Source organism: Chenopodium quinoa, unplaced genomic scaffold (assembly GCF_001683475.1).
Source record: "Chenopodium quinoa cultivar QQ74 unplaced genomic scaffold, ASM168347v1, whole genome shotgun sequence".
Classification (NCBI taxonomy): domain Eukaryota; kingdom Viridiplantae; phylum Streptophyta; class Magnoliopsida; order Caryophyllales; family Amaranthaceae; genus Chenopodium; species Chenopodium quinoa.
Window position 1 is genome coordinate 3,932,350 of NW_018743292.1, and position 55,859 is coordinate 3,988,208.

The 55,859-nt window shown below is 33.7% G+C and overlaps 2 protein-coding genes across 3 annotated transcripts; both read right to left on the minus strand.

The window, feature by feature from the left end:
* Positions 1–14,023: 14,023 nt before the first annotated feature.
* LOC110736484 (transcription factor bHLH149-like) lies at positions 14,024–16,149 on the minus strand. The gene is made up of 2 exons (XM_021916702.1): positions 15,477–16,149; positions 14,024–15,387 (listed from the first exon to the last, which is right to left on the minus strand). Exon 2 carries the CDS (start codon positions 15,272–15,274, stop codon positions 14,636–14,638), a length of 639 nt encoding a protein of 212 aa, XP_021772394.1. The 5' UTR covers positions 15,275–15,387; positions 15,477–16,149; the 3' UTR covers positions 14,024–14,635.
* A 10,246-nt stretch (positions 16,150–26,395) lies between these two features.
* LOC110736485 (NHL repeat-containing protein 2-like) lies at positions 26,396–46,133 on the minus strand. Of its 2 annotated transcripts, XM_021916703.1 has the most exons (28): positions 45,463–46,133; positions 44,218–44,318; positions 44,051–44,107; positions 43,872–43,966; positions 43,325–43,424; positions 42,940–42,998; positions 42,628–42,752; positions 42,238–42,298; positions 40,948–41,035; positions 40,683–40,761; positions 39,722–39,782; positions 39,518–39,593; positions 38,100–38,210; positions 37,196–37,291; positions 36,103–36,225; positions 35,537–35,734; positions 34,793–34,897; positions 34,576–34,640; positions 33,228–33,321; positions 32,977–33,134; positions 31,112–31,161; positions 30,890–31,011; positions 30,634–30,741; positions 28,896–28,988; positions 28,076–28,112; positions 27,152–27,399; positions 26,858–27,007; positions 26,396–26,712 (listed from the first exon to the last, which is right to left on the minus strand). In XM_021916703.1, exons 1-28 carry the CDS (start codon positions 45,821–45,823, stop codon positions 26,548–26,550), a joined length of 3,186 nt encoding a protein of 1,061 aa, XP_021772395.1. In that variant the 5' UTR covers positions 45,824–46,133; the 3' UTR covers positions 26,396–26,547. The 2 variants fall into 2 exon arrangements, with proteins under 2 accessions (XP_021772395.1, XP_021772396.1); XM_021916704.1 differs by lacking the exons at positions 26,396–26,712; positions 26,858–27,007; positions 27,152–27,399; positions 28,076–28,112; positions 28,896–28,988 and adding an exon at positions 30,241–30,542.
* Positions 46,134–55,859: the final 9,726 nt, after the last annotated feature.

Consider the following 55,859-nt stretch of genomic DNA (forward strand, 5'->3'; position numbering starts at 1 on the left):
ATTTTATGAAATCACTATGTTATTTTCTGGTTCTGAATATCCTACCGCAAATTTGTATTTTGCTAGTGTTTTGAAAATTGAGCACACAATAACTAAAGCCCATATAGACCCTAAACTTGCACCCATGGCAAAAGTTATGCTTGAAAAGTTTGAGGGCTATTGGGATGACTATAGTTTGATCCTTTCAATAGATATTGTTCTTGATCCTCGCTATAAGCTATTTCGATTGACGAATATGTTGAAAGTGCTTTATGTTGAGGAGGCATGTGTTGAAAAGGCGAAGGTGATTAAAGATGCTCTTTTGGAGTTGTATAACTTTTATTCTTCTATGTGTTCCGGTTTTAAGTCAAGTACAATTGTTTCCCCCTCCATCCCTATTGGGGTTGATAAATCAAATAGTCTCTTGGATGATGATGATATATTCAAGGTAATTATTTTCTGTTTATTGTGGTTTACTAAAATAATAATTATATGTCTTAATTTTTATTATTTAATAAAAGCATATTTTTTGCACTTTTCTAGGATGTTGATGTTGATGATAGCCTAAATCGACCATCGATGGAGATTGATAATTATTTGAATACTCCTCGTCAACCATCAATTGAAGGGCAGAATTATGATGTTCTCAAGTATTGGGAATCTCAAATTAATGTGTACCCCATATTAGCTATTATGGCTAGGGATGTTTTGGCCATTCCTATTACATCGGTAGCCTCTGAGTCTTCTTTTAGCATGGGTGGTCGTATTTTAAACAAGTATAGGAGTGCACTTTTGCCTAAGAATGTTGAGGCGTTGGTTACCACACAAAATTGGTTACGTGGTTATGATTGTGATATTGAAGAAGACGTCCTTGAAATTGGTAAATAGGTGATAGATGAAAGTTTTGCATCTAATTAGAAAGGTATGGATGTTGCTATTTTACTGATGCTTAATTTATATTGTGTTGCTTAATTCAAGCTTTCTTGTTTTTTTTTTTGTGAGAAAAGTGTAGCTTCATTTCTTACACTAATGATAAGTATAGGGTGCTGCTACTGCTGACTGCTTCTTCTCCTTACTGCTGTTCTGCTGACTTGCTGTGCTGCTGACTTGCTGTTCTGCTGTTGTTCTTCCATTCTACTGCTGCTCTTCTTCCATTTTGATGTTCTGCTGCTCTTCTTCCATCGCTGCAGTTCTGCCATTCTGCTGCTGCAGTATGCAGTGCTGCTGATCTGCCATTCTGCTGTAGACTGTGGTGCTGGTGTTAATCTTGTTATGCTAAAACTTGTACAATTCTGTTGTTAAAACTTGTTTGTATGGATTGGTTGGTTTGATTTTGTTACTTTGTTGTTAAAAATTGTTTAATTATGTGTATGGATTGGATTAGTTTGTTTTGGTTTTGAAAAGTTGAAACTTGTTGAATTAGAAGTTTTATAACTTGTTAATGCTATTAATCCTATTATGCTACTGGAATACTGCTATGTTGATGAATAAGGCCCAAAAGGCCAAAAAATTGTAGGTTATTGCCCAAAAAACCAAAATTGCAGATTATTCCCCAAAAACCAAATTAAAGTCAATACTCACGGATTAGCTAACGAAATGCTATTTCTAAGGGAATTTAGTATTAACTAAGTTACTAAGATATATACAATTAATATGATAAGTATATGGTCTCAAGAAAAATTGATAAGTATGGAATATATGCTAAATATATTCTAAGATTTCTAATACTTAATCCAAATAATTACATAAAAAAGTGCACCAAAAAAAAATTATTATTACATACAAAAAAAGCTTGTAAACGGTTCGATTTATAAGCGGTTTGGTTCATAAACGGTTCGGTTTATAAGCAGTTCGGTTCATAAACGGTTCGGTTTATAAGTAGTTCGGTTTACAATCAGTTCGGTTTTTAAATGGTTCGGTGCAAACGAGTAGCAGTTTGCTAACAGTTCGGTGTAAGCGGTTTTTATGCCAGTTTAAATGGTTTCGGGTTAGAAACGGTTCGGTTCATTTTCGGTTCGGTTTCCTTTTCAGTTCGGTTTAGATTTGGTTCTGTTCTTAATCGGTTTAACGTTTTCTCGGATCGGTTCAGTTTCAGTTTTACTAACATGCGGTTCGGGTTGGTTTTCGGTTTCAAAAAAATCGGTTTTTAATCGGTTCAGTTCTCATTCGGATCGGTTGAAACAGTTCGGTTTCACCGGTTCGGTTCGGTTTTTGACAGTGCTATGCACATGCTTTAAACAGTGAGAGTGAGAGTGAGAGAGGCCAACATTTTTAAAGTTCCCTCCTCCTCAGTCCAACTGCACTGTCCAACTCCACCATAACATCTTATTTTCCGTTCCGTTTACATTTCCTTGAATCTACTTGTACCAAGTATTTATTTTATGCACTGCCTCCGTTTTATATTATTTGTAACAATTAGACACTTTTTATTCAAATTTTTTGCCTAATCGTTGCAAATAATATAAAACGGAGGTAGTACTTAAAAAAAAAAAACACTTCGGATGTTATAAAAGTTATTGATTTTTGCGTGATTAAGCTAAATTTAATTAATTTTAGCATATTTTATCGTGCTAGACTAGCTAGATTGTGCAGCTCATGTATGTTCATACTTCTCCGAATAAAATGTAGCCTAATCCCAACCCACGACCCAACATCCAGAATAGCATGTAGTGCCATTGTGCCATGCCTATCCGTGCCGGAATTATGCCGTATTTTTTTCATGTTATACTCATTATATGCCACAGCTCAACTCAATTCAGTGTCATCTTTATACATTAAGCACTTCTTTCATCTTTTGGTCAAAAGTCAAAAAACATCATGTATTTTAAATTTTGTATTTTAAATTTCTTATATAAAGAGTATAAGTGGTATTTAGGGTTTACATCTTACATTTTGACAGGGTTAAATTTGCAATAGAAGTTGCAACACTAATAATAAAATTATTAGTGATATAATTAGGCTAATAAAAGTAGTGAAAATAGGTGAGTTGGGGACGACAGTTGGCAGTTGGGCCTGAGGGAAAAATCCTTGTCCAAAAACGTCGACTGACAAAATGGGCTAAGTGGCTGGAGTGAGTGACAACTGCTTAGTGAAGTTAACCTTTGTTGAATCTTATATTGTCCGTTTTTTGCCCTATAAAACTCATCCAGTAGAGGTATGTATTTCTGCAATAAAATCTATATATAAAAAACAATAAAATATTGAATGTACAAATAAAATAATGCTAATCACTGCTCTTTGAGATTATATATAAAATATGTGTCATAATCAAAAATTTGGTGGTACATGGTACATGTACAATACATGCAATTGTATTGTTTTATATAATATAGTTTTGTTTTTGAGCTGGGACAACATGAAGGTTTGGTGGGATAACAACATGGCATTTACACCCCTACTCGTGGGGGTTGGATTGCGAAGTTACATACGCTCATTTCATATGTTGTAAGGAGTTTATACCACCAAGACATGTATGTATACTCGCTCGCTTTTTTCTCGTAAGAAAGGTATCTTATTACGGAGTAGTTTTTAGATAAGGTAAACATACATATTTTGTACTATGCTAGACACGGTACAACAGTAAAACGGTAAAAATGGAGTTAATAAAGATATGTTGGTCATTATACTAATTAATTGTCATAAACTACTCGATCTTGTAAAAGAAATAAAAAATTATTTTATACTACATAAACTTGGTGAATAATTTTGTAATGACCAACATATATACATTACATAAAGTGACCTATGATTAGAGCATATTAGCACAATATACATGCAAATAACACGTTAGCTAATTAAATATTACGAAGCATTAAAATAGAGTTAACCAAATATGGTCTATGCTTAATTATGGACTAATTAATCATATATGTCATGTCACCTGGCATCAAAATCATTATGATGCCACAACACAACTACTTGATTAAGTTCTACAAGTGTCGTACGTAAATATCTCCTTTTTTTTTTTTTTTTTATCTCATTGAATTTGAAATTAACTAGTGTCAATCAAACATATGGGCATGATCTAACTAACACGAACAATATTATATTATTGTAAAACTTTCTTACATGAAGTTTAAGAAGGATATAATCTAAACTCAATATGCATGATTGAATAATCTCAAAACTTGTACTCATATATAGAGTATACACCAAATGACGAATACTTCAATACACATATAATACTATAGTCATACAAATATTGACTGAATTAAAGGACAACTAGTAATTTTTAATCCAAAAATATTATGTAGACTATTACAAATGTGAAATATTACATACAGAGTAGTGTATATGTATTAGTAATACTACCTTTGCTATGTTATTAAATAAGTTTTTTTGTTGGTGTTTAGAAAGCCACAAGGGCGGATAATGAGAATCGATCCCAAGATCTCTTGAAACCGAAAGAGGAGATCTAACCACTTGAGATATCCCTCACTCTCAGCTATTCTGAGTTATCTCTCATTCTCGGCTATTAAATAAGTAATAGAGGTGAAGTAAGTCATTAAATAGGTAGTTAAAATTACTGACATCGAAAATAGAAAGAAAATCTTTATAGGGCGAAGGAAAAGAAAATAAGTGGTATCCAAAGTTGCCAACTTAAGTAGAAGCAAAAAAGGGGGGGAAATGGAAAGGTGGAAGAAGCAAAAACAAGAGCACCATGTGATCAACTCCTCAAATGCGACCACTACCTTTGAAAAATCACATGCAAATGCAAAGGAAAGGAAATGTGCGTGGCTCTTAGGGCTGCCCTCCTTATAGCGGTCAGTGCCCCTTAAAACTTGTAGGCCCATTTTTGCACATGACATGGGGGCTATTATTTTTAGTTTCAATTGCGAGCTAGGACCCAATTACTATTTTGGCTTCATGTATATAATTATGGATGGTTAACCTCTAATCTTTTTTTCCGTTTTATTTTAGTTTACACATTTTCACTAGACATATATACTCTCTAACATATACTATCCGAATCTAAACATATCAATTATTTCGAAATAGATAGTATATATAAGAATAAGTTTTTAAAAATTTGATATTTGGAAGATAAATGCTAGGACAAATTGAATATAACAAGACTTTGTATAATTATTATTTTTCTTAAAAATAAATAACAAAAACAGCTTAAAGTAACTTATGTAAATGGTGCACAAAATTGAAACATGTTTAGCTAATAAAGAGACCGAAGTACTTATTTATCTAATTAGATTAATCCCACCCCACTTTCTTTGCCCTTTTATTTCGCGATTTGTACCTTTGAAATATCCCGCTACCTTTGCTCTTCTAAGGGTAAGGCTCTATTATATCGCTCTGTTTTATTTGCATGTTTTGGGTCCGAGGCTGATTTAAAGCCGAAAATAGCGATGTGGATGAGATGTGAGTTTGTGACTATTGTTTCTTTTTTTTTCTTTTTTTCTTTTCTTTTTCTTTTTTTTTTTTTTACAAAAAGAAGAATATTATCATTAATAAATAGGCATACGGCATCTATAATAATAATAATGATTTGTAAACCATAGAGCTAGAGAATATAACATGACTTTTACAATCATAATCATAGCTATTTTGCATATCGAGTATAGCTCATACTCCACCGCTTCAAACTTGACGCGAGCAGTGATTTTCGATTTTTTTTTTTAATCTTTTCAAGTAGAGACCTTCGCAATAAACTCATATGAATCTAAATCACCTTCTTAATTGTTATTAAAACCCTAAAAATAAAATTCTCATCCATATATGAGAATCAAAATCCCAAAAAATTGGAAAAAACCCAAAAAAAAATGGGGACAAACTCTCACAAAAAAAAAATTTATGTACTCTCGTAGTCTCGTGTCTCATCCGTCTGAAAATAATAGTCATACACTCATACTTATTCGCTTCATATTTAACACCAACTCGAATATTTGGAAAGAATTGTTTCAATTAATCTTCCTGGAAATCGAAAGATGAAAAAAAAAATTCATTAGGATAATCAATCTTAAGGTGTTAGCCTATTAAATTGACTGCATCACTTTCACAATTATATTACATTTGTTTTTATGTAATTATTGATTATTAAAATTTATGACGCATGTTTTAGATGAGACAGACTTCTAATAATTTATTATAAGACGTTACATTAATTGTCTAAATAAGAAACAAATCCATTAAAATGCACAAGAAATTAATTTAAAAACTAGCTCTTAAGACTTCATGTATCAGATCCGTTACATTCTAAGTTATATTGTCGGTAAAACATACTCGTCTAATCTAAACATTCATACATTTTTATGTCTAAGTTCAATGCCTTTATTTCTTTCCCACAAAAGAAGAAACCAATAATAACATACAATTGGCATCTTCTCACACACACTACTCTAGCTATAAAACCTACACAAGGTGGAGATAATGCGTACAAATCCAATGTAACTTCAGAAGAATACAACCCATCATAGTAATTGTAAAGAAGTCATATCAAAATCCATTGTAGTTGAAGTATATGGATAGAAATGAAAATAGACCCCCAATGAGAGGAAATATCGTAGAGAATTATTACAGTGTTCTTTTTGCATATGCAGTAGCAATAAAATGCAAGCCTTAAATGATAAATATATTTATACTCGGATCTTATTGTTATTACTACCATATGAGTACATGTGGATTATCTTTGAAGCACATGGGTTGCTATCATAACTTGCATGTGATGTTGTGACTACTAGTCACAACCTAGTGGCTCTACTTAGCACTGTCAAAAACCGAACCGAACCGGTGAAACCGAACCGATTCAAACCGAAGCGAATGAGAACCGAACCGATTAAAAACCGATTTTTTGAAACCGAAAACCGACCCGAACCGCATTTTAGTAAACCCGAAACCGAACCGATCCGAATAACGTTAAACCGTTTTAGAACCGAACCAAATCTAAACCGAACCGGAAAGGAAACCGAACCGAAAATAAACCGAACCGTTTACAAACCGAAACCGTTTAAACCGTCATAAAAACCGTTATAAACCGAACCGTTTACAAACCGAACCGTTTATAAACCGAACCGCTTATAAACCGAACTGTTTATGAACCGAATTCTTATAAATCGAACCGTTTACAAACTACTTACTACTAAGAGTGGTTATTGGGCGTGTCAGTGTGGGTCGATGCAAATCATTTAAGGGGCGAGTCGGTTGCAGGTCAAGATGAATATTTAGCGGGACAGAAATAATAACCAATAATTCGAGACAAATAAGGAACAACATATCAATATGTAATGTGACTAAAACTATTAATACTTGTTCTATGAAATTAAAACATTTTAACAATGAAGCAACACAATATATATTAAACATCACTAGTTCACTACAATACAACATCACGTCTTCTTAATTAGATGCAATACTTTCATCTATCACTTGTTTACCAATTTCAAGGACGTCTTCTTCAATATCACAATCATAACCACGTAACCAGTTTTGTGTGGTCACCAACGCCTCGACATTCTTAGGCAAAAGCGCACTCCTATACTTGTTTAAAACACGACCACCCATGCTAAAAGAAGACTGTGAGGCTACCGATGTAATAGGAATGGCCAAAACATCCCTAGCCATAACAGCTAATATGGGGTACACAGTAATTTGAGATTCCCAATACTTAAGAACATTGTACTTCTGCCCTTCATAAATTGGTTGCCGAGGAGTACACAAATAAGAATCAATCTCCATCGATGGCCGATTTGATGAGTCATCCTCATCATCATCATCATTATCAACATACTAGAAAAGTTCAAACAAAATGCTTTTATTAAATAATAAAATTAAAACATACAAAATGCTGTCCACAAGTCACAAGTAAAGCTAACTCTACCTTCAACTCCAGAAAAAGTTTGCAACAACATCGACTTAAACTTATCATGCTCAACAATACAATGTTTCAAAATAGTGTTTCTACACACATGATTCACGTTGGGATTCAAATTCGTAAAAACTTCCCTAAGGCCATGATGCTCCACAATACTTAAAGGATAGGAATGCAAAATTATAGCTCTAGCAAGCAATTGTAAATGACGAGTTTGATTAAACGGGAGCTCAACACCACTTTCATTATTTCCAGGATGGTGTGGATTTTTACTCATGCATGTCTTAGTATGAGCTTTACAAGTTGAAGTACCAGCATTACCTGGTGTTTTATATTCATTACCACAAACATTGCATCGAGCATATTTTATCGGAGCAAGACCAACCATCTTATCAAAAAAGGTGTAATACCTCCAAACATCTGATGTTCGTCCACGCTTACTGCCACTAGTGGTATATTGAGTAGAATCTTGATTCTGAACAGTAGAATGCTCATCAAAACCATTAAACTCTTGCTCCATTACTGGAATAATTTATGGCCTTTACTTGGGATAAAATCCTGGATATATGTCAATTTTCATATGTTTCAGTCAATTAAAAAAAATAAAAAATGGATTGTAGATTTATTGATCTTTCAAAACTTTGGATGGATACTAAAATAATAAATCATCTTTGATCGTGATAGCTGACTTGGCTAATTTTGAAAGAGAGAATTTTTTTTTTTTTTTGACAAAGAAAGAGAGAATTTGATTACATTGGTTAGATCTTGGACAACTACTATGTTTGGTAGTTGAATTTGCACTTTATATAACTTCAAATATTGTGAGGCTTACCACTTTTTGCACTCTTATTATGAGTTCCTTCATATCATCTTATGAATGTATCTATTTATTTATCTAATTATTACAAAGTACTCCGTATATTACAAGAGTTGTTCTTTGCTCAGAGTACAAATTAGTTTGCTATGGCTAATAGCCTAATAGCAAACTTTGTTCATACTCTTTAATCTTTATAGAGGAAACAACCCTCTGAGGACTCCTCATTATTGAACATGAATTCGTAAAAAAAGGACTTAACTTTATTACTAGTATTATATTAGTCCCACCATTAAACATTTAAACATGAATTTAACCTTTGTCCGACCCATTCTCCACTTCCGCTCAAGCTAACATAGATTACCTCTATTCAATTTAAGATGATTGATCATGTTTTTCAATGGACCCATTCCTATTACACTAGTCAAAGGTACAATATGATTGATGGAGATGTAGCAATCAACTCACCAGAGGTGGAAAAGGCAATAGAACATGCACAGCCAAACGTACAAATTTGGCACTGAGAGCTTCAAAATCCTTTCAATTGCATACAATAAGTTTGCTTTCAGAGGATGCTGTGAATTTTGTACAATTGGATTGATATACTACAAAAATAGCAACAACAAAAAACAAAAAACAAAATGTCAAGATAACGTCTGGGATAGGAAAGCAGGGGGAAAAGATGAAATTTAATAGATAAAAGGAACAGACATTGGTGTAAACCACTCAAACAGCAAGAATTCAGAAATATATGACCCCCAACCAAGATCCCAAAACAAGACTGCTAACCTCACATAACCATAACCTCACATAACCAAAGCCAGCAGTGGAATTCACATCTGAGTTTAAAATGAATGACCATCTGAATAATAGGGTGGTCTTTCTATTTTACATCTGAATTTTACATTTCAGTAAGTGGTCTTTCGTTCTAGCTAAGAGTTTCCTAATCTATAAGTCTAAATGCAGCAGAAGATTGTTAAAAATAAAATTCTAACAAGGATCAATCTCACATCTTGTATTATTCACAAATACTTCTTCAGATGATTAAACTTGAGGAAATCTTTAACACATTACTACCAATAAGATTCCAGTAACACCACTAATCTCAGCTATTAAACAATTTTAGAATACAGATAATGTATAAGAAATTAATTAGTGAAAAAATACATGTAATTGATTAATACGAAGTATAGTATATCACATAATCATATAGCTGGGATGGTATGGTTGTAAAATCGTATAAATTGCTAAAAAAAAAAAAAAAAAAAAAAACAGAAAAAAAATCGGAAACAATCAAAATCATGAACAATCGGAAAAAAAATCGAGATTAGCTTGAGTAAGTATAAATTTACCTTCAACTTAGCTTGAGAGTAGCTAGAGAGAGATTGAAAGAAGGTGCTGAGCTTGGAGATTGGAAGAAAGAACTGGAAGAAAGAACTGGAAGAAAGAAGCTAAGAACGAAAGAAGAAAGAAAGATGGGAAAAAAAAAAAACTTATATATGACGGCTGAGAATCAAGGAAGAGAAGGAAGCTAGGGTTTTTTTCTTATTTTGGGAGGGAAATTCTAACTCAAAATATCTAAATTCTAAATCTAAAATTTGTTTTTCCTTTTGGTTTTTGGAGGGAAATTTCCCACCATTCATATTTTGAAGAAATTGTCAACCAAAAAATAAAATCAATTTTCCACTTTGTAATAATCAAAATTTTTAATTTTTGTTTAACAACATTAAACAAACTTTTATACAATTGATTAATTACATGGTTTCAAAAAAAAACTAATTACATTTCTCGAATCCCGATAAAACGATATACACCTACATAATATCAGTTTTTAAATTTTTATAAATTTTTTTAACACACACATTAAAATATTAAGTTCTTTAGATTATAAAATGTGAATCAGTTAGCGTGTAAATGTCTAGCGTTGCAATTAATAAAAAAATCGAAGACCGTTTAATAATATAATGACGTCATATCTTAGAGAGCTAGTAATATTACGGATTTGTACGTATAAGCAATACACTTGTAATCGTGTAAACTTATAAATGATATAATTGACTAGTAGATTAGTACATAAATACAAATTACTTAATTAGAAATGTGTTATGACTACATGAGTGATTGACTAATATCGTAATATGACTATATAGTATATAAGCAATTGTCAATTTAGCATAGCTGCATAATAGAATAATAGTGTACTAGACTATCCTACTCGGTAATATACTAATACCATTTCAGTATTTGATATGTTAGACTTAAGTTAAAAGTTAGTCTTTCTTATTAACTTGTTAGTCTAATTAAATAATTACTAATTACTAATTAGTGACTTAAGCCTTAGGGGTAAACCAGTAAAGGATATAGAATCAATATTACCTTCTTCTTCATTAATGTGTTCTTTCATTATATTGTATAAATCAAACTACTTTGTAATATCTTCATATATAACTTTATGCAAATATATAATGATAAACGAGCCTTAATTATCAATCTTGTTGACTAATTAAGAATCGAATACCAAATTGCAAATTTCGATGTTACAACAACTCATCAAATCATGATTATGACACTGTTAACTAAATGATCAAATCAGAAGCAGATAATAATCTGATAGTAAAACAATAATACATTAATGCACTAAACTTTTATAATCTACTTCGTAATAAACTAGTAAGATCAGTATGGCTAAACTTGAATCATAACATGATATGTATTTATAAAAATAATGAGAATTTGCATATAATATGATGCCTCAATATGAAGTGATGAAGTCTCGGCTTGATATAAAACTTGTTAACTAGCAAAAAGTTAGAAAGTAGTACAAAATTTTTTGAAATCAAAAACAGATCTAGACTCGAACCGTAATTTAGTAAATCTGAAATAAAATCGATCTAAATAATGTTAAATCATAGAAGAACCAAACCCGTGAACGAACCGAACCAGTTATAACCGAACTAAAATAAAACTACACCAAAAAAGAACCGAACCGTTTCCAACCTGAAACTGTTTGAACCGGTATAATCACCATTTACACCGAACCATTAATAAACCGCAACCCGTTTGCACCAAACCGTTTACTACCGGGACTATTTACAACCCGTACCGTTTACAACCCGAACCGAATTTAAACCGAATTAAAAACCGTTTACACCAAACCGTTAACAAACCGCAACCCGTCTGCATCGAACCGTTTACAACCCGGACTGTTTACATCCCGGACCATTTACAACCCGAACCAAATTTAAACCGGGTTAAAAACCGTTTACACCAAACCGTTAACAAACCGCAACCCGTCTGCACCGAACCGTTTACTACCCGGACCGTTTACAACCCGAACCGAATTTAAACCGGGTTAAAGACCGTTTACACCGAACCGTTAACAAACCGCAACCCGTTTGCACCGAACCATTTACAAACCGAACCGTTTAGAACCCGAACCGAATTTAAACCGTTCAAGAATAAACCGAAACCGAACCGAATCGATAATTATTTAAACCGAACCGAAACCGACCCGTTAGACATTTAAACCGATTTCAAACCGACCCGTTCAAACCGAACCGATTTCAAACCGAACCGAAACCGAACTGTCAAACCGTTTTGACAGTGCTAGCTCTACTAGTGTAAGTGTATCTCATTTGCTAAAATTGTTGCACTCATATATATCTCTCATATCTTTTATTTCAACTATACGCCCATGAATTTTAACTGAAAGATGCTAAAGTGTATATTTTTAAGGTCATTTCTTTGCTTTTTTTATCTACCAAAAGCCTAAGCAAAGTAGCCGCACTTGGTCTACTTGTACTCTTGTATATGTATGTGATCATATACTATATATGTTTTGCATACCAAAAGACTAGTAGATTGATGATGTAGCTTAGTGGCACATTATTGGTATAGCTAATTATGTAGGTGCTTTTCACACTAATTTAAGATCGATGAATGTAAGATCGCGATATCTCTAATTACTCAAACTAATAACAAACTCTCTCCCATATGTGAAATGTGATGACTTAGGCTAGGAAATTTCATAATTTAGCAGTACAAATAACGTTAAACTATAATCATATCTGAAAATTAGATCACATCAGATTAGAAAATTTGAAACAGATCACATCAGATCAGAACATGTGAACCAAATATAGCCTTAGTAGTGGTTGTTGCACTCACATTGGCTAGGCTCACTATCACGAGTGTCACTCCTTCATGTAATGTCTCTTATTTTTTAAACACAAGTTGTAGCATGGGGGGAGGAAATTCTTTGCAGTAAAACCTTACACAACCCTTTTTTGCAGTAAAATTTAGGACATATGAAATGTTGGTAAAAAATAAAAAGCAATGGGACCCAAACCAATGGATGAATTAAACCAAGGTAAGTTAAGAAGAAGACGGTGATCGGCGTGGAGGAGGGGGCCTATATAAAGGCAGTTCAAAGTAAGAGTAGGAACTTTTATAGCAAATTGACTGTAACTTATATTTGGGTCACTTCTCTGGAAAAGGACAAACCATTTGCCTTGTTCGCCCCACATCGGCCACATGCTTCCTATTTTCCATTCTCATACACCCACCCCTTTTTTTTTTTCCTTCAATTATATCACCTTCATTAGATTAGAGATAAATTACTATTTTCTTCAATTATATCACCTTAATTAGATTAGAGATTAATTACTATTTTCTAGCTTTTTATAGCTTGATTATTTGTGTTGTGAGTTAGTGACCCATCATTTTTGTCTATCTAAATAATGGTTTTATTTGCACATGAATTGAGTCACATAAGATGGGAACATGTCTAATTGACCAAGCAGAGTATTTTCAATTTTACTATTCCAAAAGATTATTGCAATAATAATACATTAAAAATGTTAATAATTTTCTCAATTTCATAAATAAAGTTGCTCACGGATCACTATCCCTTTGAGCTTTTTTTTTTTTAATGTATTTAACGGAGAATGAAGTAAAGACAAAAAGACGAACGAGCATGATCTGATGGATGGGAGTTCAAGCTAAGCGGCTAATTTGACTGTACCAGATTATATGTATAGTAGGACATTTTGTTCAATCTAAAGTCAATCGACACCAATCGAAACAACTCATGGGCACTTCTTGTCGTAACAATCCAAAATACTAATTGATCCATTCACAAATAGAATTGAAGTTGGATCAATACGATTATTCTACAATATAAGATCGATGTTTTAACCTTATATTTACAAAGCATATAAGATATTAAAATGCAAGATAAGTAATACGACTGATTCAACACTTTTACAAAACTTTACCAATTAAACTTAGATCCCTCCCGTCGTACACTTGTATGGTAACAACCTTGATATGTGTAAGCACCACAAGAAGATTAACTAGTAAATGAATAATAGAATGGAACATAAAGAAAAAGGAGAAAAACACACCAAACATCATGATGGTATAAACAAAAACATTAATTTATTGGAATAGAACATAAATCAATAATGGTGCAATCATACAAAACTAGATTAATCAACAACCCCAAATGTTTAAACACCCAATGATACAAAAATTTATTTTAACTTTGGAGGGGTATTTGACCTTTTACAAATAAAGAGGACCAAAAACCCAAGAACATGGTTGGATGGAGTCCCAATTAATCAATAATATGCCCCTATAAAAAGGGAACTCAACCGCCCTCCAGCACTTCAGTACAAAGATCCATTATTAGGTGCCATGTTCCCATTTAATGACTACTACTACTATTCTAATTTATTTTTCTTGTGAATGTCTGTCCAATAAATCATTTTTCCCAAATATTAATCCCCTAAAAATAAAGGCATTAATAATGAAATTTTCACATGGGTTTGAGCTAAAACAAGAAAAACTAAGGAACTAATAGCTCCAAAATTAAAAAAAAAAAAAAAAAAAAAAAGCCAGTTGTATACAATAAAATACATTCAATTAAATATCCAAAAAAAAAAAGGCAAAAAAAACAATAAACCAAAAAAATTAAAAATTAATTAATTAAAAAAAGAGGGTTTGCTAAGCCGTGACTCGAGTCAACTACTCGATAAATCAATTTCCATTGAACCGGAACTTGAACCGGCTAGAATTTCCGCAAGAGCAGCCATGGTTCTCACTTGCATTTGTAAAGCAGCAATATAATCCGTAGCTTCTTCTAGAAGATTCGGGAAAGATAGTTTCCGGCAACCGGGAACTAACCGGCCAAGAACCTTTACACGCTTCTCAAGAGGCGGTAATTTCTGTTGTCGTTCTTTCTCCCCTAACAACCGGCTACTCCCGGTAACCGGTGGCAGAGGCAACTTTGAACGAACTTTAGCCTTTTTATGGCTCTTAAGCCGAAGCTTACGCCGATTTGTCAAAATGGCTCGGCTCCAACGAGTACGACCTTTGGCGGCTATGGCTAAGGCTTTATCGGCGGCTTCACGGACGGCTCGGCTTCCGGAAACCGGCGCCGGAGTAGGATTACGGCGGCGAACGTGTCGGAGAGCTTCGACGAGTTTTGATGAGTAAGTTCGTTGTTCTGCTTCTGATCTCCATCGTATTTGATTTTGATTGTTGTTGTTTTGGTTTGATTGATTTTGATTGACGGTGTCTATTCTTCGACGCTTTTTCCTCTTTGATTCTCGTGATGTATCTTCTGTGTGTTGTTCGTAATTCGAAATTATCGACGCCATTAACAACAATCTGGAAATTCAGTCAATTATTGTTGATTTTCGTAACCTGATTTATCAACGTATTCAGGAACTGATTACAGGAGAAAATTGTGGATGAAATGAAATTTCAATTCCTGCGAAAAATTAAAAGTTTGAAGAGATTAGATTCAGTTCAAGACCGAATAATCTTATCTTCGTAAATTTGCAGAAAATATGTAAATACCTAGTTGAAAAATTGATCAGGAATATTGCATAGAAATTGATGATTATCAGAGCAAAATGTGAGGAAAAAGATTACAAATCTGAGAATAGGATGAAAACGAGGAGAGTGAAGAAGATAATAGCTTATTAGAGAAAGTGAGGTGAGAGAGTGAAGAAGGAGAAGAAGAAGAGAGTATAAAAGAGAAAGGAAGGAAGTAATGAGGAAATGGAGTAAAAGAAAGGAGGGGAGTTTTAAATAGTCCGTAGAGGAGGAGAGAGACACCCACGCGGCGTTTGTAAGTTCACATTTAATGTCTCCTTTGTTTTGTTTCCCCCGTTTTTGTGCGCCGAGGTTACCATTTTTTATGATTATTTTTTTCATTTTTGGATCGATAAGGATTAAGAATTTAAGGTCTCTACTTGTATTTTTTTTTTTTTAGCGAATGAGTTATAATCACAATACAAATTTAAAGAAGATGTGGGAAGATTGACAACTGTAGTTGTATTCAAGGTAAAATCTAAATTGCATAGATATTATTATTTTTATGATGTTATTTTTGTTTGCTACATGTCCAGTTAAATAATTCATTTTCGCTAAGCTGATGTTATCCTAAGTTGGTATGCACTCTCTTCTTGATAAATTGGGTAAGCAATAAAGCAAAGAGATTATAAGAATCATGCTAACTTAATTGAAAACGGAGTTATCGATTGGGTAAACAATAAACCAAAATGCCCATAGTGGTTAAATTAATTGAAATTGATTCCATAACATTGTTCATAAAGGTCAATTGCGTACAATTATTTGCCCGTTTTGTAGCATTAAGGTAATTGTATGATTTGTATCTCTTTCTCGATTTTGGTTATTTAATTAGGTAAATATTAATTATACTATTATTCAATTATGTTTAGCCAAAATTGAGTTGTATACTTGTATCTTGTGGTGGAGGACAATAATACATGATAGATTTTTTAGAATGTGATTTTCTTCTATACATCTCATTCAAGTAAAACGAAGTTAATTTGTGCTGTGTATTTTATTCCAACAATATAATTGCTCCATAAAATTAAACACAAAAACTTATGATCTAGCTTAGACCGAATTATCTTAGGGATATTGCACATCTTATTCCTTGATAAATAGGACTAGGCGTTTATGCGACGCAATACTAATTGTCAGATTCGAAATCTCGATCATTAGCAGTCATGTACGAAAAAATGACAATTAGCTAGAACCATAAACGCACTAATTACATTCAAATCGATTGGTTGATTGTCACATGATGATGTATAAAATGTTGAGAAGAAGACACTTATAGATAGACATAATGTCTAAAACAAATCAAGTCTTAACCTTCCACTAACTTTAAATTAGCCAATGAATATGGAGCCTACCAATCATCTATTAAGTCATTCATGATGAAATGCTTAATCCAATCACATTTGGACTTTACTTAAAAAGATAGAAAAAAACGAATGGAAGTGCAATTAGGTCAACCTAAGCCATCTCTTGGTGTATAAGGTTATTATCTAATCTTATTATATAATTAGGATTATGCATAATTTTATCGTTTTATGAGTTTTTTATGACCATTATGACGACTATGTGTGGTAACCTAGAACACATATATCTTAGTCTTGACATCATATCAACCAGTAGTTGATTCTACAGTAGTTTAATTTGTTTGATCTTTTCAGCATCCTTAAATTAGGAATATTGTGCCATATTTTATACTCCAGTCAAACTTAGCTCATCTTCTCAACCTTATAATTTTCAGTGCTTATTGAATTTGTATACGAATTAATACATTTATCTAAAAATAAAAAATAAAAAATCTAAATATTAATCTGTAATAGAAACTTCAAACTTGAGTATAAAAATGAAGAATTATTAAACACAAATTTGACATTAATCTATTTTTAGTGCAACTCCCCCCAAAATTGGTAGTCCAGCTTTGACTTTTTTTTTTTTTTTTGCTGCTTATTTTAAATAGGAATTATAACAAACAAAAATGAATCGGATTAAAAATTAATCAAAAGGTCAAATTTTAATTTAAATTTCAACTTCAAAGAATCAAAGTTGTAACTCCTACACATGCATGCGCATAAATAATTCTCTAGCAAGTGAGGGACCATATATACTACGCGTTGATGCCGAACTTAATCCCAATTTCTCATCACAATCTCTGAAATTTTACAAGGAAAATACATAAATTGGGAAATTATGAGCCAATAAAAAAAAATAAAAAAATAATATACTTCGTATTTAACATTAATTCCGTTATTCCACTTTATTTCACTACAATATATATATTTCTATCAATCCTCTTCCATGCATGCGTTTAGAGGGGGACCTTCCACCGAGGCTATTTGGGGTCCGGCCTCCGGTAAATTATTGTAGTTAATTAGTTAATGAACTTAAATAACCTTATTTTACTTATAAAATATTAGAACATAGAGATTAGTTTTGAGCAAAAGGTAAAAGATTTAAATTCCGACCCCTCTAATATTTTTTACTAAGATTCGCCACTATTTGCGTCTCTATTCTTACTTGGTTTGTGGCTATAATAATATGCTATGTAATGTAATACACTAATTATCATTTTCAAGTTGGAAATATTAATATTAGCATATTTGCAACGAAGGAACATGTTTATTTCCTTATCGTTTCGTGATACGTCATTTTGTTTGCTCTTGATTAGTAACTAAACACAAGAAGAAAAACACGGGAAAATTTTCAAATTAAAATTTGATTTAGATTGCACTTTATAGAATTATATACCATATTACCATGCAAAAATGTACAAATGTTAGTTGATAAAATATTAAAACATGATTTCTAACCCGCTAAAGTTTTTTTTTTTTTTTTTTTTTCAAATTTTTTTTTTTTTTTTTTTTTTTATGTAAAATCCTTCAATTTTTGTAGGAGTACCTTAACATTTAATCTTACAGGTAAATGATGAACATATACCAGTATGTAGCTACGGCAATGCATGATTTATATATGGAAGTGAAGCATTAAGCCTAGTTTTGAAGGATAATGGAAATTTTTAAGCTTTAAACACCGTTATTTGATGGAATCAAGATGGTTTGATTCATTGTTTAACAAAGTAATAACCAAGAAATCATATTTCCAAAAAAAAGTACAAGTATTTGATAATATACACAACTAATTTTATATGTATACGGACATTTATTATTATTATTATTAATATTATTATTATTATTATTATTATTATTATCTAATAAATTTGATTTTGAAAATTAAAAAAACGCCTTACATGGTATGTGTATCCGTGTATATATGTGTATCATGATTTTAGTATGATAAAGGGAAAAAGAAAAGGACAGTTATTAATTAAAATGGACAAATAAAGACATGTCTTTGGATACAAACAAGCAAGGGCAATAGATCAAAGTGTATATGTCTTCCACTAATTGAGTTAAGGAAGTAGCCAATGTAAGGTAGGGTTTAATCAATCTTTTGGTTTTATTCTCGGCAATCATTAGTGGGTTGATGCTGTTAACTACAGGGGTGGTTTTGAGCATGTGCAGGGTGGTCGATCGTACAGGGTCCCTAAGTGAAAATACTATAAAAGAGCCTCAATATTTGAGATTTACTTATACAAAGTAAAGAGAAAACTTGTTAATCAATAATCTATTCTTCAATTTTATCATAAAATTAATAATTTAGTAAAATATTTTTCCTTAAAAAAATGATTTTAGGGCCCAATATAACAAAATTGCACTGAACCATTTTCAGTGTTAGCATTTGTAACCCCGCCTCTGGTTAACTATTAGCATCAATTTAAGCAAAAGTAATTAACAACCTAACATACTCTTTCAATTCCTTCCTTCCTTCCCGTTTCACATGTGGTGGTTTTGTATACCACTTTCTCCATACGAATTGTTCGATCTCATAATAAACACTTCCTCTTTAACTGATTAATAGTCGTGTTGAAAGTACAACTTGAATGAATTCAGACAAAATTTTGTAATTGTTATCCGCGGAAGTAATGAATATCCGTTTTATGAATCTTTATATAACTACTCCGTATTAGTGATGGGGTATTCGGGTGTGGTCGTGTGGATAGAGATGATCCACATCTCATTCTATTCTTTTTCACATTCTGCCCATTCATTTTCTGTAAGAAAAAAATAAAAACACCTTTAATTTTGGACCTGTTTTGACATATTTGGTGCACCACTCAATAAACAATTTAAACATATGCATTGTAACATTATTATTACTCTATGAAAACAATGTCTTGAAAAAAAGGAAAAAAAGAAATAGAAAAGAAAATGAAATGCATCTGAACCTGGGAAGAAAAAAGGCATTCAAAAAACATGCAAGCACATGCATTGCAGGAAGGCCCAGTAGCCTAGCACTATACATTGTGGTTGGTGGTGGTAAACAAAATTTGATAAAATAAAATTCCAAATTAAATAAAATAGAGAAATAAAAAAAACAAAAAAAAAAAAAAAAAAGGAAAAAGAAAAAGAAAGAAAGGAATGAAAGGGGGAAGAAAAAGCAGCAGGCTTTGATTATAGGCACCCCACAAATTTCTCTTCTAAAAGTTTTATGGATCAGCTACAGTTCAGCAGTTTAACCACTTATTTTTCCAATATTCAGTTGGTTCATGTGATTTCAGTTTGTTAGTAGTAGTAGTATTTAGTGCTTTTTTTTTTTTTTTTTTTTTTTTTTTTTAACACAAATACACAATATGTAATTGCGTGGTTTCGTTCTGAACAAATTAAATAAGGTCATGTTTAATTTTGATGTTATAATAGTCAAAATTTGTATGAGTACTAAGATTTAACTATTGTTCGTTATTGAAAGAAAGACGAAGTAAAACATGTGTAAAAATTTAATTACCGAAATGTTCATACTAGCTAGTAATATAAATTAAAGAATTAATATTGTCATCTTTTGTCAAGTTAGGAATAACAGTTATTGTAGATGACGTATGACGATCAATTCATGTCTAACTTCCCAATTCTTTGATAAAAGAAAATTTGATAATATATCTTTAAATGTTAATATATTTGTCCACATGGTCATCATTGAAACAAATGTCTCCTGTGAGTAATTTTGTAATTATTGAAGTGCACAAGAACCAGCTAGACAATGATAATGGGAAATATGCTCGACAATCTATGTCTTTTTCATTATTTTTGTAATCACCTTTTCTTTTAAAAAGAATTTATCTGTAATCACTTTCAGAATTTTGCAAAAAAGAACCCTTAGGTTATTTGCACCTAAAGTGAATAACTGAATATTATATAAATACTTCGTAAGTTCGTATTTAATACTCCATTGTATCAGGCTGTTTATTTGCAACTTACGTGGTCATGAGGTATTTTTATGTTATGCGCACCATTTTTGTAAAACACAAAGTGTAAATATCTAAATGTGCGCGATGTAATAAAATGCATGTTTCGATAGAAGCACCGTTTATGATTCAGTTGTCTTTCTTTTTCTTCTTGTTTAATAAGGCCATGGTTTATGTATACAAAGTTTAGACCGAGCCTCTAATTTATTGCAAAGCAAGACTAGAAAATACAAATATGAAATATGGTCTAAAAATTGAATAATACGAAGAATATACAAAGGGGCATTTTTGCATAATAAGACGGGAGTTTAGAAATGATAATCCGCATATGCAAATAGCCAATCCCAAAAATAAAAACCACATGCAAAGGGCAAAGAGGGAGGTGCCCACATTCTACATTCCAGCTAATAAGGTAAGGTAACCCTGATTTTATATTTATATTTTAAAAATGAAAAAAAATAAAAATAAAAATAAATAAAAAAGGAAAAATGGAAATGGATGGGAAAGAGTGGAGAGATCATGTGATGTAAATCTTGATTTTGGGATTTGAGAAGAGACATGCCACTCAGGGTTGCTCCCTTGCTTGAGACCAACCCACCTTATTGCCATCAAACTAATACACACTTCACTCTCTCACTCCCTCCTAATTTTTTTTTTAAATTATTTGGGTTTTTTTTTTTTGGACTTTATATTATATAAGGAAAATGCTGTACATAGCCATAAAGGCTACATATAAGCATTTAATTTACTCTTGAAAATTGTTTAAATTTAGAAAATCATGACAAAAACACACTAATTACACCGATTTGCGCGTGTTTTTGTCATGAATTCCTAACTTTATACATTTTCCAAGAGTAAATTCAATGCTTATATATAGCCCTAAGGGCTATGTATAGCATTACCCATTATATAATTGTATTTGTATTATGGAATTTACTTAATTTCAATTTGGATCATCAATAATTTAGGAGTACTAATTAATTACCATTGTAAACTTAATCAACGTGTACTCAAGTTAATGTAAAGTTGTCCACCACTCTTTTCAACCCATTCCTTGGTTTATTTCAAATCAAGTTAAATTATTAATTTGAAAATGTACTAATAGATATGGTAATTAACATAGTCAAGAAGATCATGTGGATCTTTCATGGCAATATTTTATTCGCATGATTATGAATTCGTGATTACTACACTTTTTCTTTCACAATAATTCACAGTTTGAAAGAAAGGGTTGAAGAACAGTGGTTAAAACTAGTATAAATTATGGGAAAATAGAGATGAAAGTTCAAAAGATTTCAATGTGATTTATAAAGAATAATAAAATGGATATGGTTTCATATTTTAATATATGTCATTAAGCTGAACTTAAGATTACGTTGGAAGATAATCTGACCATGGCCACATACAAATTTAGCAAGATCTCTGCTTGGTAGTAGAGATAACTCAACAGTCTTTATTATAAAAAAAAAAAAAAAAAAGTCATCTTCCTCTATTTATTTAATGCAGAATAACTAGTTTGAACTCACATGTCACATGTGAGTTACTTATCTAACAAATATAAGCAATAATAATGGAAAAATTAGTTAAACTAGCTAAGCTTAATCACTTATGTTATGGATACATCAATCTGATCTACTTTGAGAAACATTTTTATACTTGGTATGTATTTTTTCAATACAATTTAATTTAGATGTTGGATAACAATTCTAATATACTTGTATATGCTATCTCAATATGCATTTCTAGTCCACTAAGAATAAGTTTGAAGTTAATTAAACTTAGTTATCTTGACTTCTTGAGTGTTTGTAAGAAGTTGGTCTATTAGTTTGCAGAGGTTATCCAGTGAGTTTGGAAGTATGCGCATTGCGCCATAGTTGTGAAACACCGAATTCACTATAAGTATGATCGGTTGAGGTAGTATTGCTCAAATTGTGCATGTTTCTTGCAGCCATATAGTTCCTTGTGATATAAATGCTTAATTTGTGAATGTTGTTCATGTTAGAGACATTGGGTTGTAGTTTACACAAGCTATGGAAAGTTGCACGAGTTGTGTGAGAATACTAATGCAATTCATATACTTGGTATGTTATTGCCTATAGCCTATACTAAGATTCATTGTCGCTATATATAGAGTAACGCATTACTTATCTTAAGGAAAAGTTGAAAAATCATATACAATTTGATAAGATTTACTCTCAAATCTAACAAAAGAAGTTTTTATTAGTAATAAAATCTCATCATTGTTTGATTAGAAGATTTCTTAATCTAGATTTAACAATTATTCGACTAAAACTATATATAGTTAATAACATTTACTCGTACTATATACAAATCTAGAACAACTAGTTAGCTAAGACTATATAGCTAATTAACAATCATAGAGCACCACATATCTAAGTTTTTGCCAAACACGCCTAATATTTTTTTTAATTAATATTTGAAGTAAGCAAAAGAGTGTACTTTCATGTACGGCATGCCTTACAAACTTATGTATACTCAGAATTATTATCAAATTAATAGTCTTACACTCTCTCATCTAACTCAAATATTATGTGCTATATATGAAAAGTACAAAAATGGTTAATAGAAGTAAATGAAATGTTGCCTAAGCAAGCAACAAGTTGTATGTCAAGGAAACAAATATTACTTCTTACCCATCTCTATCTGCCTCAGATACAGGGACCATATCCAAGATTTCCCTGCAGGTGTAAAATGGATCACAATCTCACATACATGCATGCTACATAATTAACATATTACTATTATCTCATTAATTATATGATTAAGATAATTTGATTTGATCACATGAAAATGACAGCTTTAATTTCTTAACTTTCTCCTTTCCAAATCCTTATCTTCTCCTTTGACTACTTTATTGGGTAATAGTATAAAATTAAGGGTCTAAATCTACTGTGTTACTGTAAAAAAAAAGTATAAAACTCCTCAAAAGCTGGCTTAATTAATTTAAATAAAGTTGGTAATTATAATACAAAAATCATTAAATCAGATCAGTTTCTTATCCTTTTAACAACTTGCAAAAATCCTCTGTTCATTTGTTCAACTTACAGCTGATATATAAACTATACGAAGTATATTTGGGAAAAGTTGTTGACATTTTATTTAGTTATTATATTAGCACTAGATAACCTTATTCAAAAACTTCTAGAATTGTGATTGTGCAACTTGCAAAAAATGGAGATATTTAGTGAAATTTTATTTATTGGACATCTTTTAAATTTTGTTTCATATGTCACGGATATCCAAGTTTATATATTTTCCTGAAATTGGTGGAAGGCAAGCTATATTGGCATCGTTTAATGTAATATCATGTTAAAATCTGGGATGGTATGTACTTGGCAATGTACTACTATAATCTATATAGCCTTCAATGGTGATTGTTAGCAATGAGAGAATAAACCCTAATTACATGTAATTCGTACTCCGTAACTTGTAAGTTGTTGTAGACTTGAGTGTAGACAAACTACTTGCTCGGTTAAAATAATAGCAAGCTCCTCACTTCACTAGGAGCGACACGTATATGTAAAGTTAAACCTTTTTTATATGTTGTTGATTAACTAATGTATGGAGTATGTGAATAGCAAGCTACCAAATGTTGTGACTAATCATTGGGAGTTTTGTAGATTCAAAAGCCAAAGCGATGATACCTTGTATTTCATCATAGGACTTGGCTTTAAGGATTTTTTTTTTTAAAAATATTCCATTCTAAGAGGTGTACGTACCATTTGAGACTTTGTGTACATGCATCCTCTTGCAACAATTCATGTGGTATACACATGGAAATATGTGACCTAATACACCGTCCGTCCATCCGTCCCCTCATAGTCTCCAAATTAATTGATAATAGATACAATGATATGAACACGGAATAATCTTATAACATACATTTTCGAATGCAAGCTCTTAGATATTATACCGTCTTAAGAAGTTAGCAAATACAACAACATATCTATCATATGTTTAATAAGAACAATAATTGCAAGCTTATATCGAATTAACGAACTTATTCATTGATGAATGACCATTCAAACAGCACAAAATGTGTCGTTGTAATACTTACAACACAATCTTAGTTCAATAGGGAAAACTAGATGAATACGGCACTTTGACTGCGGAGGACAAAATTGATAGAATTAAGTTGGATAAATATATGGATAATGTATTTGGTATGGTAGCTGAGCAAAGGCTTTATGCTGTCAATCATATAAATAATTAAGCAATTAATGCAATACAATGCATTTATACAGTCACAACTAGCCAATCATTTGATTAAAGGTTTTCCTAATAAGATTTGTTTTCAGTTAATTTTGTATTACATTGCTTGGTACGAAGGGGACTAACCTGGACCTTAGTGTATTTTATTTTATCTAATTAAAAGAGAAAAAGGGAAGTATAGTTTATTAATGCATAATAAGTCCATATTGTTGGCGACGCTTTCATGATTAAATGATATAGTGATAGGCATGTGCATAATATAAGAGGGCGTGGCTTTGTTATAAATCAATCCTTTGCTTAATGCACAAACAAGATCGGAATTTCCTAGGTCTTAAAACAATTATAATTATCTTCACCAAAAACAATTATAATTATGCATACCTAAGCAGTTGAGTACTTGAGTTAGTCTTCTTCTTCCAAAAAAAATAATAAATAATAAATAAAATAAAATAAAAATTACTTGAATTAGTCAAATATGCCACTAACCTATAAGAGGTTTCAGAACGATAGGGCAATTTTTTTTACCTACGAAAAGAAAAAAAAAAGTAGTTAAGTTGGTTATAATAAGAAAACTCTCTAATCTCGTCCGTATCCCTAGTTAGTCTCATACAGATCGAGTACCAGAAAAAATGTGAGTTAAAAATTGACATGTATTATCTATGCCTTCATGATTTACCCAAATGGACAAATACTCTTATATATATATATATATATATATATATATATATATATATATATATTTTTTTTTTTTTTTGAGATTAAAATGTAATTTATAGTATACGTATTCCTATTAAAAAATAAAAAATCTGTGCTGTAGGAGCAAAACAGATACTCGTAAATCGTAATAGTATCAGATAGGGGGTCTTCAGCTTAAAAATGCCTGAAAATAAGGGCAGAGCATATGGGTTAGGCACATTGAATCGGCAGGAGTTCGAAAGCAAGAAAAAGACAAAACACACGCTTAGCAGAATATTTATTACTCCAATAATTGTACGGCTAAAGATCCTTAATATGTGTTACAAGTCAATTATTTCTCAACAAATTTAAGGGTTGACAAGGCAAACAATAGATCATAATCACGATTTTGCTGCCTTGTTCACAAGAGACAAAAGTGCCTTAATGATTCCTGCAAGACCTGTTTCTTTTTTTTTTTTTTTTTTTTTTTTTTAAAAAAAAAAACGCACGCACACACACAATCTACAAAGGCCAAGTCTAGTACGAAGGGTGTTTTATGGTGTAGCTTCCAATGTCTCGCAATAGATTAATGTACTCGAGACCTGCTCATCACCAAATTACTTAGCAGAGGATCAAGTAAGATCACTCGATCCTCACAATTGTGATTGAGTTACGACAGATATATATAGGACCACCAAAGAAAACTCAAGAAACAAAATCTGCTGGCATATACATTCAATGTTAATCTGGAATAATATAATTAATCAGTTCCAGAAAATGACTATACCAGTTTAATGATCTTCACATACTTTTTTAATGGCAAATTTATAGCATATATACAAATGGAGACATGTATCAATATCTAGCTGGTAACTGTAGGCTGTCTCTGTTTCCTTTTGGTTTCACAAGATATTGTAGAGTTATTTCTGCCGGAGATGATCCGGGATTTTCTTCTTGAAAGTTTACTTCAAAAGCTAATGATTGGTACAAACAAACTTCATCTTCCTTGCAATAATAGACCTGAAAAGAGAAACAATTTCATCAAGTGATAAGGAAAGGCAATGGCTAGCTAGAACACATATTATACAGCTTCTGTTCATAAAAAAGCTTAACTCGGCTAATTATATAGCATGAGAACAGAAGTCAAAAGTTAAAGGAACCATGCCTTGCAATTTATTCTTCCCAAGGAAGGTGAAAGGGTGGATCTTTTGAAATGGAGGATGGCAGATCCTTCTGGGCTGAGATTCCCTTCCAAAGGTTCAATGATAACTGCATTATCTGGCTGTGTTTCTACATTGAATTTACTCCGAGCTTCCTGTATATTGTTAACTCACATATAGTGTCAAAAACTACCCAGACATGAAAATTATAAATAAAAACAAGTGCAGGCCGCAGGGTGATGACAATTTTGGGCACACACACATGTTTGTGCGTTTGTTTTTGAGGGAGAGAAAGATACCTTTGAGAAATGGTACCCTTCTGGTACTGATATCTTAAGGTACAAATTGCCCTCAGTTGATGGACCACCATTCATTGTGATAATCTGTGTATCAGCTGATAAACGCTTCCTTAGACGTTTCATGGTTTTGGCCCTAGGAACAGGAGGCTGAACACCCTTCAACTCTAATGTAAAAAGTTGTGGTTCTCTTTGGTTTAAGTCCATGTATCGGATAATACTGTTGTTTGTATCAGCTACCAAGAGTTTTCCTGAGAATACAGCAACATGGCTAAATGAAATGAAGAATTTACTAAACTAAGCAGCAGACAGCAGAAATTTTGCCTTATCAGAGGTTGGAACTCCTCAGTCAACTAGCGATTGTTTCTATCTATTACATAGTTGTGAAATTGGCACTGTATGCTTCCTTACCAGTGAGTAGGGTACGATGAATAAGCCTCAATACGGCCCTGTAAACTACTTTCACCTAGCAAGTTCATATATCCACATGTACACATATTAAGGCTCTGTTAAATTCCACTTAAGTTCTCGTTTTTTTGAAAATGGAAAAGAACTTATTTTGTCTGAAATTATCTGATTTGTGTATGAAATTGGTGTGTGTGTGTGGGGGGGGGGGGGGGGGGATAAAATTGTCTGGTTTGTGCATGAAATTGTTGGGGAAAAAATATAAACTTATTTTTGTTTGATATGAATTTATTTGCCAAAACTGATAAACTCAACTTATTTTGTTTGAAATAAGTTACATTAAGTTAAGTAGAACGGGCCTAATCATTGAAAGGCAGATGGCCGAAATCAACTATTTTGGCTGTATGCAAAAGTAAAATTGAAACTAGGAAGCATAAAGCAATATAATATCTTAATAGTTTCAAACAAGGTACAATTGACATGGCAATATATCTACATAGGTATGAAAAACAAGAGCCTCACCATTGCTGACTTCAACAAGTCCTGATGGCTCTGAAAGCTGCAAAACACACAAAAAAAGAGCAACATAATATCAGAAATTTCTCCAGGCCTCAACCCTTTCTTTCAAATATACCAATCATTAGCAGCTTAATACCAACCTAAGTACATAATCAAAGAAATTCGTCCTGTTATTTCATTAAATTCAGTTTATACCAAGGCTTCATTTGATTTAATGGAAATTATATTTAGTGCAAAATGATTGTTCGGGAGAAAACATAATTGTAAATTATTGTTGGTTTTTTGCAAGAAAAGTTAGACAGAAAAGGATAATGGAAATGGAACGAAGAGGATTTATAAGCGTGAAAAAGGAAGGGGTAGGGATGAACACGAAGCTTCCCAGAATTTATAGAATTAATCAGGATACTAAGGATGCCCGTAGGAAAGTTTGATTACAATGTATAGCAGTGCAAACTCCATTAACTAAACTCTAGTGTCTTCCTTGTTTAAAAGTCGCAATTTTCAATTGGTTCTTGTTTACTTCCAATTCTTTGTCCTCCTATAAAGAAAATTGATGAGGTAATGTGTTTTGATTTGGTAATTTAAATCAATATGCAGAAAGAGTGAAATACAGTGTGATTCAAATTCTATTTGCCCAGACCTTTGTTTGGAGAATCATGAACAGCATATGACCAGATAAAGGCTCAAGTATATTAGAAGAAACAAAAAATATAAAACTAGGGAAATCTTTTTTTGTCACATTCAGACTCCAGTAGGTTAACAAGAACAAAGATTGGTTTTAAATAGTCAAATAGCAATTTAGCACCAAAAACAGATATCTTACCTGAGCCTCTAACGATTTACCATCCTTGAAACCAGCTTTTCCAGTCCCAGCTAAGGTAGTGACTCGTTTATTTGATGGATTTAACCTCTTGATCTGAACATGAGATGTCAAACTTTAGTTCTGTAACTCTATTAAATAACTATATATATTAAAACTTAATTTAAAGTCTCCTGTTGTCAGGAGACTTGATTGGAAATGGAAACATAAGAAATGTCACTTAAAATTAAAAAGCCTGAACTTCATTCAGAAGCAACTGCTACCATTTTTCAGAAAACTGATTGCAGGCTAAAGAACAATACTTGAGATATTGTAATAAATTCTACAGAACAGTGTTCTTTGGTGGCATTGAGGTGCATGCAGTTGGAATCTTGGAACTATAAGATGACCACATTTACTTTTATCCAAAAGACATCTGCATGAGGTAGTCTCTTATAAGAAGCAAAAGGGCAATGTATGAAACCTGGAAGCTGTCGACAGAGTTCCTATCTTTTCCTCACAGAAATCACAAGACAGTCATATACTCGGTATAAGTCAGCTATGATTTATGGAATTCCATATAGCCGATAGCAGATCTGAACATGGGGCTCACTTACTGGTTGGTAGCCAGGCGCTTTTCTAAGTAGCATGATGACAGTCCTTTTTCACTTGTGTACTAAAGTTGCGGACCTGGCTCCCAAGCTCCAACCATTTCCGATATGCTTGATGCTTCCCCACCCTGCCCTTAACTCTCTCTCCACCCTCACAGAAATCACAAGACAGTCATATACTTGGTAAAAGTCAGCTATGATTTATAAAATTCCATATAGCCGATAGCAGATCTAAACATGGGGCTCACTTACTAGTTGGTAGCCAGGCGCTTTTCTAAGTAGCATGATGACAGTCCTTTTTCACTTGTGTACGAAAGTTGCGGACCTGGCTCCCAAGCTCCAACCATTTCCAATATGCTTGATGCTTCCCCACCCTGCCCCTAACTCTCTCTCTCCCCCGCCCCCCCCCCCCCCCCCTCCCCCAAAAAAAGGCTGGTCTGGAACTATTCCCTTTGTCCCCATATAGTTTTAGGAGGTGCGTTTTATCACCTTTAAATAAAATTTTAGATGTCATTTCATTGAATGAGAAAGAGTGATGGGTCAACTGAATTTGAAACGGATGAATTTGGGACAGAGGGAGTAGTCAAGAGACTCAGGACTATAATGATGACAAAAAGACTCCTGCAAACAACAGGCATGCAACTGAAATGGCTAGGCAATATAAAGATTTATCCTGATTCTTGAATCATAGTATATTTCCTCTCAATATTTAGGCAAATACATGATCAGAATAGAAGAGGAAAAGCACGTGCACTAACATGCTGCAACTGTTACACATAACTTCTCAGAGACTTGTTGACAAAGCTAATAATTGTACAAGTGGATTGTGGTGATCTGGGAAGGTGTTTACTGTCATTAAGTCAGCTAAGGATGAAAGTTTCTTTTCCACAAAAAATATCCCTGCAGAAGGCACAACGCACAACGCACATGCCATATCTATGTCTGTGTAGTCAAAAGTATAGATCTTTCTGTTTCAGGTACTAGCAACGTCTGGCTCACAAGTTAAAACCATACTATCAATATGAGAACAATTTTGTGAATGCATACAGATATCTAGATCCTGCATTCAGCAAAGGAATGCAAATTAATCTGAAGGGAGGGGGGAAAAAAAAAAAAAAAAAAAACCCTTTGTTCCAGTCAGTCTTAGTTACCTTGTGGTTATAAGAATCTGCAATATAAACTAAGCCATCTTGTCCAAAACAGACACCTAATGGATGTTGAAGAAGTACTTCAGCACCTATTCCATCATGGTCACCAAACTGAAATAGTAGCAGCACAAGTAGAAGCTTAGAAGTATAGCATTTTTAAATCTTATATTTTCATGCATAAAAGTGATAAAACATACCAGACATCAAGGATGAAAAAAGATTATACGAAGTAGTATTTATATAGAGGAAAGACGCTTACCTTGAACAAATTGTCAGAGAAAATAGGATCACCACCAACCAGCAATCTTGATCCTCCTGTCTTGAGATCAAGAGCTCTAATAGAGCTACTCTCACTATCCGCAATGTACACCTCTTTCATATCTAAATTTATATAAAAATACTAGCGTAGTGAGCTTTTTATAGTTATTGTGACAATAAAACATTCAATCACATAAACGGCATATACATTTCGTCGTAATACCTGGAGATAAAGACATTCCAGAAGGCTGTGCAAATGATGTGGACAACGGGCTACAAGGAAAGAAAAAATACAAGGAAAAGCCTTCAGAAACATCATAACAGGAATACAGAACAAGGCAAATATCTACATCTGAATAAATATGAAGGTACACAAGTAAGAAAAATCTTCTGGCCATTGCACTCTTAAAATCAAAAGAAAAACTGAGAATTGGGAGACTAGTAAAGAAGATATGCAACTATCAAGGGTGAAAAGATGGAGAGGAGATTATATAGTCCATGTGAATCACTTTGCCTTCTATTGACTAGCAGTGATGTAAAAAAGGCAAATTCTACTAGAATACACATGGAGTGCTGCTACAGAAAAGAAAGCTTCATGAAGAACAGTATATCAGACAACACCCATATGGCCATATGCACCCACACCCCACCCCACCCCACCCCAACAGAGAAAAAGCGGGGGGGGGGGGGGTGTAAAAAGAGAAAACAACCAAAATGCTTAAGTGAAACAGTTATAACAAAATATTTTAATTTTGTTAATTTGATTTAGTTTCATAACTGAAATATAACTAATTTAAGCCATAATATTTAACTCCCCTAAAAATCGCAATTTCTATCTTACTCCCGGAGTACCGTGAGCATGGTATTCCGGGGTCAAAACGACGTCGTTTCTAGCTTGGGCAATAGGTATATATTCAGCCTCTTCCTCTATTATCCCCTCCTTCCCGATTTTCTCCCTTTTCTGCCTGATATACTTTGTTTCCCTCTATATGTAGAAATCTTTTTGAACCTAAAGATCAATTGGGCGTATTTTATTGTTACGAAGTGATCAAATTTGATTAGTACGAACTGATCAAATTTGATTAGTACGAACTGATCAAATTTGATTAGTACGAACTGATCAAATTTGATTAGTATTTAGCAAAATAACATGAGGTTTGCGTAAAATAACATTATGTTTTAGATAACATAATTTCTTAACAAAATAACACAAGGTTTACATAAAAAAACACATAGTTTTAGCAAAATAACATGTGACTTTAAGTTAAATAAAACCTTTGATTTTAGGAAAATAATGTAAGGTTTAAGTAAAATAACATAAGGTTTCAACAAAATAACACAAGGTTTTATGTAAAATAACATAATGTTTTAGCAGAATTACATAGTATTTTAATTAGTAAAATAACATAAAGTTTGCATAAAATAACACAAAGTTTTAGCAAATTCAAAAATAACATAGATTCGATTGAATCAAATCAAATTAACATATTTAGTTCAAATTAGCAGTCCATTTTCAATTAATTAAAATAAAATCAAAAACAAATTTAAATCTACTTACTTTGTTTTGCTCATTCTTGTTCACGATTGTCGTATCTATATATTATTCATGAATATCAACCATTTTCTATGTAGTGAAATTGATTTTTAACTTCGATTGAGCAATTTTGTGCTTGTTTGAGTGGTTAAAAAAGAATTTTTGTGGTTTTTGTTCAGAAGTATGAAGGATTTGATGATGCTAAAATGGTGGGTTGGGAAATTAGAGAGAGAAAAGGTAGGGAGAGAGAAAGTGGAGAGAGAAATGAAATTGAAATTTTGATTAATTTAGGTTTATTTTCATTTATATACTCTCACAGCTTTTTATGTTATTTTATTTAAAAGATATGTTATTTCACTTAATATATTTGAACATGACACTCCAGTAGTACCTAATACTAACTAACAATATGAGTATAGGAACTCCAGTAGTACCTAATACTAACTAACTAACAATAAGAGTATAGGAAAACTGAGGGTACAGTGAAATCACATTAAAAAAGACAAACAGCACTATTAGCTCAACTACAAGTAAACTAGGTCACAAGAGGATACCTCGAACCATTCAAGTTTCTTTCATAACCATCACCACTGAAAGCTATGGTGATCTCGTCTGATAAATTGTGTTCCCAAATCTGATGTTGGCCAGCCATTGCTATATAAACCTTCTCTCTGACAGGGTCAAAACAGACATCCCATGGAGAATTGAGGAGCTGAAATCACATCACAACTTGTAAGCAGCATAAAAGCATTTTATATATTTATGTGTAGAAGAATTTTTTTTTTTTTAAGGTCTCTAACCATACCTGAGAGGTTCCCCTTCCTCCACCTCTGTAATCAGAGCCTTTTGTACCATTGCCAGCAAGTGTACGGACCATCTCATTGACAAAATCGATCTCCCTGAAAAAGCAAAATTAACATGAGAAACTCACAAGACAGCTACTCTTTACTCTTCAATTAACAATTTGATTAATCAAAAACATCATAAATTCCTCATTTTCCCTTGCACACTGCCAATCCAATACATCATATTAGTCATAAATTCCTCTTGTCATCCTATCACAGAAGTTTGATGCTCTTAATATGTTAATTTCTAATCTTGGTTAATAAAGACCAGAATGCTCAAACAATACCCCTGGTAGTATACACCCAGATAGCATAACAGAATATGATGCCCCCATACACCCAAGAAGAATACACAGGGGAGGAGCAAAAATGAACAAAAACTAAGGGGAAGTTAAAAGAATATAAATTTTAGAAATAATCTACATAAACAAGAACTTTCTATGACTCATTAAAGCCTTCTATATTCTTTGCATTGCTTTCCAAATTATCCAGCAAGTTTTACCCGAATTGTAATATAACATTTTGAGCTCCTGGATGAATGAAACTTTGGGATCCCATTCATCCAACTTTGCCTACAAAATTTTGAAGCTTTTGTAGCATCTGGCTCTAAAAAGCTACGCCAGGGATAATACAGGTGAGGATGAAAGATAGGAATCAAGAATTAAAGACAGAGAATTAACAACTTAAATTTTCAAGGTTACTATAGTTAAAGATGAAAGTTATAATGGAGTTATAATATTGAAAGTTAAAGATGAAAGTTATAATGGTGTCTAGGTAGAATGCTAAGATATTCTTGCAACCAATACCTTGGTTAATTGGATGCTTACTTGCTTACTCTAGTGCTGTGAAATTCTTTTGCTCAGAAATTTCCCACAAATAATTCTTCAGAAGCAGCAGTATAGTGTTAAAAAAAACGACTGAAGGGAACAGGTACAGAGCAACAGAACCATAAGAAACAACACATACAATACACGAGAGAAATAAAGTAGCCACTGCATTAAGTCATGTTTGCAGCACTTTCTACAAGTTAGACAAGCAGATCAAAATTTAAGCATTGTTGGATGAAAGGTTGAAAGTCAAATGCCAAATGATCTTTCCCATCACTAGAAGTCTAGAGTATGTGAAAAGGTAATCATATAAACCCGGTGCAAGTTTATTGCACAGGTAGTACTCAACCTTCATAAACAGCAAGCAGTTCTCATTGTACTCAATTTATGATAGTACAAGGACAAGAAGAAATTTACTTGGCCACAGCACCGGAAGAGGGAAGAAGCCAAAGATAACTATAGTTAGGATGTATCAACAAACCTCAAAGCATGATTTTCGGTATCTGCAACATATAGCACATTTCTTTTGGGATTGTATGCAAGGCCCTACAACCACACAGCCAAACATAATTATGGGAAAAACAGCATAAAACTAAAGCTACAGTTTAGACAAGCAACACATACAATGTGAAGAGAAGCATTTCAACAGTAACAGAGTAGATATGCCATGTTTGTGCAAATATACACTCCCGAATTACCTGAGGTCTGTTAAAAGCTGAATCATCAAAATTACCATCACGTAAACCCTCCTCTCCTGAGCTCCCTATTTGTGTAATATAATTCCCATCCAAATCAGTAACAACCTGTAGATTGACAGAAATATACGCAGTTCATTAGAAAAGCACTTTACTGGCCTAATATCATGGTTTTCATACAGTTACAAAACACCAAAATACCTGAAGGTTAAAGGTTTTTGAATATTGATCAAATGATGAGTATTTAACAAATTAAAGAACTGGCTAGCCAAACCCACATGCACTCACGCACACAGACACAAAAAGAGAGAAGAAAACATCAGACGAGGAAAAATACACAAACTACTGATATCATCTCATATGGCACCCCAATGTGTGTCCTGATTTTAAGCTTTTGTTATCCAAAATTATAACTTATATGACAATTTCTACACAATTTGGTGACAAGTACCAAACACAGATAATCATATTTGATGCACAGTTTTCTACACATTTACAAGTCATTGTGTAAGCTGATTAATATCTTAGTCACTAGTAAATTTTATGAAGGATAGATTAAATCTTAAAGCATTGTAATGTGCACAAAACCAGCCACTCTATACTCAAAACACCTGCTCTCTCTCTCTCTCTCTTCCCTTTTTTTGTTTCACACTGCACTTGAATCTGTGTATGAAATAAGTAGTTGGGGGGGGGGGGGGGGGGGGGGGGTTGGAGAGGGAGAGGGAGAAAGAGGGAAGAAGAACCAACAATACGGTTGTGGTTACTGTCTGAAATAAACAGCCTATTATTCAGCACATCCACTGCCAGCTTTCCTGGAAACTTCAATGGAGAGGTCAGCAATCGGGGATCGTTATCTCTTTCCAGACGCAGAGGAAGGGGTGAGTTATCTAACATCTTTCTTTCACCATAGAAAAGAAGCGCTGCCTCAACAATATCATCAAGGTCCTGAAGCCAAAAAGAACTAAGGTTTATGATGAAATAATTCCTGCATCATATTAACGTATGTGTAAATCACAAAGAGCCCGTGTATATAAAGGTTTAACCACAAAAACTCCATAACCAAATTAAAAATCAAAGTTATCTTCTTATGACAAAATTACAGTAACTTTTCACTGTGTCTGGAAAAACTACTTTCTTCACCAAAAAGATTTTAATGTGAACTGCCCATCAAAAGCTGAGTGCCATCCTTATAATGGAGAGTTTATTGTTCCAAACCCATAAACAAAAGTAAAACAACCTTGTACGTGCTTTGACCTGTATAATCAAAACATTAACCTTTAAGAGTGATTGCAAGAAAAAAGAAGTTATGGTACCTTTCGGCGACCCTCTCCTGCTATTTGCCCAATAAGCCTACCATTGGGTCCAACAACAGCAAAAGTCGGCCAAGAATTAACCCCTAATTCACGCCATAAATTCATGTCTCCATCATTTACAACCTGCACTCACATAAAACAAACAACACGTAAGTCTACAGTTGGAACATAATGGCAGAAATTCAGCACAGGGACATAACAATGGATAAGAATTGCTGCAGCATCAACTTTACAGCTAGATACAGTGAATCAATAAATCCACCCATTACCAAGCATGAAATTTCACATAATCAATCAAAGCCTTAATCCCATAAATGGGGTCGACTACATGAACCAAAAGTGATTATCCCATTAATTTCACATGAGTAGTGATTTTTCATTTTACCCCTTGGAAATAAACAGGATAACAAGATAAATAAAATAAAGACTTGCCAGAGTAAAATTAAGGTAATTATGCATGGCAACAAACCACGGTTAAAATTTTAAGTCTAGACCAAACCCGGCAGTCAAACCCAATATGGACCATACGAACCACCAGGTTTGCCAGTTCAAGTAGAGTGTGGGCACAACGCCAGCTATTCAGCTTCAGCCTGGATTGGCAAAGTCAACCCTGCAGTAATAGCCAATCCAGGGCCAGCAGGACTTGTAACTGGCTAAACCTGACCTAAATATCGACTTTGGTTTACAGATCCGTAGACCAAGCTGACCAACCCAAGGGTGAATTGGCTTTTGGCTCGGGCACACCTAAACTAGACAAACAATCATGTCTAGTTCAAATAAGATGACTAGATGAGTCTTTCATGATTCATATCTCAAGGTCGCCACTGATTAGCACATTATACTATCCATCTGAATGAAAGTCCATTGACTACACAGCCTAGGCTAAATGGCACAATCATCAAAGGCTCAACCTAACAATGAACTAGCAGCCTGTTATGCCGCACCAAGTAGGTGGCCCAGAATGGCAATAGCATAGGACACCGAATCCCAAGATTTTCTTACTCTTCTTTAATCAATGGCATAATATCAAAGGAAGGAGTAGAAATAATAACTACTTGAAGCATTCTAAGTTAAAAGGCAATATCCAACATACAGGATGAGTAATTCCATATCTCAGAACTGCATTGCGAATCGCTTCCAAGTCCTTCTCATTATCAAATTTAGCTGAATGTACTCCAACAACAGTGAACTGCAGAAGCGGAAAAAAGAAATCCAGTATATCAACAAAAAAGAAATACAAAGTATAAATTAGTAAGCTGCTTGACTACAAAAGTTTATAGCAATGGACACTTTAACTATTGCTGGTGCCTGGAATCTGGTAGTTAGGGACCAGCACAATTTAGGTCGCAAGAGACTGAATTGGGAGACATAGGTAATGTATCTATTCACCTGAAATTTCACTTATATTATCTAATCTTATTAGTCCTAAACTTATTTGAACTTAATAGCCCTTATATTATCTTATCTGAACTTATCAACTCTCATCTTACAAGTATTATACGAAGTATAAATAATATTATTAGACCTTATTGGGCCTTATATAAAGTGTTACTATTGGAACTTATTAACCACTATCTTATCTTACGACCTTATCAACCCTTATCTTATTTAAACTTATAAGCCCTTATATTACATTACGAGATTATTAGTCCTTTTCTTTTTTTTATCTGCACTTATCAGATATGAAATAAGTGAAAACAAGGATAGGAGAACAGAGCCTTAATCTTAGGAATTTCTTTTATTGAGGGCATCCTGGGCTCTCAGCATTTCACGTCTTCCTTTCAACAGAGCTTCTTTTCCTCATCTCAAAAGGAAATAGTGGGTCACCAAAGTTAAACCTATACTATAATTAATACAATAGCAACTAAATGACAGGCTCAATTAGCAACCATGAAAGAAAGCAGTTATTGAAGAATAAGCTCTACAAGCATGGAAACTCATTCTAGAGAACTTGTAAATTCATGCAACAAGCAGTAAGTGTAAGATAATATAATTACCGGCATCTCTTTGTACTTCTTCTCCAAATACTCAAGATCGGGCAGAACATGCATACAATTTATGCAGCAGTAGGTCCAGAAATCCAAGACTACCACTTTTCCTTTGAGATCCTGCAGATTGTAAAAGTGGTTCAGGAGGCCACAGAGAAACATGAACATTAGATAGGATAGTACACAATTTCATGTCCATAATCAAATCTAAGCCAACATCATATACAGCATTGCATAGGAGGAGAAGCATTAAATGCAGCACGGCCTCCTACAAAATCATGCACATATAGTGGGCTTTAAAAATCATGCATATATATTTGGGCATCTTCCAACCCAAACCTTGACACACCTGAGCGGCTGAGCCATATGAGCTAATACACCCAATTGAAACCCCATCCGACAGACAGGAATTCCGACGTCCTCCACACTCCAATAAATAATAACAAGCCAGCTACACTTCGGTACAAATACTTCGGACATAATCAACTATAGTCAAATGGAAGGACATTTTGTTTTTGTTGTTTTTAATTTATTTTTTTTTTTAAAATTTTTTTTTGGCAAAAAGGATACAAGCAAAAGAGGAAAAGCTGTCCTCTAAAACAAAAAATGTAAATCATAGATTAAGGTCCTGTTCTCTTCACCTTAAAAAATATATTTAGTAAAAAAAAAAATCAGTTTAGTAAAAAAATTCAGTTTTGTTCAAATAAGTTCAATTCAGTAAAATTAAATTCAATTCAGTAAAAATAATTTCAGTTCAGTAAATATAATTTTTAATTAGTAGTAACTTTAAAGAACAAACATAATAGAAAATCAGTAAAAATAATTTAAATTCAACAAAAATGATTTCAGTTAATTAAAATGAGTTCAATTCAGTAACAATTATTTCAGTTCAGCAAAAATAAGGTAAAGAGGACAGGGCCTAACCCAAATTAATGTCCCCCCCGGCTGTAATGAATTATAGTTTTTAAATGCAAATGAAGGGGATATAATAATCTTTCCACTTATTACCATTAAAGTTAGAAATGGACACTTATTAGAGAGCAAATTACAGTAAAAAACAAGGCCTCTTTACAGATAATCGATCCTATATACATGTGTCATGCAATCAGGATTTAAACTATAAGCATGGCCCATTTAAGTTCATGTTTAATTATTTTGTAAATTTTTTTACTTATATCAATTTTTTAATTAGTTCTTGATTTCCCCCCCCCCCCCTCCTTTTTTTCTTCACTACAATTAATGTAGCTTTTGTTTTGGAAGGAAATAGTGAGTAACACTAAGCCCAGGAATAAAGGTTCAAGGAAGTGAGATTAGAAAAATTAACACACAAACAATATAGCACTCGATACATAGTTCATGCTTGTTATACTGCATGTTTATGTGGAATCAGCTAGTATTACAAATTGAGAATAAGAAAAACAGCTCACTCTGCGGAATTGAAGGGGTGCGGAATTTAGCCAATCAAGTCTAGAAGGAAATTCAGGCACAACAAGAGCATTTCCCCTGCAAGAAATGAATTCCAATAGCAATTTAGCACAAAGAAATTCAAAGATCAATGGAAGGTGCTAAGTCGTCGATAAAGTAATCTCACATATATAATTTTAGAACATTGAAACAGAAGATAGCCTCACCTTTTTTCAAGGTCAGATATGTAATTCACAAGCTGTTGCACCCTGAAAGATCGTGACTCACCTAAATTTTGGACCACATCATTGTCAGATGCAGCTAAAGATAAATCCCAGAACCGACTGTCTCTCAGAAACAATCTATTTCATCTTGTATAGTCTATTACACCATTAGTGACCTAAAATCTTATTTCTCTAATCCAACTGTCTAAGAGTACAGCTTGGGGGGATACAAATCAGATATTAGCAGTCAGTAGAGACTTAACTGTTTGCCAATATTAACACAGAGCCCTCAGCTAATACTAACCCAATTAACAAGTCCATAAATGGGATGTCCTATTCCAAGAAGTTTAAAATGAAAAATCCCTGGACAGTCCCTCTGTCCCCAAAGAAGCGTCACAATTCCCAATGAGATAAATTCAACAAATATAGAGTGAAAGATAGCAGGAAAAAGTCTGAACTGTAATATCTTCAAGCGACACAAAAACATTCATATTAATACAGGTCAAATGACCAACAGTAACAGATTTTAGTAGACATGTCACCGGAACAAAAAGTTGGGCAGTCATTGTGAAGGAGGAGTATTTAAGAAAGAAGTGGGAAGTATATGTTGAATGATGTGCTTCAAAAAATAGTAGTATTAGTTTAAGTCTTTATAAAATTACTGGGAATATTTTAAACTGTTAGTGAGATTGGATTAAGATATTAACAGTAGCAATAGCTTAGTCAACCACATATCAGTTATGACTTGTGGATTAGTGGGTCATGCTCATGCTCCCCACTTTTCTATTGTTTAATGACTTTAATCGCTAAGTTTCAGATTCAATGTGCACTTGAGAGCCTATTAAATATTGCAAATGTCTTTCTTTGTTTAATTTATTAGGCAAAAGAGACCTTGTGCTCAGAGATAATTACGATGCAAATGCCTGAAGGGTAATAAATTAAAAAATTAAATGAGAATTATCACCTTCATTAGGTCCGAGAGTAGGGTTGTTTACCCCAAATGCTAGATTCCAAAGAGCTTTTGGTGATGCATATTGCATTGCCTGCAAGATCACAACAGCTTCCATATACATACAGATTAGAATAAAGTAACGATGACAGCAGATAGTATTTTCCCAACATGTACAAAATCACTTGGATCATCACATTCACGGCAAGATCAAACAAATACATTAACCTCGGGAGTCGAGAAATCCATTTTTAGCACTTCCAAGTCAAGACACTTATACCTTCCTGTTTGAGAAGGCAAAGATGAAGCAAGATACAGCAATGCCTAAACTTCCATATTTGAGAATATATCTCCTGGAAGCCTGCAACCTGTCCACAAATCAGTTCCGCATCTAAATAGACATTAGGTCAATTTCATTGTAATATTTTAACTTAATAGTGTCGCGACATTAACTTCTCCCTCCAATACAAAATATTGATATGAAACAACAATTATCTCATTGATATGAAGCAGCGATTATCCCATTGATTTTCGTTCCAACATTTCTTAGGGGAAAACAAAATACAAGGGCCTACTTGTAAATGATAGGGGAATGGCATATGAGGTGCCACAAAACAAAATCTCAACAAAGAGATTGTCTAATTAAATACTTCCCCTTTTCTTTTTTTAATCATAGCATTGGAGTTTTCACGCTTGCCAATGCACATTTTATACCACTAATATCTATAATTATACTTTATTAAAGATTATAAACAATTAATATTGTGAAAGTATATATCGAGACAAATCTCACAAGACCTCACTTGCTATGTTTTTTCAAGCGCATAATTCACAAAAGTCGGTCAAAGGAGTGTGTGAATAGTGCAAATTTTCCAAAGTTGCGATTAAAAAAAGAACGGAGAAAGTATGTCCTTTAGGAAAGCACATTGTAAAAACACTAGAAGCCAGAAGTTACAAATTGTTGTACTTGTACCCCATCTGGAGCAAAGATTTCATATGAAGCTTATCATGAAAAGGCAGGGTGTGTACAAGAAATGTTGGTCAAAGAAGTATAAAATGTCAAGTCCCAAACATTGGATTGCAATGTAAACTACCTGTAAAAGGAAAATGATACTTGATCCATGCAAAAACATAAGTATCTTTTGGATAAAAACCAACTTTGAAAGAGAAACATATATATATATCATTTTACATGAAATTAGTTTTCAAATGTGTGCCTTACTGCAGTTGAGTTCTCATTAAATGTATGTAGCTTACCAGGATTCTATTTCTTGAATAATATATCAGCTATTACTCAAGGACAATTTAGAAATTTATACAGTTTATTGGCATTTAATAGTAGACAAACTTCCAGCCACCCGAAAGGAGAAAAGAAGAATCTATATATATTATGCCCTAACCAGAGGCACAATCCTCTATGGAGCGTTGCATGAGACAAATGTAAACTACTCAAAAGTCCCTAACTGGCTACCCTCAATCGTTAAATCCACTTTCCCACCCTGTAAAATTGTAAATAAATAGCATAAAAAGGGAATGAATCAATAATATCTGAGAATAGGACCTCTCTTACCCTCCAGATGGGAAGGAATTCCTCACTTCTCCCTCAAGTTGAGATGCCTGCAACCTCTCATCTGCAATGTCATGTTGTCGTGTGCTCATCAGAATTCTTTGAGAAAAATTATTATTCAAGTATTCAATCAAAAGAATCAATATCGGGAAAAGTTTACTAAAAACATGTAGTCACTTCTAGACAATAGATTCACTACTAAATTCCATCTAATGTTGAAACATGAACATTTCCATGAATTACCAACGGCAACAGGCCTAAAAAAAACGTTCACGCGGTCAATAAAATTTTATTGACAAACGACAGTTAAGACCACTAAATGGATGACAAATGAAAGTCTAACTTCAAAGTTTACACTATAAAGTGCACTACATCGCTCTTGAAACTACATACTGTGGAGGCTAGATCCACCACTGATAATATCATCGAGAGTTATGTTCCCTATATCCTTCCTGATAAGCGATGGAGCTTCAGTTGCAAGAGTCTCTTCAGATAACGTAGTTGTCACAACTATACACCTGCAATTGTGGAGGTTTCCAATCAAAACCAGAGGAATCTTAAGACATGAGACTAAGAGCATAAATTGAGATTGAAGTGAGTACTGCAGTCAACTTTACAACGAAGAATATCATCACTATAATATCCAAGATTTAATCACCAATAACAAACCTTGATCAGCATAAAACCAAAAAAATTTATACTAACCTCATTTTGGCAGCGTTAGCTGCTTGTAATCCTGCAAGTGCATCTTCAATTACAATGCACTGTGAACAGACATAAAATGCCACATACAGGTCAGGTTATGCTATGACATGAATGAACAATCAGAAAATAGGGACAAGGCTAATATTTCCCAGCTTCACTACATCCCCCTTTGTTTATGATTCACTCTGCCCTCCAAGAAAAGAAAAAAAAGATGGTTTAAATGACAAAAGCAAGAGACCAACCACAAAGACAAAAGGAGCAGAAAAAACAATAGAAAAGGACAATAAATTATAAGTCCCTTTTGTTATCTTTCAGTTCCTTCCTTGAACAACTAAGGTGCATTTTTAAGAAACAAAGATGATATGAAATTAGAAGAATTAAGTACCTCGCTTTGTGGCACATTAAGTATGTTGGATGCAGATAAAAAGATATCAGGAGCAGGCTTTAGATTCTCAAATGCATCTGCTGACACAATAGCATCAAACCTGGTATAGAACAAATTCATACAACATCAATTTTGATTATTTCAGACTTTTCTATGATCATATTCAATTTCCACCCCACCCCCTTCCATAATAAAGGGCATAGAGTTTAAGCATACATTAGGAGCAAACAATCAGTTTCATATACACTTTATCCTTTCAGATAAGAACATATCTCATGAAATGGAAGATCTTTGTAAGGGTAAAGCCTCGCAGTTTTTAGTTTGTTTCTATCTTTTTTTTTTTTTTTTTTTTTTTGGTACATTCAAAAAATTTGAATGGGATACTTTTAACTGCCTAGTGAACAAAGTACAGAAAATAAAACACCAGTCCTAAGGATTGAATACAAAAATCATTTGGATGTTGTTTCAGCATTGGCAACACATTAAAAACAAAGCATCGATAATTTTATCAAATGCAGCAATAACGTCAGAAATTCTTTCATCTTACAATTCAAGGGGCAACCCTGCAGCAGCTAGATTTGCATCCACTTTGATACGATCAGCACTGGATGCAACAGCAACTTTGAGGCCCTTTGCTTTGCACTGTCCAACAGATATTAGTATTCTGTTAAAAACTTTATTTAGTATTTCTTTTTCTTTTTTCAATTAAATAAGAGAGAAACATACCTGAGTAATAAGTTCGAGAGCACCTGGAAATCCAATACCAGAATTTGGCTTTGCATACTATCAAAGAAAAGATGTGTTAAGATCTAGTGAAAACTTTGAGATGATTGAAAACAGCATCAAATTGCCTATTTTAAAGATGCGGATAAGTAAATTAGAGGTTTAATCACCTTTTCAAGATATATTTCAAAGAACCTTTTTTTGGCAGCATTAGTATCAAATCCTTTAACACCTTTCAGTGATGCAACACCTCCCAGGAAGTTTGCTTCACCTGAAGAGCATATTCAGGTCAGATAAAAATAGAAATGGGAAAATAGAGCACTTAAAAGAAGAAAGGTAATTGATTGCAAAAGGCATGCCACAAAGACACCGGCACTTATTAATCTACCTTCAATTACATAGAGAATAAGAAAGAATGTTCCGCAGACCAAAACCAAAAGTCGGAGACTTGAGAAAATTGTTTTTTCTCTTGTTAAGTACTCCATTGGCTACTAAACAAAAAGATCTCATATTCTCCCCCCCCCCCCTCTTTCTCTCTTTCTAGCCTTCTCAAAGAAAAGGCAGTGAACCAAAAAACACCAAAATTATTGTTATAAGAAATTTGTCACAACTAAAGAGTTATGAGGTCACTGGAGGGTGTCACACACTCACAAAATAAGAATTTGATTAAAATAATGATGAGTTTCTTATTGAACATCTCTCATTAATTTAGTCGTGTTCGAATAAAATATGTTTATAGAAGATATTTGAGGGTATTATACAATTAATATCTTTGAATCTCATTGGAAACCTGGTCTCAGAAAATCGAACATTTAGGAGGCACAGGAAACTTTTAGGAAGACCAAAGAGAAATTTCAAATGTCACCACAAGTTTCCTACAGCATAAGCAACAGCTAGTGCAATACTCTATAAGGGCACAGAAATTAACATTTGATAGAATTGAATTTATAAAATATACAAAGTTTTTAATAAGGCCATGTTCAAGCTCTACAAAAGATAAGACTACATGTAAATTTGGTACTTTCTGAATTAAGATCAATTCAAACGATCGATATCTCCAAAATCCAAACAAAGTATAAGTAAGGCTATAAGAGTTTGCAAGTAAATCCAATCATAAATCATTACTACGCAGAATTGATCGGACACATTGAAACCGAACTGTTAAGATAAATCAAGCATGATTGTTTATATAGTAAATCAAAATCACAAATTATTGGTTAAAGTATATCAAAGTCAAACTAGTTATCCTATCGATTAAACTCAAACAACAACAAAATTTCAGCAAAATACACTTAAAAATCAACAAATCTCATCAATTCTAATCACATTATCAAATTCAATTAAAAATAAAACCAAATTCTTAATCAATTAACTTAAAACCTCAAAAACCAATCAAATTAAGTCAAAGAAGTTACCAGTTCCCATAAAAGGGACAAAATCATCAACAGTAACATCAACGCCCATTTCAGCGAAAACATCAACAGCAGCTCTTCTAGAAGGTTCTTCACTATTACAAAGAACACCATCCATATCAAACAACACTGCCGAAACTTTTCCCCATGTTGTCTCTCTCTCCTCTTCTAGAACCTTCGATTCTCCTGCTTCCGCCTTCATAGCAAACGGCGTCGTTGAGGTCATCTTCCTGGAGAAGAAATCGAAGCTTCGAGAAGTCAATCGGACGGCTGAGATTGATCGGAGGAGAGAGAATTTAGGGTGAGAAGATGAGAAGGAGGTTGAAGAAAGAGAGAAAGAGGGTGAAGTGAGTTGCAGCGCCATTTTCTCTCTCCTCTTCCAGTCAGATAGTGGTGGACTGTGTTGAGTGGCGGGGAGTTGGGTTTAATTTTTTTATTATTTATTAATTGAAATATTAGTTTCTTTGTTAAAGTCTAAATTGCCCCTTGGCTTTTTTTAAGGGGATTTTTTCGTTTTGTAAATTGGGATGAGGAAGAAATAATTTTGTTTTTGGAGGGTAATAGGGGTATTATGGAGATTTCAGTTGATTTTATTTTTGGTGAAGCAGAAATATTTCCTCATCCTTAACTTAAATTTGCCCCACGATTTATCGGAACTTATCGGCGTCCATATTTTTTTTTAGGTTCGTTACAATTGACATTAGCTAGTAAGTCATCTCAATTACTCAAGTCAACGCCTGAAATTAGAGGGGAGCGATAAAAAAGTCCCCCTAATCCCAAACAAATATTGAATATAGAGAATGCCTCAGATCAAGGTACAACATAAATTACCGTTAGAGTTAGCTAAATTACCCCATGTCTATGTCTATACAACATCTACCTAATAATATAATTCACCAGTTCACCACATTCTCTTTGTTATTGCACATTAAATCATGAACGATTTGATTAGCAAAAATCAATCATTGTGCATAACAAAAATAACTAATAAATACTAATAAAACCAGCAAAATTACTTTGATTGGCTGATTATTCCACTTTAGTAAATTTTAGAATCAATAACTATATACTAAACGACACACCAGCAATGACACGTGTCATTTTCTGGTGTGTCCAAAAAAAAAAACTATTTAGGAAACAAATTATATATAAATAGAAGATTAAAAAGATTTAATGTATCCTTGCACCTATATATATTGATACCATAAGCTAAAGTTAAAAAAACAAAAATCAAATTCTTAACATAATTTGTGACATACATAGTGCTGTATACTACTCTTACCATTTTTACAACAAGGATTATTTTTTTAAAAATATTTGTGTATTTAATTATGTTTGAAAAGCTTGCTAGGAAAGATATGAATTTTTTTCTAAGCCAGTTGATTATTGAGAAGAAAAATAAATACCGTGCAAGAGGTAATGGATTAATAATGTGTTAAAAAACTATTTACGAATTAGATACATAGTTGTAAGATATTCATTTGGTTAAAAGAAGAAATGATATAAATTAGTAAGTGAAATATATATAAATACACATATATGTGTATTTTAAATTATCTATTTTGCTAATAATAGACTCTTTCATAATTAATTCATTTTACAAAGTAGTAACTTAAATAGATTTTTTTTTATAATTAAATATAATGTTAATAATTATAGAGTAGTTATTGAAAATTACCGTGCATGGCACGAGACCTAAACTAGTAAAATTAATTTATAAGGTTTGATTTATGATTATCGTGGACTACAAGTATTACATACAATCACGATATATTCTACAAAAATACACATACATCGCAATATATACTATGTATGACGTCTATATAAAGTTTTATTTCATAGAGAAATGGCAATCCAAATGAAAGTTCAGGTTGAGATAATATTATATATGTAAAGATAATATTTAGGGAATATTGTTAGTAGTCCTTAGTTATCTTTATGTTAATATTTGATTTGATCTTATTCCTAAGCCTAAGATAATTAGGAATATATTGTAATCTATTTATGTATACGGTTGAGCATAATGAGAACTTTGAGGTATTGAGTTAATTTGACATGGTATCAAGAGCCTGGTTTAGGAATCCACAGATTTCTTTTTCTTGTTTTTTCAGAGTTATTGGTGATGGCGAAGGGAGATGATGATGTTCCGCCACCACCTACTGTCGATCTTGAGTATCATCTGGGATCGAGTGATAGGTCATCCGGGATTCATTATTACACCAATCAAGCTACGCGGGGCGAACTATGACAAGTGGGCTAAGGCTATGCATAGAGCCTTAATTGCTAAGTGGAAGTTTGGGTTTGTGGATGGCTCGATTGAGGAGCCTGCAGCCGATTCTCCAAAGAGGAAGCATTAGATAGCTGTAAATTCCATGCTTGTTTCTTGGATTAGTAATATGTTGGATAATTCCTTGCGTCCCACCATCGAAGATTATGATTATGTGAGTGAGTGAGTTATGGGTACATATTCAACGACGATATTGTGTTGTAAGTGGTACTCGAGTCTGTCAACTAAGAATGCTTTGGGAGAGTGTAAGCAAACGTCCTCAGAGTCGGTTACAGAGTATTTTTTACGGTTATCCAAAATATGGACGGATCTGCTACAGTACTGCCGAGTTCCGAAGTGTTCTTGTAGGCAATGCAAATGCAATATTGCAAAGCAAGTAGGTGACATTCGTGATGAAGATTACTTGCACTATTTTTTTATTGGGCTTGATGATCCATACGAGGCAACTCGGGCTCAATTGTTGGCACAAATGCCCTTGCCTCTTGTGGATAGTGCGTATCAAGCAGTGATAAACACCGAGAGGCTTCGTTTGAGGGATGGAAAGACAAAGGAGAATGTTATGGCATTTAAGGTGGACTCACGAGTTAAGTCGACCTCGGATGATGGTGAAAGACCATTTTGTATTCATTGCAATCGGGAAGGTCATGATAAAGAGAGTTGTTATCAATTGATCGGGTTTCCCGAATGGTGGGACGAGAATCGTAATGGAGGTAGAGGTGTCGGTAGAAGAGGACGTGGTGGTCGTGGGGGAAGAAACGGTGGTCGTGGTGCTAATGCGGGGGCGAAGTAATGCTTCCACAAGTACTGCACATCGTGCAAATGCTGTCCAAGGGGGCGTGAACAATGCAACGGGCAGCAACAATCAGGCTTCTTCCACACAAGGCCTTGCAGGTGTGACATCCGATCAGGTACAACAAATCATTGAGTTGCTTAGTAATAAATCTAAGTCTAGCTTAGAAGGTAAGACAAAAGTCCCGTGGATCGTGGATACCGGAGCCTCTAATCATGTAACAAATGATTTGTCGGTTATGAGAAACATTAAAACAATTCAAAATTGTCCAGTGGGATTATTGGATGGTCAAGCAGTGAACGCGAATCAATTGGGTTCGGTTACACTAGAGGGTGGTCTTGTTATTGATAATGTGTTGTTTGTACCATATTTAAATTCTAATTTAATCTCTGTCACTCAACTGAGTGATGAATATAGATGTACAATACAATTTACTAACAAAATTAGTGTTATTCAAGTTGACGAGGATGGTGATTGGCGTGGGTGAACGAGAAAATGGACTTTATTTTTTCCGAGGTGTGCCGCAAGTGAAGGTGCTAGCAGTGGAGTGTGTGGTAGATCTTTGGCATCAACGCATGGGTCATTCGTCGGAGAAAGTTTCGAAGTTACTTCCGCATGTGAGTAACTCAATTAGGAAGAATAATAATGTGTGTGATGTATGCCCTCGGGTAAAAAAACCTAGAGATAGGCTTCCTATTAGCCAGAATAAAGCCAGTAATTTGTTTGATCTAGTTCATATTGACTTGTGGGGCCCTTACAAGGTAGCCTCGTCGTGTGGTGCAAGATATTTTTTGAATATAGTAGATGATTATTCTAGGGATGTTTGGAATTATTTGATTAGCAATAAAACTGAAGTAGTTGAATTTCATTTTCTCAATTTTATTACTTTGATAAACGTCAATTTAATAAAAGTGGTTCGTAATGATAATGGTACCAAATTTAATCATCTTAGGAAATTTTTTTTTCAAAAATGGGATTATTTTTTAGTCTTCTTGTGTTGGTACTCCTCAACAGAATGGGAGAGTGGACAGAAAACATCAACGTATTTTGAATGTGGCATGGGCATTAAGATTTCAAGGTAAATTACCTATTAAGTTTTGGGGGGAGTGTGCTTTGATAGCTTGTTATTTGATTAATCGTACCTCGAGTCCTTTACTTGACAATAAAACTCCATATGGAATGTTGTTTGGAAAAATTCCTTCTTATGAGTCGATTCGTGTGTTTGGATGTTTGTGTTATGTACATAATCAAAGAAGTAAGGGAGACAACTTTGAGTCTCGGGGTCGGAAATGTATTTTTCTTGGTTACCCTTTTGGAAAAAAGGGGTGGCAATTGTTTGATTTGGAGACTGGGGAGTACTTTGTGTCTAGGGACGTGAAATTTCATGAGCATATTTTTCCTTATGTTGAGCAATCGGATGAGTCTTTGGTGTCGGGATTAGGAGAGGAGATGTTTAGTGTAGACAATGGTGATGAGTTTGAGCAATGGAACATAGCTGGCATACCACATAGTGGAGTTAGGGAGGAAATAAGAGGTGAGTATGTTGAATTTGAGGAAGCCGAAGGAGATGGAGCACCCATCGGGGGTCTATCAGGAGCTGGCCGAAAGCAGCCCCAAGGCAGCCCAGTAGGTGCTGGGCGAGAGCAGAGCCCGCAGCAGGCCACCCCATCATCGAGTGCTGGGCGTAAGCAAAGCTAGCAGCAGCTGGATGGGGGGGCAGACCATCCACAAGCAGTACAATCCGCAACTTGGTTGCGGAGAAGTGATGAAGGCCGCAACTTGGTTGCGGAGTACACTGATGTACAGCAAGATAAGGTTTCAAATGATGAAATTCATACTACTCCAGATGAAATGAATGAGGAAATGTTGGGGCGAGGGAAGAATGTGAAGTTCCCTTCGACAAAACTTCGTGACTGTGTTACGCATACTATTCGAAAAAATAAAGTTCCATCGTTGTCATCCGCGGAATCATCTTCCTCAGGTACTATTTATCCTATAACCTACTTTGTTAATTATGATCGGTTTTCCTCGAAACATATAAACTATATTGATGTAGTAACAGAGGCGCGAATTCCGAGAACTTTTCAAGAGGCAATGAGACATGAAGGGTGGCGAGATGCAATTGCATCCGAGATTAAGGCCTTAGAAGATCAAGGTACGTGGACCTTGGAGACACTTCCGGAAGGGAAGAGTGTGCTTGGAAGCAAGTGGGTTTACACTGAGAAGAGAGATGAGGAAGGCAAACTGATCAGATTAAAATCTAGATTGGTATGTCTTGGAAATCATCAAGAGGAAGGCATAGACTACAATGAGACATTTGCTCCCGTGGCAAAGATGTCTACAGTTCGTACTTTTCTAGCTGTAGCAACGGTGAAGGACTGGGAAGTGCATCAAATGGATGTACATAACGCCTTTTTACATGGAGATTTAAAGGAGGAGATTTACATGAAAGTTCCCCCTGGGTTTCAAAAAAACAATTCAGATAAGGTGTGCATAATGAAGAAATCGTTGTACGGGCTTAGACAGGCGCCTAGGTGTTGGTTTGAGAAATTGTCCACAACTTTGAAAAAAATATGGTTATAAACAATCATATTCAGATTATTCGCTGTTTACTTTGTCAAAAGGTAAATTGCAATTGAGTGTGTTAGTTTATGTGGATGACATGATTATTGGGTGTAATAGTAAATTTGCATTGGAGAATTTTAAAGCATATTTGTGTGAATGTTTTAAAATGAAAGATCTAGGAGCCTTGAAATATTTTTTGGGATTAGAAGTAGCCCGTAGCAAACATGGATTTTATGGTTGTCAGAGAAAGTATGCCTTGGATATTATTTCAGAAACAGGGTTGTTAGGTGTCAAACCCGCGGATTTTCCGATGGAGCAAAATCACAAGCTAGCAGTTTTAGGGGGGGTAGATTTTTCAGACTGTGAGATATAGGTGTCTGATAGGACGTCTGATATATCTAGCTGTGACTAGACCAGACTTGACATATTCAGTGCATATACTATCTTAGTTTATGCAATCACCAAAAGAAGAGCATTGGGAGGCAGCTTTGAGAGTGGTTCAATATCTAAAGAAGTGTACGGACCTTGGGCAAGTTGTCTATTAACTCGACGATCCTTGACTGGTTGGCTTGTGTTACTTAATTTTTCTCTTGTGTCATGGAAGACCAAGAAACAACACACGGTGTCTAAAAGCTCGTCAAAAGCAGAATATCGATCAATGTCAGCGTTGACGTGTGAATTGAAGTGGTTAAAGAGAATGCTCTATGATTTAGGTGTTGAACACAGTACAAGCAAGGGATGAAAGTTTTCTGTGATAGTCAGTCGGCCCTACATATTGCTAATAATCCGGTCTTTCATGAACGGACCAAGCATATTGAAATTGATTGTCATTTTATTAGTGATGCAATTAAAGAGGGTCTTATATGTCCGTCATATGTGTCTACGAAGATACAGTTAGCAGATATCTTTACAAAGGCATTGGGAAAGGCGCAATTTGAGTTTTTTCTTAACAAGATGGGCATTCGAGATCTTCATACTCCATCTTGAGAGGGGAATGTTGAGATAATATTATATATGTAAAGATAATATTTAGGGAATATTGTTAGTAGTCTTTAGTTATCTTTATGTTAATATTTAATTTGATCTTATTCCTAAGCCTAAGATAATTAGGAATATATTGTAAACTATATATGTATACGGTTGAGCATAATGAGAACTTTGAGGTATTGAGTTAATTTGACAGTTCACTACCCATCTACTAATTAAATGTGGATAGTTGTATCAAATTATATCTGCATGGCAATGAAAATCATCATCTTCTAAAATAGAAGGAAATTCTAAAAGATCAAATCAATTAGGATATCATATGATACTCTCCCACTGAATTTCCCAATGTAAAAAATTTATATTTTATATCCTGAAAATAATAACCTTCTATATTAGCACCATCCAATAAAACCATGACTCCATATATATTACACCACTCATACTATGATAGAACAAGGAGCAAAATTCTGAGAGGAAGAAAATGTCTGTATTCCTAAGCATATGGTTATTTGCTTTGGGTGCCCTAGCTACGGTACGTGCTCAAAATAATGCACTTTCCTTCAACTTTGATCAATCATCAGAAGCAATGTCACATTTCTCGAATAGAGAAAGAACTCGATTTCCAAGTAAGTAAAAATGTTTACATTCCTGCCCACCCTAATATTAGTGTAATTTAAGCTGTTGACGTAATAATTTGACGGACAAGAAGATTGAAGATTCAATTATATGTACTTATAATAGAAGAATCCGTCGCATGAGCACCTAAATGATACTATTTGTGCAAGTTATATTCAAATAACTATCAGATTTATTACACTTCCAAAAGAGGTTTCTTGTCCAAATAAAAAATCGCAATGTGTACACTATCATTTTCGCTATTGTATAGATTCATGTATACATCCAAACCAATGAAAATAGCAATTTCTACATACTCCGCATTTAATTTTCTACCACTTTGCCTCTTGAATATGGTAGTTCTAAATAAGGTGACTATGGCTAATTTTGACTTTTTAGTTAATAAGGATCTTGCTTAATTGGTTAGTGTGTATTAATATTTGAAGAAATTGCCCGATATAATTTTTAAAGCTATGTAAAATATTAGAAAGTTTGATTTGGTGATTTTCTTCATGAAATCAAATCAGATGTTGGGTGGCTAATAGTATCCGTAAAGATATGTTTGCTAAATAACCAATTAAGACAATATTGTATTAGACCATACATTACAAGTACATGCACATTTTTTGTTGGGCTACAAATTAATTTTTATTTTTTTGGTTACATTCATGGACATATCAGATGGAACCTTGGTACATGATTTTGCTACATCAAAATGATTTCACAAAATCGGGGTGTTAAGTTTCAGATTAGACATTATATTAACAATTTGACGAACCAATTTCTTGTTAAAATTTTATCAGATTAATTAGACGAAAAGAAATGGTGTATATACAGAGTAGTAATAACTAGTAATAATCGAATATGTAAATTAGAAATATATGGAATAAATATCATGTTTACCAAAGTAAATGTATTACATATATTAACATCTCCTTAATTGATATCATTTGATTTCGAGTAAATATAAAATAGAAAAGTTTTCTAGGAAGAACAAGATAGGTTAGTCACATGTTTTGTACACATACATCATGAAAATTTTGCTAATAATCTCTCTAAATAATGCAATTTTTTTTGGCTCATCGACCTTTACCTTACCGTACTTCATTTGATTTACATGCCAAACACAGTGTTCGCAGAAGGCTCAATATATCATGTAATCGTCGTCGATCAATCAGGCCATGGACACTTTAGAAAACTACAACATGCTATCGATTCTGTTCCTCGAGACAATCACAAGTGGATAAAAATTCAAGTTCGAGCTGGTATTTACAGGTAAAACACTCGCAATTTTGCTACTTTTTAGTACGTGTTGTTATTATTGTCGTGTATGTTATTAACATTGTTGTTACGAGTATAATAATTTCCTTGTTTGCTATTCAAAAAAAGTGTTAGGGTAAGAATGCACTTGTTTTAATTTGTGTTTATCTAAACTACAAATTTGTTGTGTAGTGAAAAGGTGGAGATCCCTATTGACAAACCTTACATAAGCCTAGTTGGGGACGGCAGACACAACACTGTGATACAATGGTCCGATGGAGGGGGCAGCGCTACACCGGACTATGCAACGTTTTCAGTGTCTGCGGACAACTTTGTTGCAAGGCGTATTACTTTCAAGGTATGATCAATCTAGTTCAATACATTAATTTTGTTTATCCACCTTGCTTATAAATCGTGGGATCGTGTTGAAGGGGCATCATCTATCCAGGGGCATATTCAGAGTTCATACCTCCCTAGTAACAAGGGTTAATTTATGACTTGTGCGTGTGATTTTGGGTCATAATTTCTAGTACATATCGGGGGGAAAAAAATTAATCAATAAAATACGAATGAACTTTTATATTTTTAATGATTTGGCCGTTCTAATAAGCTTGGTTTTGATGATCCTTGTTTTTTCAGAACATATTTTATCCTCCTACCATATCCCAAGCTCCAGCAGTTTCACTATACGGAGATAAAGTTGCATTCTATGATTGTGGATTCATAGGTGTGCAAGACACATTGACCGATCTATTGGGACGTCATTTGTTTGAAGGGTGTTATATTGAAGGTTATATCGATTTCATTTGGGGATACGGCCAATCCGTGTATCATGTATGTCCACTTCAATCTCTTCCCTTCTCAAACATGTCAATATACTGCATATACAGTATATATTTCCGTGTCAATTTAAGTTTGACAATATGACAAATTGACAACTAATCCGAGCAAATAGTTGAATAACTAGTTATCTTTCAAACCTTGTGTAGGGTTGCACTATAAATGTGACTAGTGGACCATATAATGATAGAATATATGGGGCTGGTTACATAACAGCACAAGGCAGAGAAAATATTGAAGATAGCAATGGGTTTGTGTTCAAATATTGTACGGTGGTAGGCACTGCCTTTGCATATCTTGGAAGACCGTACCAAAGGTATTCTAGAGTTGTTTTTTACAAAAGCTACCTCTCTGATATCATTGTTCCATCAGGTTGGAATCCTGGCTTCGTCGCTGGCCATGGGTAAGATTTCCTCCACCCTTTGTATTCAATAATTTATTTCTCGTGACACAAAAACATCATGTATATAACAAAATTAATGTTACTGTACGCAATGCACCAATCATATTATTAAAGAACACTTATTACAAGAAAAAAAAAATATTTATGTTATCACAAAACGTTCTATTTTTTTAATACCAATATGGCAATATGAGGATAAATCACGCTAACTACTACGTAGTATTATGACAACTCTTTTGGTGATTTTGTTTGGAGCTGCAGAGGATCAGTAGCACACGCGGAAGTAGATTGCGTAGGACCTGGTTCAGACACATCTCAGCGAGTAAAGTGGGGGAGAAACCTTAAACCTAACGAACTGAACCTTCTATTGAACACAAACACATTTATCAACCAGGACAATTGGGTTGAGAACCAGCCTCTTCCTACTAGAAGAATGGCTCCTAAGTTATTGACGCTTAGGACATCTACCACCACGAAGAAAATTCGACGACAACGACAAAGAATTCCATCTTCGCGTTCATTTCCTTACGCCCATCCTGGAAAGGGCTAATTTAGCAGCTCCATTTTTATTACCTAGACAATCAAACTTCTCAATACAATTGTGCAAACTTACATCTCCGTAATTTTTTAAAGGACTATGGATTGTTATGCGT

What these genes read in the sequence shown, in the direction of transcription:
- LOC110736484 (XM_021916702.1), bottom strand. Translation starts at nt 15,274, where the DNA reads ATGGCGTCGATAATTTCGAATTACGAACAACACACAGAAGATACATCA.
- LOC110736485 (XM_021916703.1), bottom strand. Translation starts at nt 45,823, where the DNA reads ATGGCGCTGCAACTCACTTCACCCTCTTTCTCTCTTTCTTCAACCTCC. An exon ending in TGGTGGATCTAGCCTCCACA is followed by an intron (nt 42,299 to 42,627) that starts GTATGTAGTTTC and finishes ATGACATTGCAG; the next exon opens with ATGAGAGGTTGCAGGCATCT. An exon ending in TCTCTGACAATTTGTTCAAG is followed by an intron (nt 30,742 to 30,889) that starts GTAAGCGTCTTT and finishes CTACTATTTCAG; the next exon opens with TTTGGTGACCATGATGGAAT.